Source organism: Hyla sarda, chromosome 6, assembly GCF_029499605.1.
Source record: "Hyla sarda isolate aHylSar1 chromosome 6, aHylSar1.hap1, whole genome shotgun sequence".
NCBI lineage: Eukaryota > Metazoa > Chordata > Amphibia > Anura > Hylidae > Hyla > Hyla sarda.
The window spans coordinates 70,890,254-70,962,152 of NC_079194.1; the positions used below are offsets into that span (position 1 = coordinate 70,890,254).

General features: G+C 44.8%; 2 protein-coding genes across 5 annotated transcripts; one reads left to right on the top strand and one right to left on the bottom strand.

Moving 5' to 3' along the window:
- Positions 1 to 23,157: 23,157 nt before the first annotated feature.
- Positions 23,158 to 55,381, top strand: LOC130277547 (uncharacterized). 3 transcript variants are annotated; one of them, XM_056528229.1, is made up of 8 exons: positions 39,209 to 39,341; positions 44,570 to 44,775; positions 47,371 to 47,475; positions 49,917 to 49,972; positions 50,399 to 50,475; positions 52,250 to 52,525; positions 54,125 to 54,222; positions 55,064 to 55,381. In XM_056528229.1, exons 5-8 carry the CDS (start codon positions 50,430 to 50,432, stop codon positions 55,337 to 55,339), a joined length of 696 nt encoding a protein of 231 aa, XP_056384204.1. In that variant the 5' UTR covers positions 39,209 to 39,341; positions 44,570 to 44,775; positions 47,371 to 47,475; positions 49,917 to 49,972; positions 50,399 to 50,429; the 3' UTR covers positions 55,340 to 55,381. The 3 variants fall into 3 exon arrangements, with proteins under 3 accessions (XP_056384205.1, XP_056384204.1, XP_056384206.1); XM_056528230.1 differs by lacking the exons at positions 39,209 to 39,341; positions 44,570 to 44,775 and adding an exon at positions 23,158 to 23,295; XM_056528231.1 differs by lacking the exons at positions 39,209 to 39,341; positions 44,570 to 44,775; positions 49,917 to 49,972 and having other exon boundaries at positions 47,423 to 47,475.
- LOC130277546 (putative nuclease HARBI1) lies at positions 45,877 to 49,172 on the bottom strand. Of its 2 annotated transcripts, none has more exons than XM_056528227.1 (3): positions 49,088 to 49,172; positions 46,792 to 47,512; positions 45,877 to 46,366 (listed from the first exon to the last, which is right to left on the bottom strand). In XM_056528227.1, exons 2-3 carry the CDS (start codon positions 47,489 to 47,491, stop codon positions 45,993 to 45,995), a joined length of 1,074 nt encoding a protein of 357 aa, XP_056384202.1. In that variant the 5' UTR covers positions 47,492 to 47,512; positions 49,088 to 49,172; the 3' UTR covers positions 45,877 to 45,992. The 2 variants fall into 2 exon arrangements, with proteins under 2 accessions (XP_056384202.1, XP_056384203.1); XM_056528228.1 differs by lacking the exon at positions 49,088 to 49,172 and adding an exon at positions 48,738 to 48,976.
- Positions 55,382 to 71,899: the final 16,518 nt, after the last annotated feature.

The following is a 71,899-nucleotide window of genomic DNA, read 5'->3' on the forward strand; positions in this document are numbered from 1 at the left end:
AGCAGTTCCTAACCTGTGTGACTCCATTGGCCAAGGCCAATTATGTGAAGAACAGCGTGACACAGCCGTGCCCTGTGCACATGGTATGCTGAAGGGGCACTGAGACTTGTCTGTGCAGTGGAGGCTGAGGACACGGTGGAGGATGAGGAGGCAGAGTCGCACACTGTCACAAGACCCAACGGCATGAGAGCGTGGAGGAGGAAGCAGTGTAACATGTCCAAGTTTGTGTTGTGGCTGTGCAGGAACCACATTCACCCAGTGGGCAGTAAATGACATGTATTTTCCCTGACCATAGTTACAGCTCCAGATGTCGGGACTGCCATGTACTTTGGTACACACTGACAGGCTCAAGGACTGGCCCACCTTCTTTTCCACAAAATTCTTAAGGTCTGGTGCTGCCTTCTTCACCAATAAATGAGGGCTTGGCACTCTCCACCTCGGCTAGGCACAAGCCATCAGTTCTCTGAAAGGTGAAGAGTCCACCACTTAAAAAAGGGAGGGATCAGTAACTTGGACATAAGTACATTCAGCTTCTGCGCCGTTGGATGAGTGGGCGCATACTGTTGTCTCTTGGACATGGCTTCGCCGATAAATTGTTGACGGAATGACTGACTAAAAGTAGGAGGAGCAGGAGAATCTGGAGCAACAGAAGAAGGGTATGACTCACAGCTCCCTTCAGCTGAGGTTGTGTAGCCTTGACTGGATGAAAGAGGGTGCGGCGTGCCATTGGGTGATGCAGCAAGCTGGACCACTACATTGGAGCCAAGGTTGTCCCTGGCCGCTTTATGGAGGCGCAGCATACGTTGATGCAGGGCCGTGGTGCCAACATTGGGATCCTGGCCATGTTTCACCTTCTGCCGACACATCCTGCATGTCACGCACCTCCTCCGGATGCTTGATAAAAAACTGCCACACCGCCGAGTAGCTGTTCTTCCCACCAACAGTCCGTACTAATTGACGGCTAATTCCGCCATCTCCAGGAATCCCTGTTCCACTACCTCTGGCGAAGGTAGGCTGCAGCGAAGCAGGGCATGTGTGGCTCCAGAATTTCCACTTCTGCCACCATGCTGACTGCCAACCATGCTACCACCTTGCTGGCTCAGCTGCTGCCTCATGGGCAACTTGCAACCCTCTTCTCCTGATGATGATGAAGCCCCTTCTGCACCTGGCTCCCAATTGTGATCGGCTTCATCATCATCAAAAAGTGTCTGCACGTCACTGATTTCCTCCTCAGGTTCCTCAACAGTGTCTGCTTCAGGACCCTGACCGCTGGCATAACCACCTCCCACGTCACTCTCCTCATCACTACTTGCCCGCCAAGTGGAGGAAATGGCGGATATCTCCTCCACTTGTTTGCTGGGCAGTAGCTGCTGACTGTCCTCTATTAGATTGTCTTCAGTGAATAGTGGAGCTGAACCCACAGCATAAGATACTTCTGTAGGGGAAGGAACAGCATAGGACAGAGGCAATGGGAGGACAGGGCCTGCTCTCGGTCCATGCCAACTGAGGGTTGTGTCTGAGGAACCCACCGACTGTTGACTGGGGGTATCAGATGTCACTTGTGATGAAGTGGATGACCGTGGTAATCAATCAATGATGGCAGATGATTTGTTGTGGAACAAACACACAGAATTGCGCTAAAAAATTATTCCTGCCTCCTCTGCTAAGGTTTATAAAGTTGAGGCAGCTTGTTGAAATATATGATGAAACACACAGCTCTCTACCCCTCTCTGTAATACAAAGCTGTAGAAAGTGGCTGGGAGGTTACTGGCTGCAGTATAAATAATTTTAAGTGGAAAAAGCACTGCTCTGTCCACCAGAATGCTGATGTGACTAGGAGGTGAAATGCTGCTGGAAAAAGCTTTTCTGTGTAACACACACACAGCGATGTCTGTCCTATCTTTCTGCAGTGTAATGAATCAAGTTACTGGCCACAATAGGGTTGCCGATTATCACAACGGTGACTGGCTGTTGATAGGCTGCATCCTGCATGTGATTCAGGGTCATCCTGCCTACTGTTGTTCCCACCTTCCCAGAGTTCCTTACCCCATGTACTCACCATTTTAGATGCCCTGGAGCCTGGACCGCACTAAATGGAGTTTAATGAAGTGATTTGTGCAATAGAATCGTGGCGATATTTGCATTCGTTGCAAATCAAGTTTTACCTGAAGTTTGTAACGAATTCGGATTTGTCAGCTTCGATTCGCTCATCTCTATTTGAAACCACTGATTTAGATAAAATTTTTACCTGTTGACCATAAATTAAACCTGAGCGTGATCTGTAGCAGCGGAATAGAAAGCAATACAAGGGTTTCCTTTCTATCAGACTTCTCTGTATTTCACAACTGTAAGTACCGGGGGATATTGTCCTGAATGAAATCTAATGTGTTGATTTTGAATTCCTTATATTATTTAGATGCCTCATACAACACATTAAACTGCATTTCCACATTCAGGAATGTAAGTAAAAAGGACTTTGTGAAGGACTCTTCTTTCTGGCTCATAGGGAGAGGCCTAAGAGGTTGAGACCATACGCAAATCTGTGTGTGACATTATTCATTGTGGATGGAAGAGGTGCGTTCATCATTGTTTTTACTACATATGTTATAGAACTTTTTGAGGAAGGCCATAATAGGCAGAAACATCAATACAGCCATTTGATTGGTCCGAAAATTACTTTAATAAAATAATTTAGGAACGTAGCCAGGGGTCGTCACTGGGAGATCAGTTAGAATGATGCCGAATCATGGTCCATAAAACATAGCCGAGGTCATATCCGGGGGATCAGTCAGGAGGTGGATGTTCCTCAGGTCTCTGGAGGATCCAGGCAGATGCTGTAAAAAACACAATGTTATTATTATACTAGATATAGAGAGAGGGAGTGAACTGGATTTATATAATGTGAAATATTACTTACCTATAGCAGCAAAGCAGGGCCAGGAACAGCATCAAGAACGGAGTGCCGATAATAACGCTTCGTGGGATATACTGGAAGTGATTGCTTAGGTCTTGAATCTGTGAAGCAATTGATCTCCGGATTCCTAAAAAACACAAAATCATGTTATTAAAACAGGTATTTATCTTATTTCCTACTATACACATAGAGGAGGATACTTACTCACGAGTCCCTGGTCCTTGGCACTGTCTGTGGGCACGTCATCTCCAGAATGAGGGATGATGGTATTTTCCTCAACTGGAGGCAGAGGACGACTGCTGACAACGCACATCCAACACACAAAGAAAAATAACTGGAAAATCATTTCCAAAATGCACAAAACACACTAAAAAGAATTGAGCAATGCTCTCTCTCCTATCACTTCTCTCACAAAGAGATCTACAGCTCCTGACCAATGATTCCTTGTAAGAAACTCGGTGATGTCATAATAGTCAGTGTCAGCTGCCTGAGACATCACCAAGGGGCAGTGTAACATATTCCCCTTTCTTCCATTCAAGTCTTTATTAGTATGTATATATATATATATATATATATATATATATATATATATATATATATATGTCTTTATTAGTATATATATATATATATATATATATATATATATATATATATAAACTTTTATTACATTTTTGGGAAGAAAAAAAAAGATAGCAATTTTGCATTTTCTTCTTTTTGGTCTTAAAATTTTTCAACTGGTGATTTAGATAACATGACTTTCTCTGGGTCGGTATGATTAGGTTGAAGGGACATTTTTATTCTTTTTAATTTTAACAATAAAAGTATAAATATGTTTGTATTTCTATCTCCATGGGACTTTTTTTCCGTAGGATGGTTTATATTTTTTGTGTGAACATATAGGGGGAGATTTATCAAAACCTGTCCAGAGGAAAAGTTGCTGAGTTGCCCATAGCAACCAATCAGAGCGCTTCTTTCATTTTTAAAAAGGCATCTGAAGAATGAAGGAAGCAATCTGATTGGTTGCTATGGGCAACTCAGTAACTTTTCCTCTGGACAGGTTTTGATAAATCTCACCCATAGAGAATACAATAGCACTTTGTAAACGATAAGACATATCTGAATATTGGATATATGAATTATTTTGAACTGTGTTACTGCTCTATATACTCTCACCAAAACAAAGGAGGGAATGTGCACCCAAGGTACACACAAAAAATGTAAAGTCCTGTGGCAATAAACACAAAGCAATAGAACCAATGGAAGAAGAAACCACCAAACGGACTATGTAAGATTAAATATCATACTTTATTAGTCTTGTCAGACTCTTGGACAAAGCCCCGCTGGGCGAAACGCGTCGGAGGTTTGGTGGGTTATCAGGGATTGTGGGGGGGACTGTTGTATTCTGTCTTTCACCCTGCGGATGTCTTTTTGTATGAGGTAGTCGGCACTGTTTTCCGGCTTCCTCTGTACTACAACCACTTGGTGTGTCTATTATTATTTCTGACCGGTTTTCTGTTTTACTATTGTCATGACTTTTATGACAGCTTGATGTAGTTTGTCTTACTTGTGACATATGTTTCTGGGTGTACAAAATCTTTTATCATAGTCTTGGATTATCAACTTACTTTCTCCTTTGTCCTCCCTACCTCCCTGGTCCCCACCACCATTTCTGTCCATGTCTCGTTGCAGATTTAAATGTTGTTTAACTTATAAACTAATAAAGTATGATATTTAATCTTACATAGTCCGTTTGGTGGTTTCTCCTTTCATTGGTTATATTGCTCTATATACTATAGTAATAGACTTGAAGTCCACAGCACATATTCTGATCCAATAATTCACGTCCCCGATCTTCAAATATGTCATATATGCACTTGCAGTGTGCTGCCGATCAGATCTCGCATATGATGGGATCCTACACTAAACAGAGTCACCCCACTTGGGTGTAGGCTACAAAATATTCTCATGGAGGATCCAGCTTTACTCTGCTATTATTAATATGAACCCTGGACAGATGGATGGAATTCGCAACCAAGATGGCTGCAGCCACTCCTTTGCAAGTACAATACAATAAAACATCATTGTCTATAGTGAAACCACAGTGAAAATCTGTAAAACAATAAGATTTGAGCCCAGGGATCACTGAGGATCTGACCATGTTTATTCTGTCACACTTCACACTCCGGCTGCCCGCACCGGCCACTATCGCATTGTCCATGTTTCCCCAGTTGCCGACGGGGCTGGGATTCGCATCGTGGGGTACACCCATATGCCAATGCCAGCCCGTCACTCACCACGCTCTGCTACCACCTCCTCCACTATGTCTCAGCTCTGGCGTGCTGTCACGCCTAGCGCTCCGGGTCCCCGCTCCTCCCCGGAGCGCTCACGGCGTCTCTCTCCCTGCAGCGCCCCGGTCAGTCCCGCTGACCGGGAGCGCTGCACTGACATGGCCGTCGGGGATGCGATTCGCACAGCGGGACGCGCCCGCTCGCAAATCGCATCCCAAGTCACTTACCCGTCCCGGGCCCCTCCTGTCATGTGCTGGCGCTCGCGGCTCCGCTCTCTAGGGCGCACGCGCGCCAGCTCTCTGAGACTTAAAGGGCCAGTGCACCAATGATTGGTGCCTGGCCCAATTAGGTTAATTGGCTTCCACCTGCTCCCTGGCTATATCTGATCACTTCCCCTGCACTCCCTTGCCGGATCTTGTTGCCTTGTGCCAGTGAAAGCGTTTAGTGTTGTCCAAAGCCTGTGTTACCTGAACTCTTGCTATCCATCTTGACTACGAACCTTGCCGCCTGCCCCGACCTTCTGCTCCGTCTGACCTTGCCTCTGCCTAGTCCTTCTGTCCCACGCCTTCTCAGCAGTCAGCGAGGTTGAGCCGTTGCTAGTGGATACGACCTGGTTGCTACTGCCGCAGCAAGACCATCCCGCTTTGCGGCGGGCTCTGGTGAACACCAGTAGCCTCTTAGAACCGGTCCACCAGCACGGTCCACGCCAATCCCTCGCTGACACAGAGGATCCACTACCTGTAAGCCGAATCGTGACAGTAGATCCGGCCATGGATCCCGCTGAGGTGCCGCTGCCAAGTCTCGCTGACCTTCCCACGGTGGTCGCTCAGCAATCGCAGCAGATTGCCCAACAAGGACAGCAGCTGTCGCAGTTGACCACCATGTTACAGCAACTTCTGCCTCTGCTACAGCAGCAACCATCTCCTCCGCCAGCTCCTGCACCTCCTCCGCAGCGAGTGGCCGCTCCTAGCCTCCGCTTGTCCCTGCCGGACAAATTTGATGGGGACTCTAGACTCTGCCGTGGATTTTTGTCTCAATGTTCCCTGCATATGGAGATGTTGTCGGACTTGTTTCCTACAGAACGGTCTAAGGTGGCGTTCGTAGTGAGCCTTCTTTCAGGAAAGGCCTTGTCTTGGGCCACACCGCTCTGGGACCGCAATGATCCTGCCACAGCCACAGTCCAGTCCTTCTTCGCTGAGGTCCGTAGTGTCTTCGAGGAGCCAGCCCGAGCTTCTTCTGCCGAGACTGCCCTGCTGAACCTGGTCCAGGGTAATTCTTCAGTAGGCGAGTACGCCATCCAATTTCATACTCTTGCTTCCGAATTATCATGGAATAATGAGGCTCTCTGCGCGACCTTTAAAAAAGGCCTATCCAGTAGCATCAAGGATGTGCTGGCCGCACAAGAGATTCCTGCCAACCTGCAAGAACTTATCCATTTGGCCACCCGCATTGACATGCGTTTTTCTGAGAGACATCAGGAGCTCCGCCAGGAAAAAGACTTAGATCTCTGGGCACCTCTCCCACAGCATCCTTTGCAGTCTACGCCTGGGCCTCCCGCCGAGGAGGCCATGCAAGTGGATCGGTCTCGCCTGACCCAGGAAGAGAGGAATCACCGTAGGGAAGAAAATCTTTGTCTGTACTGTGCCAGTACCGAGCATTTCTTGGTGGATTGCCCTATTCGTCCTCCACGTCTGGGAAACGCACGCACGCACCCAGCTCACGTAGGTGTGGCGTCTCTTGGTTCAAAGTCTGCTTCTCCACGTCTCACGGTGCCCATGCGGATTTCTCCTTCAGCCAACTCCTCCCTCTCAGCTGTGGCCTGCTTGGACTCTGGTGCCTCTGGGAATTTTATTTTGGAGTCTTTGGTGAATAAATTCTGCATCCCGGTGACCCGTCTCGTCAAGCCGCTCTACATTTCCGCGGTCAACGGAGTCAGATTGGATTGCACCGTGCGTTACCGCACAAAACCCCTCTTAATGTGCATTGGACCCCACCACGAAAGGATTGAGTTCTTCGTCCTTCCCAACTGTACCTCTGAGGTCCTCCTCGGTCTGCCATGGCTCCGGCTTCATTCTCCCACCCTTGACTGGACAACCGGGGAGATCAAGAACTGGGACTCTGCTTGCCACAAGAGATGCCTCTCCCCCCCTCCCAGTCCCGTCAGGCAAGCCTCAGTGCCTCCTCATGGCCCCCGTCCTTGTGTCACCCTGCCCCGTGCCAAGCTTCACCCTCTGCCCTCCCTCCCCATTCCCACTCCTGCTGTACTGCCTGCCTTTGAGGAAACCCTCCATTCACTCCCAGTGTCCTCGTCCCAGGTAAAGCAGTTGTCGGACAAAAAAAGGGGGAGACCTAAGGGGGGGGGGTACTGTTACGCCTAGCGCTCCGGGTCCCCGCTCCTCCCCGGAGCGCTCACGGCGTCTCTCTCCCTGCAGCGCCCCGGTCAGTCCCGCTGACCGGGAGCGCTGCACTGACATGGCCGTCGGGGATGCGATTCACACAGCGGGACGCGCCCGCTCGCGAATCGCATCCCAAGTCACTTACCCGTCCCGGGCCCCTCCTGTCATGTGCTGACACGCGCGGCTCCGCTCTCTAGGGCGCGCGCGCGCCAGCTCTCTGAGACTTAAAGGGCCAGTGCACCAATGATTGGTGCCTGGCCCAATTAGCTTAATTGGCTTCCACCTGCTCCCTGGCTATATCTGATCACTTCCCCTGCACTCCCTTGCCGGATCTTGTTGCCTTGTGCCAGTGAAAGCGTTTAGTGTTGTCTAAAGCCTGTGTTACCTGAACTCTTGCTATCCATCTTGACTACGAACCTTGCCGCCTGCCCCGACCTTCTGCTCCGTCTGTCCTTGCCTCTGCCTAGTCCTTCTGTCCCACGCCTTCTCAGCAGTCAGCGAGGTTGAGCCGTTGCTAGTGGATACGACCTGGTTGCTACTGCCGCAGCAAGACCATCCCGCTTTGCGGCGGGCTCTGGTGAACACCAGTAGCCTCTTAGAACCGGTCCACCAGCACGGTCCACGCCAATCCCTCGCTGACACAGAGGATCCACTACCTGTAAGCCGAATCGTGACACGTGCGTGTCCTCGTCTCCTAGGGCGCCCGTGCACCAGAGCTCTGAAATTTAGAGGGCCAGTACGCCCATAATTAGTTTGACACCTGACACTACTCTATAAAGTCCCTGCACCTCCAATGCTTGCCTGACGGATTTTCAGTGCCCCTAGCCTTAGATTAAGCATTCCATATTGCCGGTTTGCATTACCCATGTATCCAGACCTTCCCATTACGTTATTTGACTGCGCACCTTGCCGCCTGCCTTGACCTTCTGCTATGTTTGTCTACTCTACTGCCTTATCCTTTGGTACCTCGCCTTGCCCAGCTACCTGTGTGGTTGAGCCGTGTTGGGGGTAGTGACCTGGGTGTCGACTGTGAAGACAAACGGCAGCTTAGACTCCGCTCCCTGATACGTGTTATCAGCTACACAGGTTAGAGGATCCACATCCAGGTCCGTAACATGCCTTTACATAAAACCACGCCTCCTTCTATTTTTGGCCTACAATCTCTTCATCACAACTCAGCCCCACCTGAAGACCGGATATGTGGATGTGATATGCACTTGGGATATGAGGACATGATAAACGGTTGGAATATGAGGTGGGGATATAAGGACGGGATATGAGGACAAAATATGTGGACGGGATATGAGGACAAAATATGAGGACAGGATATGAGGACAGAATATAATGACGGGATATAAGGCGGGATATGAGGCCAGGATATAAGGACAAGATATGAGAATGGGATATGAAGTAGGGATATGAGGTCGGGATATGAGGATGGGATATCAGGACTGGATATGAGGTCAGGATATGAGGTTGAGATATGAGGAAAGTGATATGAGGAAAGGGATATGAGGTTGGGATATGAGGTTGGGATATAAGGATTGGGATATAAGGGATATGAGGATTGGATATGAAAACAAGTACTTCCTCCTATGTTGCATTTCTCCCCCATAAGGATTAGGTAGGAAAAACCGGTCAACACCAAGTACTCAGCTAGTTATATCATATATAATATATTATGATGTATTTCTTGTTTAAAGGGGTACTCCTGGTGGAAAACTTTTTTTTTTTTTACTAACTGGTGCCAGAAAGTTAAACAGATTAGTCCTTCTAATCCTTCCAGTACTTATTAGCTGCTGAATACTACAGAGGAAATTATTTTCTTTTTGGAACACAGTACTCTCTGCTGACATCATGACCACAGTGCTCTCTGCTGACATCTCTGTCCATTTTAGCAACTGTCCAGAGCAGCATATGTTTTCTATCGGGATTTTCTCCTACTCTGGACAGTTCTTAAAATGGACAGAGGTGTCAGCAGAGAGCACTGTGGTCATGATGTCAGCAGAGAGCTCTGTGTTCCAAAAAGAAAATTTCCTCTGTAGTATTCAGCAGCTATTAAGTACTGGAAGGACTAAGATTTTTTTAATAGAAGTAATTTACAAATCTGTTTAACTTTCTGGCAACAGTTGATTAAAAAAAAGAAAAGTTTTCAACCGGAGTACTCCTTTAACCCCTTAAGGACCAGTCATTTTAAGCATTAATAACTCTGGGATGCTTTTACCTTTCATTCTAATTCTGAGATAATTTTTCCGTGACATATTCTACTTTATGTTAGTGGTAAAATTTTGTTGATACTTGCATCATTTCTTGGTGAAAAATTCCAAAATTTGATGAAAAAATAGAACATTTTGCATTTTTCTAACTTTGAAGCTCTCTGCTTATAAGGAAAATAGACATTCCAAATAAATTATATTTTGATTAAGAAATACAATATGTCTACTTTATGTTTTCATCATAAAGTTGCCATGTTTTTACTTTTGGAAGACATCAGAGGGCTTCCAAGTTCAGCAGCAATTTTTCACAAAATTTTCAAAATCAGAATTTTTCATGGACCAGTTCAGGATTGAAGTGGATTTGAAGGGTCTTCCTATTAGAAATACCCAACAAATGACCCCATTACAAAAACTGCACCCCTCAAAATGACATTCAGTAAGTGTGTTAACCCTTTAGGTGTTTCACAGGAATAACAGCAAAATAAAGGAGAAAATTCAAAATCTTCATTTTATATACTCGCATGTTCTTGTACAAGAGGTAAATAGAGACAAATCCTCTCAAAATGTGTAACCCAATTTCTCTCCAGTAAGGAAATACCTCATATGTGTATGTCAAGTGTTCGGCGGGCGCTATAGAGCTCAAGAGTACTCCTCATCTTTTTTTTAGCATGACCCGGGCCCTATTAGGGGTTCAGGGCGCTGCGATTCACCACTCAGTGTGACACTTGCCCCGGTCATCCGGGCCTCTGCATTAAGGACTGCTTCAGGGAGTATCACACTTCCATGGAGTACTAAATTTTCCCTCTTCATTTAAATTTTCCATAATTTGACCCCAATGTACCAAGTCCAGAGTACATTCCAAATTTTAACCCCATGAAACCACTAAATTGCCCCAAAAAACTATTTCATAAAAAAATAAAAAATAAACTGATAAGACCTCAGGGGGTAGTTTTTCCAAATATGGGTCATGGGTTACTGAGTCACTTTCATCGGGGACTTTTTATGTTGCCTCAAATGCACAGCGCTCTCTCTCTCCACCTGAGCGGGGTGCGCATTTGAGGCAACAGGTTAGGGACGGCCACACACATCACATTCCCAGAATGATGATTCATAGCATAGGGTTTGGGGTGGGCATATTTTTTTTAGTTTTGGCTATGCTCTGGGTCATCATTCTGGGAACATAACCTGTTTTATAATTTTATGTCCCACTGTACCCCTTGTTAGTTATTAGTGTACCCCATATAATGCCCCTTGAGGGGGGGTCCCACTGTTCTGGCTCCATAGGCAGCTGTCTAGAAGCTCCAGGCCCCTGACTGCCCTCCTGTTCCTCCGTGACCAGTGAGCAGAACCGATCTATGCCCAGATATGAGGTATGTCTTACTCCAAAGAAATGTATTTACAATTAATTTTTACTTTTTTTTGCTGATCTGGCACTAAATGTGACATGCCCCCCCATTTCAGCAAAATGTGACTCCTTCTCTTCTGAGCATTGTAGTGCGCCAGCAGAGCCCTTGACATCCTTACATGGGGTACTTCCATACTCAGAAGAGATGGGGTTACACATTTTGGGGGACATTTTCTTCTATTACACCTTGTAAAAATGTAAAATTTGGAGAAAAACAGCATTTTAGAAAAAAAAAATAAATAAATAAATTCATTTACACATCCAAAGTTGTCAAACACCTGTGGGGTGTTAAGGCTCACTGTACCCCTTGTTACGTCCTGGCACCATTTAGGGCTTCCTAAATGGGACATGCCCCCCCAAAACCATTTCAGCAAAATTAGATTTTCAAAAGCCAAATAGGACTCCTTTTCTTCTGAGCATTGTAGTGCGCCAACAGAGTGCTTGACATCCACATTTGTGGTGATTCTATACTCAGAAGAGATGGGGTTACAAATTTTGGTGGGCATTTTCTCCTATTACCCCTTGTAAAAATGTAAAATTTGGGGGGAAACTAGCATTTTAGTGAAAAAAAAATAATAATAATTTACACATCCAACTTTAACGAAAAGTTGTGAAACACCTGTGGGGTGTTAAGGTTCACTGTACCCCTTGTTACCTTCCTTGAGGGGTGTAGTTTTCAAAATAGTATGCCATGTTGTTTTTTTTTGCTGTCCTGGCACCATAGGGGCTTCCTAAATGGGACATGCCCCCCCCAAAACCATTTCAGCAAAATTAGATTTGCAAAAGCCAAATAGGACTCCTTCTCTTCTGAGCATTGTAGTGCGCCAACAGAGTGCTTGACATCCACATATGTGGTGTTTCCATACTCAGAAGAGATGGGGTTACAAATTTTGGTGGGCATTTTCTCCTATTACCCCTTTTAAAAATGGCAAATTTGGGGGGAAACTAGCATTTTTGTGAAAAAAAAAGAAAATCATTTACACATCCAACTTTAACGAAAAGTCGTGAAACCCCTGTGGGGTGTTAAGGCTCACTGGAACCCTTGTTACGTTCCTTTAGGGGTGTAGTTTCCAAAATAGTATGCCATGTGTTTTTTCTTTTTTTTTGCTGTCCTGACACCATAGGGGCTTCCTAAATGCAACATGCCCCCAAAAACCATTTCAGAAAAACTCACTCTCCAAAATCCCTCTGTCGCTCCTTCCCTTCTGAGCCATCTAGTGCACCCGCCGAACACTTGACATACACATATGAAGTATTTCCTTACTCGAGAGAAGTTGGGTTACACATTTTAGGAAGATTTCTCTCCTTTTACCCCTTGTAAAAATTCAAAAAATGGGTCTACAAGAACATGCGAGTGTAAAAAATGAAGATTTTGAATTTTCTCCTTCAATTTGCTGCTATTCCTGTGAAACACCTAAAGGGTTAACAAACCTTTTGAATGTCATTTTGAATACTTTGAGGGGTGCAGTTTTTATAATGGGGTCATTTGTGGGGCATTTCGAATATAAAAGCCCTTCAAATCCACTTCAAAACAGAACTGGTCCCTGAAAAATTTCGATTTTGAAAATTTTTTGAAAAATTGGAAAATTGCTGCTATACTTTGAAGCCCTCTGGTGTCTTCCAAAAGTAAAAACATGTCAACTTTATGATGCAATCATAAAGTAGACATGTTGTATATGTGAATCAATATATAATTTATTTGGAATATTCATTTTTCTTATAAGCAGAGAGCTTCAAAGTAAAAAAAAATGCAAAATTTTCAATTTTTTCATCAAATTTTGGATTTTTTCACCAAGAAACGATGCAAGTATCAACAAAATGTTACCACTAACATAGAGTAGAATATGTCACGAAAAAACAATCTTGGAATCAGAATGAAAGGTAAAAGCATCCCAGAGTTATTAATGCTTAAAGTGAAAGTGGTCAGATGTTCAAAAAATGGCCGGGTCCTACAGTGAAAATTGGCTGGGTCCTTAAGGGGTTAAGTACCAGGCAGCAACGGCATACCTATACGTCCTTGGTCCTTAACAGGTTAAGCTTACTATGATTTAAATTAAATTCTGTATTTCCCATTTGTAAAAACAATATTAGCTGGATTAACCCAAGATCTGTTCTGCATTCCAGAGGATGCTGTAATATTAGATTGTAATGTCATTGTGTCTATTGATCGTTTATTGAAATCTGGGTTAACAGAATTACCAGATTTTGTAATTTTAAGCTAAGGGAACTTTATTCCTCACAATATATGGGGCATAAATTAGTGAAGTCATCAGTTTTGGAGGTGAGAGGCAATGCTGTAGGGGAGGAGCATTACAAGACGTGGGTTGTTGTGTTCAAAAATAGAAATCCTGTGATTTTAGCCATTCATTTGTTATTAAAGTATTAAACATACAAATATATATATATATATATATATATATATGTACCCAGACCCTAGGTGCCGACCACTGTTTTTCTTAATCTTTCTAAGGAATACTGAAGATATCCGGTTCAATGCAGTCAGTTTGGGTTTCATCAATGAGGCCTTTTCCGTTGTTATGCACAAACCAGCAGGGGATTTTGATACCATTCTTGCGGTCTTTTCGATAGTCTCTTTGCACAGCCCTAAAAATGATACAAAATAATCACATGAATAGCATTCTTAGGCTGCTTTCACACTATAAAGTTGTTCCATTAAAAGATCTTTTATAAACATCCGTAAGAAAAGCCTTGTTAAACATCCGTTACAAAATCCCATTCAAATCTATGGGATTTTTTGATTATCCGTTGTGACCCATTATAGCCCGTCATGAATAATGGACGTTATTTGTGACGGAAGAAAAACGGCACATGCACTAATTTTTCTTCCGTCACAAGAAAGGGGTAAATTAACGGCCGTTATTTTTAACATTGAAGTCTATGGCAAACGGATGAGCCTTTATGTCATCCGTTTGCACCTGGTTTAAAATATCCGGTATTACTTCTGAGCATGCTCAGAAGAGGTGACATCAGCAGACTCCTGCAGTGCTGAAGGACTACTACTACTCCCATCATGGAACAGACTTGTTTCCATGATGGGAGTAGTAATTCCCTGGTTGTGGGAGTCTGCAGACAGCTGGGGAGGCTACATTAGTGTTTGTACTACTACCCCTATCATGGAACAGAGTCTGATCCATGATGGGGGGTTTTAGTACAGGGGCTGAGGGATTGATCGCACCGGGTTTCTCTTCTGAGACGCCATGCAATCAAAAGTTATTAAGCAGGGGAGCGGGCAGCATGGTCCGCAGGGGGTGTGTTTGAACTTTCATTTTTAAATCCCCAGCGGGGATCCCTGAGTGGCCGGTACTGAGGAGCCATTCAGGGCTCTCCACTGGGTTTTTAAAATGAACATTGTGAGTGGCAGCGGGGCCCATATGTGTATTAACCCCTTAAGGACCATGGACGTATGCGTACGTCTAAGCTCCCTGGTAGTTAAGGTCCAAGGACGTACGCGTACGTCTGTGGGAATTTTGGTCCCTGCCGCGTGCCGGGCAGGGACCAAACCGGGGTGACTGCTGATATCGATCAGCAGTTACCCCGGGCAAACACCCAGGAGGGTCGTCAGACCCCCCCATGTCGGCAATCGCCGCAAATCATGAGTGAATTCACACTTGCGATTTGCAGCAATTCCGGTGATGCGGGTCACATGTGTAGGATACACCCCCAATCACCTCCTGTATCTATGGGGAGGTGGTGATTTCGTCACCCCCCCAGGATCGCTGCTATTGGCTGGACGACCGTCCGGCCAATAGCAGCTGGCAGGGGAGGGGTTAACGGCATCTTCTCGCAGCTCTACCGGCTGGCTGAGTTCAGTCAGCGGTCAGAGCTGCAAGAAGGAGCCGTGGACCCCCCCTCTGCCGTGATTGGAGCCCCTCAGGAGAGAAGAAGCCCCTTTAGAGCAGGGACAGATTAATCAAAAGTGAAAGTAAAAAAAAAGTTTAAAAATATATCCCCCCCCCCGACCCCCTAATAGGTTCTCAATGGTCCGCCACAGTTTTTTTTAGCGTGCCCTGTGCCCTATTAGGTGTTCAGGTCTCTGCGATTTGCCCCACCTTATTTTGGGCCGCAGCAGCTTTCATTTTTTTAACCCATTTAACGGTTTGTGATTTCTAATCACACACCGTTATATAATACAGTCACTCCACACACACAAACACACACTACATACTCCCCTGCTCCCCCCCCCCACACTACCAGACCCCGCTTTACAGTATGGTCATGGTACGGAGGCGGTTCGAGGCCATTTGCAAATGCCTGCATTATGCAAATAGTGCGGCATGTCCACCACGAAGTGATCCCGCCTATGACTGGCTTTACAAAGTGAGGCTGGTCATCGATCACTTTGGGGCCAATCTCAGTAGATGAGTCTCTTATCAGTTTTAAGGGAAGACTCATCTTCCGCCAGTATATTCCCTCAAAGCAGATGCGGTATGGTGTGAAGCTCTACAAACTTTGTGAGAGTACATCCGGGTACACTTACAAGTTTAGAGTATAAGAGGGACGAGATTTCCGTATTGAACCCCCAGATTGTTCCCCCACTCTGGGTGTTAGCGGGAAAATCTTTGGGACCTTGTGCACCCATTGCTGGAAAAGGGTTACCACATGTACGTGGACAACCTTTATACCAGCATCCCTCTGTTCACATCCCTTGCCGCCAGATCCACGTCCGCTTGTGGGACCATGCGTAAAAACCTCCCGGAGAGGCCTCCCTCTAAATTTGATCCAGACACCTATTCCCAAGAGTAAGTCCCGTGCCCTTACCTATGAAAACCTGTTGCTGGTCAGGTATAAGGATAAGAGGGTTGTCCTTATGCTGACCACAATTCATGGTAACGGCGACTCACCTGTCCCTGTGTGAGGTACCACAACAATGGTCCTCAAACCCGATTGTATTCTGTACTTCAATCGGTATATTGGGGGAGTTGATCTTTCTGATCAAGCCTTCAAGCCATACATGGCCATGCGGAAAACACGGATATGGTACAAAAAAGTTGCAGTCCACTTGGTACAGGTTGCCATGTACAACTCTTTTGTACTGTACCAGAACGCTGGCAACACAGGGACATACCTTCAGTTCCAAGAAGAAGTCCTAAAGGCCCTGATCTGTGGTGACTGGGAAAGAGCAGGCCAGACTTCCCAAGGAACTGAAATTATAGGTGCCAGCACTTTCCAGGTGAAGTCCCCGACATTAGAAAGAAGGGACGAACCCAGGAAAGATGCAGAGTTTGTTACAAGAGGGGGATACGGAAGGACACCACCACTCAATGTGACACTTGCCCCGATCATCCGGGCCTCTGCATTAAAAACTGCTTCAGGGAGTATCACACTTCCATGGAGTACTAAATGTTCCCTCTTCATTTAAATTTTCCATAATTTGACCCCAATGTACCAAGTCCAGAGTACTTTCCAGGTTTTGACCCCATAAAACCACTAAATTGCCCCAAAAACTCTTTTATAAAAAAAAAAAAAAACCTGATAAGACCTCTGGGGGTATTTTATTTTTTTAAATGGGTCATGGATCACTGAGTCACTATCATTGGGGTCTTTTTTATGTTGCCTCAAATGTGCGGCACTCTCTCTCTACCTGAGCGGGGGGCGCATTTGAGGCAACAGGGTAGGGACAGCCACACACATCACATTCCCAGAATGATGATTCAAAGCATAGGGTTTGGGGTGGGCATATTTTTTTAGTTTTGGCTATGCTCTGGGTCTTCATTCTGGGAACATAACCTGTTTTATAATTTTATGTCCCACTGTAGCCCATTTTAGTTATTTAGTGTACCCCAGTTATGTACCCCATGTAATGCCCCTTTAGTGGGGCTCCCACTGTTCTGGCTCCATAGGCAGCTATACAGAAGCTCAGGGAAAAAAAGGGTAAAAAATTTAGATTTTGAATTTTCTCCTTCACTTTTCTGCTATTCCTGTAAAACACCTAAAGGGTTAACACACTTACTGAATGTCATTTTGAATACTTTGAAGGGTGCAGTTTTTATAATGGGGTCATTTATGGGGCATTTCTAATAAGAATGCCCTTCAAATCCACTTCAAACCTGTGAAAAATTGGAAAATTGCTGCTATATTTTGAAGCCCTCTGATGTCTTCCAAAAGTAAAAACATGGCAACTTTATGATGCCAACATAAAGTAGACATATTGGCCCTCATTTACTAACAGGATCCCGACACTTTTTGTCAGGTTTTGCGACAGAATTCTGTCTGCGCCAGAATTTGCGCCAGAATCCGAAGCGGCAGGGACAGGTGAGTACAGCTTCCTATACTTTACATTGCACGAATCCCTCAACATGCGATGGATTCGACAAATGATGGCTTGTTTGGAACGAATTACCATCGTATGTTAAGGGACCACTGTACATATGCTGCCGCAGCACTATGGATGAAAAGTACTTCTATCAGCATTATCGGCCTGTCAGCTGCTGGTATTATGCGCTGCTGCTAGATATACTTTTCATTCATAGCGCTGCGGTGGCATATTATGACAAATGCGCTGCAGGGAGTATATATATTGTGGCACTGTGGCAAGGAAAGGGTGTATTTCCCTTGCTAACTCTGGAGAATCCTCCACCTGTGGCCTGATTAATGAGGTATCAGGAAGGGGAAGTGTGTTTAAAAGGAAAGGAAACAGAATAGTTGGGGCTCTCCCTGGGAAACAGTCTGTCACTTTAGGGGGGAGACACTCGGGCCCTGTTGAGGAAGCACACAGCTGGAATCTGTGAGTGGCCCCAAGTGACAGTATGAACTGTGAGTAAAACAGGTTGCAGGGGCACATTTTTTATGCTGGCTGAGGGTAGCTCACCAGTTAGTAGTCAGGGCATGCTTACATGTGTAGTCAGTGACCAGACGGTTTGTTCCTGAGTTATGTTTTGTTTTACCTGCAACCTGTGTAAATAAAGCTGGCGTGGTGCCAGATTTGTATGCAGAATCGGTGTCTGGCGAGTTATTGCGAGGAAACGTGTCCAGTGGCAAGTAACCAGGACGATCCCAGAGCTAATCCCCGAGATGGAATGTCCAGGAGCAACCAGTGGTCGAGTTGCAGTGAAGTTGTGGCCAAGAGAAAACAACCGTGCATGTTGCAAAGGTGTACTCTTTCTCAGAGAGGAGACAGTGGGACGAACCCAGCTGTGGAGTACAAGAGCAGGACTGAGCCTGTGGTGAAGTTGTTGCTAGGGGCAACAGATCGCATCAAGCGAGTGGGCGCTCTTTCTCAAGTAAGGAGACAGGTGGATGGGCCACCTGCAGAGTGCAAGTGAAGTTTTGATACTGTGTATAAAGGCGTTGCTAGGGGCAACGGGAAATTTTGTTGGCAAGCGGCTGATATTTCGGCAGAGGACTGTGTTGTGTTTGCAAGGTTTGAAGTGTTGCAAGATGGATGTCCTGATAAGTGCTTTGTTGCAGACTGCTGCAGCACAAGAGGAAGTAACCTTTGCAGAGTTTGAAAGGATTGCTACGCATGAGGCATGGCCCAAGACACACTGGGGATACTTGGTGTTGGGATTCATTGGAGGAGAGGCCCAAAAAGTTTATTGTGAACTGGATCCAAAGAACTTACAGGACTATGAGAAAGTCAAGATAGAGATCCTGACTCAAGTGGGAATAAGCCAAGCTGCAAGACTAAAGAGTGCACTGCAGCCTAACAGTGATGCTGGATTTAATGTTGCAGAGCTACTTAAAGAGCAAGTGGAGCGATGTTCTGCAGCAGAGAAGCTGGTGAGAGGTGTCCAGCGCCAGCCCTTAACTGACTGGACGGCAAGAGATTCTGGTAAGACTGTTCCAGGGGTTATGGGGGCCATGTATAAAGACTATGTGACTGTACATAAGAATAATGGGACTGTGCATAAAAATGCTGAGTTGGAGGGTGGTGTTTCCCTAGTTGACTGTGTGAACAGTGTTCAAGGTGGTACCAACCTATGTCCAGTTGTAAAATCACGTGAGGGTGAGGAACCATGAATACTGATGAGACTGTTCACACTGTGCAGATCGGATTGAAAAAATCTGGTGAACAGAAAATGTTGAATGCAGGACTGGGAGAAAATTGAACAAAACACACTTTGCCTGAGTTAGGTCCTAGTGCTATGAACTGTCCTGTAAATTTTGAACATGTGCAATCTGATAATATTTTTGTTGAAAAACTTACATTGATGTGTTCAGATATAAAGAGTACTGCTGCCACCTCTGACAGGACAAAAGAAAACTTGTGTGAGCTGGAAATAGAAGGTAAAAAGGTGATGGTTTTGTTAGAACCTTGATGTGTAATAAGTCTGGTAAAGTCCAGCAGCAGAAAGCCAGACCCCGCTATAATGTCTATTTGGTATTTGGGGTTATAAAACGGTTAATGTCTTTATTTTTACTCCCTATGGTACAGTGAGTCACAAGGTTGCAATAGAGCCCTCCTTGGAGTATGATGTAGTACTGGGGACGGATTTTCCTATTTTTCAGCAATTATGGGAACACTGTCAGGTGACTAGAGCAGGTACACCTGATAGGCTCACAACACTTGACTTGCACCACACACTAGTGGAGAGTTACTCAGCAGAGGCAGAGGACGGGGATTGTCAGCAGTCACTAGATATATGTCAGATAGGGGTCTGCCAGACTGCTGGGGGAGCTGAAGACCAGACCATGAGTCAAGTCCAAGAGGATCCAGAGACTGAAGAGACAAGTGTGCCTCTGGCTGAAACAGAATCTTCAGTAAAACCAGAAATGGATCAGGTACAGGAACATGGGTTCCATCCACCAGCTGAAGATGAGCCCAAGGTGGGGCTAGAGTTGGGCTGTCACCTGGAAGAAGTGAATGAGACTGAGAGAGAGGAAACTATGCTGAACCTTGTGAATAAAGATGAGCCAAAAGGGGGGTTGAAATTGCGTGGTCATCTGGAAGAGGTGAATGGAAAAATAAGCTACAGAGATGTCTGTGGATAATGCAGAAGTACTGAAGAGAGTATATGTGGAGCTGGGGGCTGCGCTTACTGTCACAGACAGCATCCTGAGTGAAGGAGATGTGATGTCTGGACCAGAGATGGATCGTGACCAGGAAGGTCGAACCACTGGACCAGATGTTGTTGCAGACCCAGGAGCCCTAGACCTTTCTGCTGAGCAGCGGAGAGACAGTGTTGAAGTGAAAGATAAGTCTGCCAGTGAGCACAGAGACAGTCCAGAGAGACTGTCCGGGAACTAACCTGAAGCCCAAGTGGCCAAGACCCTTGAAAAGGGGGAGACTACTCCTAAAGGTGGAGAAGAGTCTGAACGAGTTGGCTTGAAAGAAGAGACAGGCCAAGGACAGGTGACTGTCAGAGGACAAGAGAATGTCTCAAGGTCCAGCAGCGAGAGTAAGAAGTCTACTGTAAGTAAGAGATCTCAGAAAAATGAGCTGGTCTTGGTAAAAAAAAGGGAGCAGATCCAGAACCTTGAAGAAACCTTACAGATGGTTTCTGCTAAATTGTCACACAAGGAAGACGTAGTTCATCACCTGACAGAGGAGGAAGAAAAAATGCTTGCAGACTTGAATAAAGAGCAAGAAGCAAAGCTACAGCTACAGCTGCAGAAAGATATGGAGTGCCACAAAAGTGAATGGGCGGCTCTGCAGGATGAACTGTCCCGCTCCCAGGGTCTTGTGACCAGAAAGGAGAGCGAATTGGAGAGTCTGGCCAAGCAGATCTCATTCAAGGAAGAAGTGAATGTCCTGTGTGGGGCATATCTGGCTCTACAAAGTGATCACAAGGCTAGGTTGGTCGCCTGGAGAAGGAGAAGGTGGTAATGGCTCATAAGTTGCAGAGCCTGGAGGAGCAGAACGAAATGCACATCAAGTCTCACTCAGCTGCCTTGGATTCACTGGGTACTCAGCGCTCTGAACAAGAGGCTCAGCTAAAAGTCTATGAGCAGAAAGTGTCCAAGAAGGCACAACTGAATAAAGACAATGAGCAAATGAGAGAACAACTGCTGTCCCTGGAGAATACTGTCAAAAACTTGACAGAACTGTTGGAAAGTGAGAAGGTGAACTCTGCTAAGCTCAAGAGTGAGCAGCAGAAATGTTTAAAGCTGGAAGGGGACATGAAGGTCATAAAAGAAAGCAGAGATCAAGCTATAGTAAAACTGGCTAATGAGAGGTTAAAAGTGTCTCAGATGGAAACTGAGGCTAAAGCCACAGCCGTCCGTGTAAAAGAAGAAAAACTGCTTGTGGGGCAAAAGCTACTGGAGACAGGGATGCTTTCTCTAAAAGTGGCGGAGTCTGAACGATGAATGCAAGAAACAGTAGAGTCTGAAGACCACGAGAAGAAGCCATATGAGAGGTCCCCTGAAGCTGAGACTGAGGTGAAACCATATGGGAAGTCCTCTGAAGCTGCAGAGATATTGACATTGGATGGTGAAAACGCTGAGGCAGAGAAGTTCTCTGAGGCAGAAGTTAAACCAGAGATAACTGCAGAAGCTGCAAGTAAAGTCAGTGACACATCTGAAGGTGCAGGTGAAAAAAAGCCTAAAGGAGCCAAGAGTTCTCAGCCTGCAGATGAGCCTGTGAAGGTCGGTGTCCCTAAAGAAAGGGCTAATATGAAATCAGAGTCCATAAAAAAGGTCACTGTGATAGAAGACTGGGTCGGGGTAGAAACCCTGAGAGGTGCTGGATTAGTTCCAGAAAACACCAGAAGAAAGTCTGCAGAAGTAGAATTTGGAGAATGGACAGGTGCATTAAAGGGAAGCCTCCTGAAATTGAGGAGGATGTCTTTAGAAGTCCTGCAAATGGGTGATACAGGCTCGGTTGGCCACCAGCAAAGTTTGCGCGATGGTCATACCATTGACAGAAGAAGACAAAGGCCTGGAGCATCTGCCTTGTCCACACCTAGTGTCCAGACCACTGCACAGACCAAGATGAAGAACCTGGTGTTGGAAAGGTGTGACATGAATGGAGCTTTTTACAAGGAATTTGTCAAAGGTGACCAAAAGTCTGTGCTTGGTGGCTGATGAAAGTGTGAATGAAAGAAGGGTGTGCCATTGAAGTGGTGCAGATAAAATCTGCTGATTAAGGAAGCCAAGTGCCTCAAAACCTGTTGGACGGAGTTGTTCAAGGAAAAGGAAAGGCAGTTGGACTCTGCCTTTTGAATACAAGTGCTCCTTCGCGGTGGTCTGAGCAGGGGGAGGGGGGATATGTGGCAGTGTGGCAAGGAAAGGGTGTATTTCCCTTGCTAACTCTGGAGAATCCTCCGCCTGTGGCCTAATCAATGAGGTATCAGGAAGGGGAAGTGTGTTTAAAAGGAAAGGAAACAGAATAATTGGGGCTCTGCCTGGGAAACAGCATGTCGCTGTAGGGGGAGACACTCGGGCCCTGTTGAGGAAGCACACAGCTGGAATCTGTGAGTGGCCCAAAGTGACAGTGTGAACTGTGAGTAAAACAGGTTGCAGGGACACATTTTTTATGCTGGCTGAGGGTAGCTCACCAGTTAGTAGTCAGGGCATGCTTACATGTGTAGTCAGTGACCAGACGGTCTAGGACTTTGGTTTGTTCCTGAGTTATGTTTTTGTTTTACCTGCAACCTGTGTAAATAAAGCTGGCGAGGTGCCAGATTTGTATGAAGAATCATTGTCTGGCGAAGCGTGTCCAGTGGCAAGTAACTAGGACGATCCCAGAGCTAATCCCTGAGATGGATGTCACTATATATATATATATATATATATATACGCTTGCGGGGGTCATATGTTGATGCGCTGCGGGGGGCAGGGGCGAACAAACCATATGTGCAGCAGGTTCAACTGCACAAGGGCCCATCAAGTAAGGGGGCCCACCGCCAGTGGCATAGCTATAGAGGTATCTGTACGCTGGGCCCGGGCCTTGAGAGGGAGCCCACCCCCGTTAGTGTAACTGTCGCTTTAAGAGCAGAGGGGCTGGTGGGAGTAGACGTGCCCGCATAGGCAGAAAGTCAGCTCCAAGTCCTCTGACCTGTCCCTGCATCAGGCCGTGCTTCATCCCCCGATAACTTCATGAGGAACAACTGCCTCAGTTCCTCTTCATCCCCGGCATCATGTGGCCCCTGTCTCGGATTACACTGCATTCCCGGTGAGTTGAGGGCCGTGGGCTGTGTGAACAGTAGGTAACTTTATAAAGATGAGTGGGTTAGGGCTTTGCCAGTTTGCAGTGTTTCTCAACAAAAGTGCCTACATGTTGCAAGACTACAACTCCCAGCATGCCAGGACAGTCCTTGGCTGTCCAGGCATGCTGGGAGTTGTAGTTTTGCAACAGCTGGGGACACCCTGGTTAGAAAACACTGATCTATGTCCTATCTATCTATCTCATATCTATCTATCTCTCATATCTATCTATCTAACCAAATTATAGGAGCAGGGGGTTAATGGAAGCAGGGGGCTGGGGGGGTTGTAATGAAAGCAGGGGGGTGTTAATGGAAATGGGCGTGTGTGTGTGTGTAATGGAAGTGCAGGGGGAGAGAATGGAAAGAGGGGCAGGAGTGGGGGTGTATGTGTAATGGAAGCATAGGGAGGGGTTTAATGGAAGCAGGGGGAGGGGGTTACTGGAAGCAAGGGATTAATGGAAGCGAGGGGGGGTTAATGGAAGCAGGGAGGGTAATGGAATGAGGGGAAGGATGGGGTGAATAAAAGAAGCAGGGGGTTAATGGAAGCGCAGTGGGGGGAATGGAAGCGCAGGGGGGAAGGAAGGAGGGGCAGGATGGGGTGAATGGAAGGAGCAGGAGGGGTTAATGGGTGCAGGGGGTAGTGGAAACATGGGGGTGAATGGAAGGAGGGGCAGGATGGGGAGAATGGAAGGAGCAGGGGGTAATGGAAGTAATGGAAGTAGGGGGTGAATGGAAGCAAGATGCAGGAGGGGTGAATGGAAGAAAGAGCAGGGCGGTCAATGGAAGCAGTGAGGGGGGGAATGGAAGCATGAGGGGGGGTAATAGAAGTGGAGGGTGAATGGAAGGAGGGGCAGGATGAGGTGAATGCAAGGAGCAGGGGGTTAATGGAAGCAGGGGGGGTAATGAGAGCGGGGGGGGGGGGGATTAATAGCAGTGGGGGGGGGGGGGTCCTGAACAATAGACATATGGGGGGGCAGGCACATTCTTTGCACAGGGGCCCTCTGCTGTCTGTGTCCGCCCCTGGCGGGGGTATATATAAATGCACTGGGGTGTGTATGTATATATATATATATATATATATATATATATATATATATATATATGTATATATATGCGCTGGAGGGGGTCATATCTTTATTAATGTGCTGCGGGGGGCATAACAGGCTATAGGCAGAGGTGTTAAAACGGCTGTACATGAGGGATGTTATACCGGGTCTTAACGGATGAATATTTTATTCAGCCCTTAGCACCTGTCATCTCATCTGTTATTATACATCCATTTTTACGCAGAAAACGGATGTTTAATAACGGATGAATGCTCATAGTGTGAAAGGAGCCTTAGAGTCAGAATACTTAATTATGTGTGAAATCAGACATACTGCTATTCATTTGTTGTATATTTAATGCCTGACTCCTTCAGAATTGCAAACTGTGGTAAACTGCAAATTTTTTATGCAATTGCAATGTTTGGCAAAATGCATGTGGTACCACTAATAAAACCTCATGTATGACCACAGGCTCAGACACAGGAGGCCTGTACCTGAAGGCAGTAGTGGGCATTGAGACCTTAGGATCACAGTCAGATTATCATTTAAGAAGTGCAAGCAATAGTCCAACTAATAACAACAAACAATGTAGATCTAAGCCGATAGAATACGAATGTGTGTCTGGTTTTTTACCAGAGGGAATTTTGTGCCTAAAAGTCTCCATTATAAGAGATGCGTTCATCATTGTTTTTACTACATATGTTATAGAACTTTTTGAGGAAGGCCATAATAGGCAGAAACATCAATACAGCCATTTGATTGGTCCAAAAATTACTTTAATAAAATAATTCAGGAACGTAGCCAGGGGTCGTCACCGGGAGATCAGTCAGAATGATGCCGAATCATGGTCCATATAACATAGCCGAGGTCATATCCGGGGGATCAGTCAGGAGGTGGATGGTACCTCAGGTCTCTGGAGGATCCAGGCAGATGCTGTAAAAAACACAATGTTATTATTATACTAGATATAGAGAGAGGGAGTGAACTGGATTTATATAATGTTAAATATTACTTACCTATAGCAGCAAAGCAGGGCCAGGAACAGCATCAAGAACGGAGTGCCGATAATAACGCTTCGTGGGATATACTGGAAGCGATCGCTTAGATCTTGAATCTGTGAAGCAATTGATCTCCGGATTCCTAAAAAACACAAAATCATGTTATTAAAACAGGTATTTATCTTATTTCCTACTATACACATAGAGGAGGATACTTACTCACGAGTCCCTGGTCCTTGGCACTGTCTGTGGGCACGTCATCTCCAGAATGAGGGATGATGGTATTTTCCTCAACTGGAGGCAGAGGACGGCTGCTGACAACGCACATCCAACACACAAAGAAAAATAACTGGAAAATCATTTCCAAAATGCACAAAACACACTAAAAAGAATTGAGCAATGCTCTCTCTCCTATCACTTCTCTCACAAAGAGATCTACAGCTCCTGACCACTGATTCCTTGTAAGAAACTCGGTGATGTCATAATAGTCACTATGTCAGCTGAGACATCACCAAGGGGCAGTGTAACATATTCCCCTTTTCTCCATACAAGGCTTTATTAGTACAATACACATATATATATATACACACACACACACACACACACACACATTTGTATTTTTATCTCCATGGAACTTTTTTCTGTAGGATGGTTTATATTTTTTGTGTAAACATATAGGGGGAGATTTATCAAAACCAGTCCAGAGGAGAAGTTGCTGAGTTGCCCATAGCAACCAATCAGAGCGTTTCTTTCATTTTTAAAAAGGCCTCTGATTGGTTGCTATGGGCAACTCAGTAACTTTTCCTCTGGACAGGTTTTGATAAATTTCCCCCATAGAGAATACAATAGCACTTTGTAAACGCTAAGACATATGTGAATATTGGATATATGAATTATTTTGAACTGTGTTACTGCTCTATATACTATAGTAATAGACTTGAAGTCCACAGCACATATTCTCATCCAATAATTCATGTCCCCAATCTACAAATATGTCATATATGCACTTGCAGTGTGCTGCCGATCAGATTACGTATATGATGGGAACCTACACTAAATAGAGTCACCCCACTAGGGTGTAGGCTACAAAATATTCTCATGGAGGATCCAGCTTTACTCTGCTATTATTAATATGAGCCCTGGACAGATGGGTGGAGTTCACAACCAAGATGGCTGCAGCCACTCGTTTACAAGTCCAATACAATAAAACCTCATTGACTATAGTGAAATCACAGTGAAAATCTGCAAAACAATAAGATTTGGGTCCAGGGATTACTGAGGATCTGACCATGTTTATTCTCCAGTTGCTTACAATTTGCACTTTATGTTCTCACAGCACTTATAGCAGGAAGGATAACATTGTCTTGTACTTAAATGGGTACTCCGTTTCTAGACATCTTATCTCCTATCTCCTATATAAAGGATAGGGGATAAGATGTCTGATTGTGGGGGTCCCGCCGCTGGGGACCCTCGCGATCTCGGTTGCAGCACCCTAGACATTCGGTGCACAGAGCGACCTTCGCTCCGTGTCGGATGACTGGTGATGCGGGGTGGAGGATCGTGACGTCACGGTCAAGCCCCAGCTTGTGATGTCACATCCACGCCCCCTAAATGCAAGTCTATGGGAGATGCCCCTTCCCATAGATTTGCATTGAGGGGGCATAGCCGTGACGTCACGAACGGGGCATGACTGTGACCTCATGAGCCTCCAGCCCCCCCACAAACAAATCATATTAAAAAAAATATGTGTGTGTGTGTGTGTGAAACATGTTAACATAGGTAGGATAATTTTCCATGACCAATAATACCAATATACAAGGAGGAAATATCTTCCACCACACATAATACAATTATACAGACACCATACACAGACCAAAAGTATACAAAGGCCAAAAAATACCGGCGCAGGTAGTCTAGTAGATAGCTATCTAGTCAGGTAGGTAGCTATGTGGCCAGGTAAGAAGTTATATAGGTAGGTAGCCAGCGCATAGTCAGTAAGTAGCTATGTAGCCAGTCAGTTAGGTGGGTAGCTAGGTAGGTAGCTCTGTAGCTAGGTATGTAGCTATGTAGCCAGGTAATCAGGTGGTTAGCTTATTGTAGCCAGATAGTCAGGTGGCTAGCTATGTAGCCTGATAGGCAGCTATGTAGCAAGTAGTCAGGTTGGTAGCTATGTAGCCAGCTAGTCAAGCTGTTACCTGTCACGATTCGGCTGATTGGAGGTGGATCATCTGTGCCAGAGAGGGATTGGCGTGGACCGTGTCAGTGGACCGGTTCTAAGTTGCTACTGGTTTTCATCAGAGCCCGATGGTCTTGCAGCGGCGGTAGCAACCAGGTCGTATCCACCGGCAACGGCTCAACCTCTCTGACTGCTGAGATAGGCGGTGGTACAAGGGATAAGGCAAGAGCAAGGTCGGACGTAGCAGAAGGTCGGGGCAGGCGGCAAGGTTCATAGTCTATAGAAATAGCAGGAGGTCAGGAACACAGTATGGGTAAACACAGTAATAGCTTTCTCAAGGCACTAAGGCAACAAGATCCGGCAAGGAAGTGCAGGGGAAGTGAGGTGATATAGCCAGGGAGCAGGTGGAAACTAATTAGGGTGATTGGGCCAGGCACCATCATTGGTGCACTGGCCCTTTAAATCTCAGAGAGCTGGCGCACGCGCCCTAGAGAGCGGAGCCGCGCGCGCCAGAGCATGACAGCCGGGGACCGGGACAGGTGAGTGACTTGGGATGCGATTCGCGAACGGGCGCGTCCCGCTATGCGAATCGCATCCCCGCCGGCAATGTCAGTGCAGCGCTCCCGGTCAGCGGGTCTGACCGGGGCGCTGCAGGGAGAGAAACGCCGCGAGCACTTCGGGGAGGAGCAGGGACCCGGAGCGCTCGGCGTAACAGTACCCCCCCCCCTTAGGTCTCCCCCTCTTTTTGTCGAGATGTCGCTCCACATGGGACGAGGACATTGGGAGCGATTGTAGAGTCTCCTTCTGGGGGACAGTCCTTCCCTAATAAAAGTTTGAATTACCCCCCTTTTCCAATAAAAAAAAAAACACAGTGTAAATAAAAATAAACATATATGGTATCACCGCGTGCGGAAATGTCCAAATTATAAAAATATATCATTAATTAAACCGCTCGGTCAATGGCGTACGCGCAAAAAAATTCCAAAGTCCGAAATAGTGCATTTTTGGTCACTTTTTATATCATTTAAAATAAGTCCTATCAATGCAAAAATGGTACCGTTAAAAACTTCAGATCACGGCGCAAAAAATGAGCCCTCATACCGCCCCATACACGGAAAAATTTAAAAGTTATAGGGGTCAGAAGATGACAATTTTAAACGTATTAATTTTCCTGCATGTAGTTATGATTTTTACAGAAGTCTGACAAAATCAAACCTATATAAGTAGGGTATCATTTTAATTGTATGGACCTACAGAATAAAGATAAGGTGTCATTTTTACCGAAAAATGTACTACGTAGAAACGGAAGCCCCCAAAAGTTACAAAACGGCGTTTTTTTTTCAATTTTGTTGCACAATGATTTTTTTTCCATTTCACCGTAGATTTTTGGGCAAAATGACTGACGTCATTACAAAGTAGAATTGGTGGCGCAAAAAATAAGCCATCATATGGATTTTTAGGTGCAAAATTGAAAGAGTTATGATTTTTTTTAAAGGCAAGGAGCAAAAGACGAAAATGCAAAAACGGAAAAAACCCTGGTCCTTAAGGGGTGAAATGCGGATCGCAGCAGATCATTTTGGAGATCTGCTGTGATCCGCATTACATCAGTGCCCCCCCAATTTTACCCGTTCCCGCAGAATGATATATATAAATGTCATGATGTGCAGGTAGTTCGCGCATCATGACATTTATAAATGTCATGCAGTTAACCCGGCGATGCGCGGCATCGCACGGGTTAACTGGCAGAAGTCCCGCTGTTATTAGCGAGGGACAACTTCTTCAAGCCCCCCCAGGACCATCTGTGGATGGTCCTGGTCAGCGATCATTGTGGTTGGTCCCTGTGGACCAATCACAGTGATCGCTGACTGTGGGGGGTTAAAGTTCAGATCCCCCGCTCTTCCCGCCCCTAGAAGTCAGGCAGGGCGGGGGAAGAGGATCCCGGGAGCTGCGGGGGGCCGCGGCACATACCTGCTGTGGGACAGGAGGGTACAGCAAGGACCGGGGACCGTCTAGAAGGCAGCTGCGGCAGGTAAGTGGAAACAGCAGTGAAGATCGCCATAAAGTGATATTAACTGCTGCTTCTAGGAGTTTCAAAACTACAACTCCCAGCATGCCCAGACAGCCCAGACAGCCTTTCACTGTGCAGTGGTCTCCAATCTGTGCTCTTCCAGATTTTGCAAAACTACAACTCTCAGCATGCCCAGACAGTCCAGGCATGCTGGGAGCTGTAGTTCTGCAACATCTGACCCTTCAGATGTTGCCGAACTACAACTTCCAGCATGTCTGGGCAGTCTGGGTATGCTTGAAGTTGAAGTTTTGCAACAGCTGGAGGCACACAGGTTGGGAAACACTGAGTTTTCCAACCAGTGTGCCTCCAGTGGTTGCAAAACTACAACTCCCAGCATGCTCAGACAGCCGAAGGGCATGCTGGGAGTTGTAGTTTTGCAACAACTGGAGGAGAACAGTTGGGAGACCGTTAAGTAGTGGTGTCCAAACAGTAGCCCCCCAGATGTTGCAAAACTTCAACTCCAAGCATGCCCAGACTGCCCAGGCATGCTGTGAGTTGTAGTTTGGCAACATCTGAAGGGCCAGGTGTTACAGAACTACAACTCCCAGTATGTATGGACTGCCTGGGCATGCCGGCAGTTGTAGTTTTGCAACAACTGGAGTCACACTGGTTGGGAAACATTGTCTGTTTCCTAACTCAGTGTTTCCCTACCTGTGTGCCTCCAGCTGTTGCAAAACTATAACTCCCAGCATGCACTGACAAACCGTACATGCTGGGAGTTGTAGTTTGGCAACAGCTGGAGGCACACGGGTTGGGAAACACTGAGTTAAGTAACAAACTCTCAGTGTTTTGCAACCTGTGTGCCTCCAGCTGTTGCTTACGTGAATGCGGAAGACTACGTCAGATTCAGTGGACTGCGACGATGACCAGCGTTTTTTATTTTTTTTATTTCAATAAAATGGTTAAAGAGGGCTGTGGGGGAGTGATTTTTTTTTTTAAATAAAATGTTTTTTCAATGTGTCCGTGTTTTTTATAATTACATTTTCAGGGTTAATAGTGGAAGCTGTCTTATAGACAGAATCCATTACTAAGAAAGGGCTAAGCGTTAGCCCCAAAAACAGCTAACGCTAACCCCCAATTATTACCCCGCTACCCACCACCCTAGGGTACCAACAGGCCGGTACCAACAGCACCGGTGCATCAAAAAAGGCGTTCCTCGGCCTAGGCTGTAACAGGCTGGCGTCATTTAGGCTGGGGAGGGCCAGTAACAATGGTCCTCGCCCACCCTGGTAACATCAGGCTGTTGCTGCTTGGTTGGTATCTGGCTGATATTAAAAATAGGGGGAACCCTAAGCGTTTTTTTTTTTTTAATAAATAAAAAAAAGTGTGTGGTTCCCTCATTTTTTCAGTATCAGCCAGATACCAACCAAGCAGCAATAGCCTGACGTTACCAGAGTGGGCGAGGACCATTGTTACTGGCCCTCCCCAGCCTAAATAACGCCAGCCTGTTACCGCCTAGGCGTGCCATTTTTGATGCTCCGGGCCTGTTGGTAGCGGCTCTTCCTGGAAACCCTGTGGCGGTGGGTACCAGGGTAATAATTGGGGGTTAGCATTAGCTGTTTTGGGGGCTAACGCTAAGCCCTAGCTTAGTAATGGATTCTGTCTACAAGATGCCTTCCACTACTAAGCCTGAAAATTTTATTATGAAAAACACAACACAATGAAAAAAAAATTTTATTTAAAAAAACTCCCCCATAGCCCTCGTTAACCCTTTTATTGACATAAAAAAAAAATTTAAATGCTGTTCTTCATCGCAAGCCACAAATTCTGACATAATCCTCCGCATTCACGTATCTAAATTTAAAAGAAAAAACTAAAATTTTGTAAATTTTTTTCTTTCCACACACCAGCAAAAATGCAATAAAAAAAAACACAAGAAAAACTGACTAAACTGACTAAACTGACCGTTTTTCTGGCGTTTTTTATGATGCATTCCTGGCCTCAAAGCAATAGAACAAAATCCCTACGTCCACTTTTCCTGTGAGGTAGAGAAGGAGTGTACGGTAGAGCGAGGGGGGGGAGTTTCTATATTTGCACAAGATTTATCAAAAGAGTGCAACAGCCTTAGTAAATTCTGAGCAAGAGTGTACAATAGACAAGCAGTGTAAAGGGGTAGAACTCTGTCTACAATAGACACATATTGATGAATTCCCCCCTATATCCTTATATGAAGGACATACCTGAGCCCGCACACCAACGCCTAGGTTCCTCAAGTGGCCCAGGACCTAACACTAACCTACCTGTGCCGTATGGGCAATACCAGGGGCCAGTGGGCAATTACAGCAGCATTAGGGCAGACTCACAGCCTGCTCCCAGGTTACCTCCAGTGTGGCTGGGCACATATACAATGGGAGGAGGGAGGCAGACTATAAGCCCCACCCAAGTTGGCTGATATGTTGCCGGCCTCACAGGTGGACCTTAATGCTGCCTAGAAAGTGATCAAGGTGCATTAAATGGCGTTTATACACCTCCAAGTATAAGATTTAGCAACTGACCAGAAGGGCAGGATCTGCTCCCCCAGCATAAATGCACAACTGCATTTGAGGTTAAGCACCTCCTGCCTTTTCAGACCACGTTTTTGTTGTTGCAGAGTTACTTCTGCTAATATTTTGCTGCTGCATTTTATCATTGACAGGGTAAGTTCACATTGGACGTAGTTCTAAAAATCCAAAGCTAAATCTGCAAACATGCCACTATTGCAGATTTTCCTGTGACCCATTAAAGTCTATGGCAGCATATGTGCAGGATATACAATAGTATTAATATACGCTTAGGCACCAATTACACACAAGAAGCCGGTGCTAGGACCGCTCGAAAATGCACCCTCTCCATAGACAGCAATGCATTTCTAAGCAGATTTCACAGAAAGAATCGACATGTGAAATCTTTCTGAGGAGTCCAGATTCTGAATTTTCACAGCAGAAATCCCGCTATGCGAAGGATGCAGCAGAATCCCATTGAAAAATGCAAAATTTAAAGACTTGTTCAATGTTCAGAATCCGTAAAGCAGCATTTCCGCTGCGGAAAAATTTGCTGAACTCTGCCATGTTGACATAGCCTTAAAGGGGTACTCTGCCCTTAGACATCTTATCCCCTATCCAAAGGATAGGGGATAAGATGTCTGATCGCGGGGGTCCCACCCTTGGGGACCGCCACAATCTCCCGGATACACTCTGCATTCATTTAGAGCGTCTGGTGCAGCACCTGAGGCTCGTGAATTCACAGCTGTGCCCTGCTCATGATGTCACGGCCACGCCCCTTCAATACAAGTCTATGGGAGGAGGTGGAATGGCTGTCATGCCCCCTCCCATAGACTTGCATTGAGGGGGCATGGCTGTGATGTCAAGAGTGGGGCGTGACCGTGACGTCACGAGCCTCTTCCCCACATCTCAGTTTGCTCCGTGCACCAGATGTCTGGGGCTCCGCAGTGGCGGGACCCCCACAATCAGACATCTTATCCCCTATGCTTTGGATAGGGGATAAGAATTCTAGGGCTGGAGTACCCCTTTAAGGCTAATGTGATGTCCCAGTACAGTACATGGTCCTGTACTACCCTTAGGCCCTGTCAGGTTGAGTCCCTCAGTGACTTGGGGGCTCCCCTGCATGGTCTCCCCCTGTTGTTCCATAATGTTGTTATATCTCTTTAATGCCTAGCCAGTATCCTTATGTATATATAGAACAGAGGACCTGTGGGAGGTCTCAAGGACGTGTGAGATTGTCACATGTTATGTTGTCACATGATTTATTGTCACATGTTCTCCCAGAGAGCACCAGCTTTAACTATGACGAGCAGCTTGACCAATGGGCTTTAGTCTAGCCCACCACTATATAAAGGGGCGGCCACTACAATTCACTCTCTTCCTTTACTGAGAACCAGCAAGTACAGATCTTAGTGCAAGTGATCAGCAACTGGAAGACCCCACAAGCTACAGTCATTCCAGTAAGTCTCAAGTCTATGTCTGCTGTCACTGAATTTAGTCAAGTCCTGCAAATAGTCAAGACAATCTCAAGTCAAGTTGATTGCAAGTATATTGGTCCAGCAAGCTGTGAGGTCCTTCTGGGTCCTGGCCACCTCTCTGGAAAATCTAGCCTTAGCTGTGAAGATAATTCCATCTGTCTTATACTCAGTAAAGCCTCCGTTTCACAATAACTGGTTGTAGACTCTCATTTCACTAGTAGCAACTGGGATAGTGGAGAAACTGGGCATGTGGTCTTCCAGAACCCGAAAACCACACTGGCGTCACGAACAATAGAGGTTAATACCATCCAGCCTTCGGGGTCAATACCATCTGATCCCACGACTCACACCACTACACCCATGGTCCCGCCATACACCCATGGGTCACCACAATCTTGACGTCATGAACACCCCTTAGAAATTTGCTGATGGGCAACAGAACGCGTGGGGTTTAGGGGGCACTTGCTTTGGATACTCCTCTATCTGCCGTCCGCTGTCCACCTATACCCTGACTAATCTGTCAGATAGTAGCAGGTTGTATTGTATATTTTTAGCTAGGGCTGTTATTATGCAGGACTTCATTATTATATAGGTTGGAGTGATCTGGCATGTATGCTTATATATATGGATTATTGCAAGTGCCCTGGGTGGGGTCCCCTTGTTTTGGGTTTCCCCTCCTGTTTGTGCAGTGGCTTTTTGGTCTTTTAGATGTTTTTAAATATCTTTTCTTGCTGTAATTTTGTGTACTTAATAAACTTGATTATATTTGCATATATTTTGGGTGTGCGCTGTATTGTGTATCGCTTTTTCTCTTGGGATGTAGTGTAAGTATATGGGTACGCATGTCAGCACCCCGATATTAGATGTGTTCTGATACAGCTGAGCCTGTTTGCCTTGTTGTGTGTAGAACACTAGGGGTTAACAACATTTTGCCTCCGGGGTTAATACCATCTAATCCAACCACTCACACCGCTACACCCGTGGTCCCGCCATACACCCGTGGGTCACCACAATCTTGGCGTCACAAACACTAGGGGTTAACAACATCTTGCCTCTGGGGTTAATACGATCTGATCCCACTACTCACACCGCTACACCTGTCGTCCCGCCAGGTCCGCCATCAGGGGGGTACAACCCATACACCTGTATGGGGCCCGGAGCTTCAGGGAGCCCAGCCGGCCCTGGACCTTTTTTATTTTTTCGGCTTGTCAGTGAGTGACTGTGACTGTCACTCACTGACCGCTGGGGGCCCGCCAGACTGTGACCGGGCCTTATAATCCGGGGGGCCCGCAAGACCATGGCCCTCTCTTTCTAGGGGTGCAGGCCCCTTAAGAGTCACGGCAGGGCCGGACAGGCCAGGGGCTGATGGGAGTCGACGTGCCCCATGCAGGCACGCATGTCTACTCCAGTCACCTGACCTGTCCCTGCATGATCTCCAGTCCAGACGATCCTCCCCGTGCACAGGAGCAGCAGAAGCATCCGCTGCACCGATCCCTGGCAGCCAGCAGGGTAGGTTAACTTGCAGGGGCAGGGGTGTTTGCAATGGTTATGAGAGGAGCGGGGGGAGAGGTGCTTGGGGTGTTATGGGGGTGCAGGGGGGAGGGGGGTGATGAGAGGTGCAGGGGGGTGATGAGAGGTGCAGGGGGGGTGATGAGAGGTGCAGTGCAGTGCATGGGGGTGATGAGAGGTGCAGGGGGGTGATAGGAGCAGGGGGGGGGTGATGAAAGGTGCAGGGGGGTGATAGGAGCAGGGGGGGTGATGAGAGGTGCAGGGGGGGTGATGAGAGGTGCAGGGGGGTGATGAGAGGTGCAGGGGGTGATGAGAGGTGCAAGGGGGGGGGGGGTAATGAGAGGTGCAGGGGGGACATGAGAGGTGCAGTGCAGGGTGGGTGATGAGAGGTGCAGGGGGGTGATGAAAGGTGCAGGGGGGGTGATGAGAGGTGCAGTGCAGGGGGGTGATGAGATGTGCAGGGGGGGTGATGAAAGGTGCAGGGGGGGATGAAAGGTGCAGGGGGGGTGATAGGTGCAGGGGAGTGATGAGAGGTGCAGGGGAGTGATGAGAGGTGCAGGGGGGTGATAGGTGCAGGGGGTGATGAGAGGTGCAAGGGGAGTTATGGGGGTGATGAGAGGTGCAGGGGGGTTATGGGGGTGATGAAATGTGCAGGGGGGTTATGGTGGTGATGAGGAGAGGTGCGGGGGGTTATAGTAATGATGAGGAGAGGTTTGGTGGGGGTGATGAGGAGTGATGAGGACACAGAGGATAAGAGGGGGTGTATATGTATATATGATGTATATGCATGTATGGCAGTTTGATATTCAGGATACAGTGTATGGCAGTATTATATTTGGTGAATACAGTGTATAGCAGTATTATATTTAGTGGGTATAGTGTATAGCAGTATTATATTCAGGGTACAGTGTATGGCAGTCTTCTATTCAGGGTACAGTGTATGGCAGGATTATATTTAGTGGATACAGTGTACAGCAGTATTATATTCAGGGTGTAGTGTATAGCAGTATTATATTCAGGTTACAGCGTGTGGCAGTATTATATTTAGTGGGTATAGTGTATAGCAGTATTATATTCAGGTTACAGTGTATGGCAGTATTATATTCAGGGTACAGTGTATGGGAGTATTATATTCAGGGTACAGTGTGTGGTAGTATTATATTCAGGGTACAGTGTATGACAGCATTATATTCAGGTTACAGTGTGTGGCAGGATTATATTCAGGGTACAGTGTGTGGCAGGATTATATTCCGGGTACAGTGTGTGGTAGTATTATATTCAGGGTACAGTGTATGGCAGCATTATATTCAGGTTACAGTGTGTGGCAGGATTATATTCAGGGTACAGTGTGGGGCAGTATTTTATTTAGGGTACACTTGGCAAGGTTATAATGATTACTGTCTTCATGCAGAGGATGAGGTTCTGCTGACAAAGTGAGGAGCCAATGATGTCTGGATGTTAGACTCTGCAGAGAAGATGGAGCTGGAGGAAGACCTGGTCTCTGGACCAGATGAAGAAGAAAAGATAACAGAGAAGATATCACTCAAGTCAGGAGACGTCACTCAGGTCACTGATATCATTGTGTGTTCTCCTGACTGTCCCATCAGAGCTGTAGTCACTTGTAAGTTCTGCAGTGATGATGGGTATAACTGTGTCCAATCTGTGTCTCTCCAGCTGTTACAAAACTACAACTCCCATAATGCCTGAGGCTCTCCAGACATGCTGGGAGTTTTAGCTTTCCAACAGCTGGAGAACCACTTCAACTGAGGTGATCGGTTGGGGTCTCAGCAGTCGGACCCCCACCAAAAAAAATGGGCGGCTTATTCTTAAATGCCCGTGCGGTGCTGTATAACACTGTGCTATTAAAGGAGTTTTCTGGGAAAAAATTACTTATCCCCCTATCCAAGGATAGGGGATAAGATATAGATCGCAGGGGGGTCGAAGCGCTGGGACCCCCTGCGATCTCCTGCACGGGGCCCCGGCAGTTTGCTGGAAGCTGACGTTTGTACACCACAGTAAGCCGCGGCTGGCGCACCCCCTCCATGTATCTCTAAGGGGTACATTAAGGGGCGTGTCAGCCGGTGCTCCGTGCGGGTACGGCATGTACCCCTTTCCAGCCGAGATAGCAAGGGGCCCAATGCTCTGACCCCGCACAATCTATAACTTATCTCCTATCCTTGGATAGAGGATAAGTTATTTTTTACCAGGCAACTCCTTAAATAGCACAATGTTATACAACACCGCACTCTGTTCTAATCTAATTAGAAATATATATATCTAGAAAATAAAATAAAAATGGCGGGCAGGCCCTGGGAGGGGGGGGGGGAGCCCAGGCCTTGAGCTGTGTAAGGGGCCCCGGAATTTCTGATGGCAGCCCTGGGTCCCGCCATACACCCTTGGGTCACCACACTAAGGGGGGCATGTATCAATGTTGGTGTATAATAGATTGAAATGTAGACGTTTTCAGGTGGTGCAAATTTGGCGCAATTGCGCCAAATTTACCATTTTAGCGCAAGGCCCTTGATAAATTGGGCTGAAAGGTCACAATTGATCCAAGGTGGACAAGAGTGGAAGTTGCCTTGCAAAACGGTCTATCCTGCATCAAGGTATGTTGGTCTATTCAGTGATACATGTCTGTTGTTCCCAAGGCATTTTCTTTATATTAAGGTTGTTGTTTCTGCATTTTCCTTTAACATTTAGATAATGTCCCAGGAGATTGCAGAGGATTTATCCTTCGCAGGAGATACTAGTGCACCTGGTCCCTCTAATGTGTGTGTTTATAATACTCGTCGTTTAGGGTATAGCAAGCATAAAAACTTTTCCCAGCGCGAAATGTTGGTTTTGGTTGAAGAGGTATGTGTTAATCTTTTTTGTGTTTAAAATTTGTTTGTCATTCGTCGTGTTTGATTTTTCATTTTGGTGTGATTGATATTGTAGGATATAGTATTTTCTTTGGAAACTAGACTTTTTCTTTGTTTTGCTAACATTCAATGCTGCTTGTGGTTAAAGCTAGTATTTATTGCAGTCTTCTTGAAACTGGGGCCCTCCCGATGTTCTCCAACTACAATTCCCAGCATGGCCGTACATCTGTTGGCTGTCTGGCCATGCCTGGAGTTAGTTTTTTTTGCAACATCTGGAGGGCCCCAGTTTGAAGCCCGCTGCTTTCTTGTTTGTTAACCTATTTGTTCTTGTTTTATGTTAAATGTTGTCCACATAGACTTGGTAGTGTTTTAATATGTGTGTGCTTTCTACACCTGTACGTCTCATATTATAAGTTACATTGTGTTATCTAATACCCCAGGACCATTAAAGTATATGTGTTTTGATGGGTATTTTACACAGTGTTATTGATTTGTAACAAAAGCATGATGGCCCTGGTTGCACTCTTAAAAATATGCTGCCTTCAATCTGGCCAATCAATTATCTCCGGTTCCAAATCCCTTAGAGCCTGTACACATGTGCTTGCTGTGTGTCTGATTTTAGCTAGTTAGCTTGTAGGCACATTGGTGGAGATTTATCCAAACCTGGGCAGAGGAAGAGTGGTGCTGTTGCCCCTGGCAACCAATAAGAAAGCTTACTTCATTTTTCACAGGCATCTTCAAAACTCCAAGAAGCAATCTGCTTGGATGCTATGGGCAACTGCCCTACTCTTCATCTACACAAGTGTTGCTAAATCTCAACCATTTTGCTTTTCTAGCTTTGGAACAATTGTAACTATCTATCTTGTTAAGTTCCCTTAAAAGCAAGACTTGTGTGAACATAAGCTTTTAGGTGTTCATTACCTATCTTTTTTTTAGCCATATTCCTTACCCACATTTGCCCATTTTTTTTTTTTTTTTTGGGTCTGGTTTAGTTTGGTTTTTTGGTTGGTGGTTAATTCAAATGTATTGCAGATTGTAATCTTAATGACAATTTTTTTTTTGTAGGTTGTTTTGCAATTTGACGACCTGTTTGTAAATAAGTCACAAACGACTCTTGGTTTTCGGAATAATCTGTGGAAGGAAGTTCTCGTTTGTGTTAATGCAGTTGGAGTGGATAAGAGGAATGTGGGGCAAATAAAAAAAAAATGGAATGACTTGCGAAGCCAAGTTAAAAAAAAAATGGGTATTTTAACCAAGGAAAGGCGAGGAACTTCTGTTGTTCCTCATGTTAACATACAATTTAGCACCATGAAGGAACTGGTCAGAAAAACTTTTGCCACTGAACAAATAGAAGGGGTTGCTGATCTGGATGTGATGGCTTTAGCACACCAGAGGCATGGTGAGTTATTTCCTATTTGTTCTCTGCTTCTCATCTAAATTGCTGGTGATCGCGCCCCCTCCCGTAGGCTTGCATTGAGGGGCGGAGCACGACGTCACACGGGGGCAGAGGTGTGACGTCACACGCTGCCGGCCTTGTAGTCGCCCGTAATCAGAGTCAGAGACAACCCGCTGCGGAGACTGATTACAAACAGGGTGCCGCGGGCATGATCACGGACGTCCCCAGCTGCAGGACTCCCGCAATCAGGCATCTTATCCCCTATCCTTTGGATAGTGTAAAAGATGTGTAAGCACCAGAATACCCCTTTATTGTTGGCATCTTCGTAGTCAAATGTTAAAGGGGTACTCCCCTGGAATTTTTCTTTATTTTTTTTAAGTAATCAACTGGTGTCAGGAAGTTAAAGGGGTTATCCTGGAAAAAACTTTTTTTATATATATCAACTGGCTCCAGAAAGTTAAACAGATTTGTAAATTACTTCTATTAAATAAATCTTAATCCTTTCAGTACTTATGAGCTTCTGAAGTTAAGGTTGTTCTTTTCTGTCTAAATCCTCTCTGATGACACCTGTCTCGGGAAACGCCCAGTCTAGAAGAGGTTTGCTATGGGGATTTGCTTCTAAACTGGGCGTTTCCCGAGACAGGAGTCATCAGAGAGGATTTAGACAGAAAAGAACAACCTTAACTTCAGAAGCTCATAAGTACTGAAAGGATTAAGATTTTTGAATAGAAGTAATTTACAAATCTGTTTAACTTTCTGGAACCAGTTGATATATATCTAAAAAAAAAAAAAAATTCCTGGAATAACCCTTTAAATAGATTGGTAAATGACTTCTCTCCAAAAATCTTGACCCTTCCAGTACTTATCAGCTGCTGTCTAAAACCAATACATTTTTCGTTTAGTTTTTTTGGTCTGACAACATTGCTCTCTAATGACACCCCTGTCCGTGTCAGGAACTATCCGGATTAGAAGCATTTCCCCCTAGAAAACCTATCCTCTTAGGGATAGTTTCTGACACGGACAGGGGGTGTCAGTAAAGAGCTGATAAGTACTAGAAGGATCAAGATTTTTTAATCAAAATAATTGAAAATTGTGTTTAACTTTGTGGCACCAGTTGATTCAAAATATAAAAAATCTAAATGTTTTCCAGTGGAGTGCCCCTTTAATGCTCATGCAAACATTTGCAAAAACAGTGTCGTAATACACAAATGGCTTCTCCAACATGTTGTAGTCTATTTTGCCAAACGTGTAACCCTCTAAATTGTGAGTTGCCCATAGCAAACAATCACAGACATTATTTAACCTCTTCAGGACATAGGGCGTATGGATACGCCCTGCATCCCGAGTCCTTAAGGACCGAGGGCGTATCCATACGCCCGTGGGAATTCCGGCCCCCACCGCTAGCCGGTTGGGGACCGGAGCCGGATGCCTGCTGAAATCGTTCAGCAGGCATCCCGGCATATCGCCCAGGGGGGTCATTATGCCCCCCCATGTCGGCGATCGCCGCAGATCGCTGGACAATTCAGTCCAGCGATCTGCGGCGATTCCGGGTCAATCGGGTCTCCGGTGACCCGGTGACCCGGAATTACTGGCTGTTCGGGGCCGTCTCTGACGGCCCCGAACAGCCAGAGCCTGCAGGGGTGAGGTGGCACTGGTGCCACCTCACGATCGCCCTGATTCGTCGGCCGGATTACCGGCCGACCAATCAGGGCGCCTGCTGCGGGTGTCACTCCCGCACCCGCTCCGCCCCTCTTCCGGAGGGCGTGAGCGGGTGCGGGAAGACGACCCCCGGTGCTGGGGACCCCGATCCCCGGCGCCCCTGTTGGGATCGGGGCCCCAGGAGCAGCTGCGGCGGCGAGGGACAGTCCAGCGATGAAGCAACAGCAGGAGGTGAGTTACAGCCTCCTGCTGTTGCTTAGCAACAGCTCCCAGCATGCAAAAAGGGCATGCTGGGAGCTGTAGTTATGCAACAGCAGGAGGCAGACCACCACAACTCCCAGCATTCCCTTATGGGCATGCTGGGACTTATGGTTTTGCAACAGCTGGAGGCACATTATTTCTATGGAAAAGTGTACCTTCAGCTGTTGTCTAACTACAACTCCCAGCTTGCACAAACAGCTAAAGTGCATGCTGGGAGTTGTAGTGGTGCATCTGCTGGTTGCATAACTACAACTCCCAGCATGCCCGTTGGCTGTCGGTGACTGCTGAGAGTTGTAGTTTTGCAACAGCTGAAGGCACACTGGTTGTGAAACTCAAGAGTTTTTTTTTACCTAACTCAGTGTTTCACGACCGGTGTGCCTCCAGCTGTTGCAAACTACAACTCTCAGCAGTCACCTTACACCATGCACCGTACATGCTGGGAGTTGTAGTTTTGCAACAGCTGGAGGCACACTGGTTGTGAAACACTGAGTTAGGTCACAAACTCAGTGATACATAACCAGTGTACCTACAGTTGTTGCAAAACTACAACTCTCAGCAGTCACCGACAGCCAACGGGCATGCTGGGAGTTGTAGTTATGCAACAGCTGGATGTCCCCCCCCCCAATGTGAACGTACAGGGTACACTCACATGGGCGGAGGATTACAGTAAGTATCTGGCTGCAAATTTGAGCTGCCGCAAACTTTCTGCTGCAGCTCAAATTGCCAGCGAGAAACTACTGTGAAACCCCCGCCCGTGTGACTGTACCCTAAAAACACTACACTACACTACCACAAAAAATAAAATAAAAAGTAAAAAACACTACATATACACATACCCCTACACAGCCCCCCTCCCCTCCCCAATAAAAATGAAAAACGTCTGGTACGCCACTGTTTCCAGAACGGAGCCTCCAGCTGTTGCAAAACAACTCCCAGTATTGTCGGACAGCCGTTGACTGTCCAGGCATGCTGGGAGTTTTGCAACAGCTGGAGGCACCCTGTTTGGGAATCACTGGCGTAGAATACCCCTATGTCCACCCCTATGCAATCCCTAATTTAGGCCTCAAATGCGCATGGCGCTCTCACTTTGGAGCCCTGTCGTATTTCAAGGCAACAGTTTAGGGTCACATATGGGGTATCGCCGTACTCGGGAGAAATTGTGTTACAAATTTTGGGGGGTATTTTCTGCTTTTACCCTTTTTAAAAATGTAAAATTTTGGGGAAAACAAGCATTTTAGGTAAAAAAAAAAAAAATATTTTTACATATGCAAAAGTCGTGAAACACCTGTGGGGTATAAAGGTTCACTTAACCCCTTGTTACGTTCCCCGAGGGGTCTAGTTTCCAAAATGGTATGCCATGTGGGTTTTTTTTTGCTATCCTGGCACCATAGGGGCTTCCTAAATGCGGCATGCCCCCAGAGCAAAATTCGCTTTCAAAAAGCCAAATGTGACTCCTTCTCTTCCGAGACCTGTAGTGCGCCAGCAGAGCACTTTTCACCCCCATATGGGGTGTTTTCTGAATCGGGAGAAATTGGGCTTCAAATTTTTAGGGGTATTTTCTGCTATTACCCTTTTTAAAAATAAAAATTTTTTGGGAAAACAAGCATTTTAGGTAAAATTTTTTTTTTTTTTTTTACATTTGCAAAAGTCGTGAAACACCTGTGGGGTATTAAGGTTCACTTTATCCCATGTTACATTCCCCGAGGGGTCTAGTTTCCAAAATGGTATGCCATGTGGGTTTTTTTTTGCTGTTCTGGCACCATAAGGGCTTCCTAAAGGTAACATGCCCCCCAAAAACCATTTCAGAAAAACGTTCTCTCCAAAATCCCCTTGTCGCTCCTTCCCTTCTGAGCCCTCTACTGCGCCCGCCGAACATTTTACATAGACATATGAGGTATGTGCTTACTCGAGAGAAATTGGGCTACAAATACAAGTAAAAATTTTGTCCTTTTACCCCTTGTAAAAATTCTAAAATTGGGTCTACAAGAACATGTGAGTGTAAAAAATGAAGATTGTGAATTTTCTCCTTCACTTTGCTGCTATTCGTGTGAAACACCTAAAGGGTTAAAACACTTACTGAATGTCATTTTGAATACTTTGGGGGGTGTAGTTTTTATAATGGGGTCATTTATGGGGTATTTCTAATATGAAGACCCTTCAAATCCACTTCAAACCTGAACTGGTCCCTGAAAAATACTGAGTTTGAAAATTTTGTGAAAAATCGGAAAATTGCTGCTGACCGTTGAAGCCCTCTGGTGTCTTCCAAAAGTAAAAACACGTCAATTTTATGATGCAAACATAAAGTAGACATATTGTATATGTGAACCAAAAAAAAATGTATTCGTAATATCCATTTTCCTTACAAGCAGAAAGCTTCAAAGTTAGAAAAATGCTAAATTTTCAAATTTTTCATCAAATTTACGGATTTTTCACCAAGAAAGGATGCAAGTATCGACAAAAATTTACCACTATGTTAAAGTAGAATATGTCACGAAAAAACAATCTCGGAATCAGAATGATAACTAAAAGCATTCCAGAGTTATTAATGATTAAAGTGACAGTGGTCAGATGTGCAAAAAACGCTCCGGTCCTTAAGGACAAAATGGGCTCCGTCCTGAAGGGGTTAAGTTTAAAATAGGCGTGTGACAAATCACTACAGTGGTCTGTTTTTGACCCCCCAAGAAAATGTCCTCATTTAGCTTGGGTCAGGTATTTGCTAATCTCCCCCCTTGTGTTCTCCAAAATTGTGGACACAAAGTCAAATTTTCAATTAACCTTTATTAAGTCTGTTAAAATATAAATGATGATTTTGCAAAATGTAACACAAACACACCTAAAGTCCGTAAACCCAAGTGAAAAGATTATTTCTAAACATTTAACGTACTGGTGCACCAAAGTAAAACTCACGACATGTGTGATCTCCAAATTCAGACATACTACAACATATATGTTACAATAAGGGCTCCTCACTATGCACATACCAAAGTGTGTTACATACCTGATATCCCCTTAACAAACACTTAGGGGGAGATTGGACAAAACCTGTCCCGCAAAAAGTGACTGACTTGCCCATAGCAACCAATCAGCTTGCTTCTTTCACGTTTAACAAGACCTTGGCAAAATGAAAGAAGCAATCTGCTTGTTTGCTATGGGCAACTCAGCAACTTTGCCTCTGGACAGGTTTTTACTAAGCTCCCCCACTGGGCGTATATATTGCGTTACGGTTATTACTGCTGTCCTTTTTTGTACTAACTCTTTTTAGTGTTCATAATTTTTTTTTTTTTTTTTTTGGGTGTTGTTCTTTGGAGAAGACAATACTTCACCGATAGCACCACCAGTTGAGGAGCCCGAAAGACCAGCTGATCAACCACCAACTGCGGACATAGCACAGGAGACAATTCCCCAAGAAATTGAGACTGGGTCAATTGAGGAAGATATCAACAATGACATAGGGTTCACTCCAGCTCAAACTCGGTTCTTAAATGATTATACTGAGCGAAACCAGGCAAATCTTAAGGTGATTGCTAACGCTGTCGTAAATATTGATCATTCCTTGAAAGTAATGTGTCAACTCTATGCCCAAAGTCTACAAAGCCAAGGTGTCAGCCAAGTAGCAGTTGACCCACCTACCATTGTTAACATTAATGTTGAGACACATCCAAGCACTAGTTTGGGTAGTGTGTCACCACAACCTGCCTCATTAAACTTGTCTGTTGAAGGAGATGTGGCCTCAACCTCATCAGGGCTCACTTTACATTCGGTTTCAAATTATTCTGGTTTATTCCCCCGGTCTCGCTCATTAACACCAAACATAAATACTCAGTCAGATTTATTTGCTCAATCCCCTCCTCAGTCCTCAGTTCTAGATTTGTCCACACATAGGGTAACATGCCCCACACCACCAGTTCTTGCCTCACAACAGACCAATAATCCTTCCTCTACTAGGGCTGAATATTTGATGGATGTTAAAACAGAAATGGGGTCAGTTCTCTGTAGTTCCCTTCCACCTAAAAAAAGGCTAAAATCTTTTCCAAATTTTGATTGTTAGCTAACAATTTGTTTGTGTTTACATCTAGTTGTTGTGGACTTGTTCTAGTTTATTTTAAAAAAAGGCGTAGATTATGTCCCTTTAAACATGACTACCTATCCCACGTGCATTTTTGTTTTTCTTGGAAATTTAGTTAATTTTCTTATTTTTGAAAATTTTACCAACATGTATAAGACAGAAAGGCATCTTCCTCCTTTTTTTTTTTTTGGTTTTTGCTTCCATAAATGTGAAACAATCGCACAAACATATAACTGCTATGTTTTTTTTTTGGCGAATATAATACCATATGTAAATATATACAGATATGTACAACTCTAATCTGATTTGAGTCTTAACTTGTGTGGTGTGTTATTTTTTTGAGAAAAGATAAATAATTAAAACAAATGTGTGGGAAGGTAAACTCCTTAGTATAATATCCAGGTTTACTTAATTGTCTCTCATAGTTGTGTATTCCTAAATGATTGCCATTTTTGGCTCAATTATACCAAGAAAATTCCAAAAATTAAATGTGGGGGGAACAATCAGGAGTCAGTTAACACAAGACAAAACAAGTAGTCCACAGCAGGAAAATACAACATTTAATCTGGCCAACTGAGTTTCCAAGGTAACATTTAATCTGAAAGACACTACTGTAAAATTAAATATGTAAAAGGCTCTAACACATTTCCAAAAGAATTTTGCAAAAATTAGTTTCTAAAGAACCGATGTGTAATTTCCTGCTGTCTTGCCCGACCTTCATGCGTGCCTTCTTGTCTATATTCCCCTTGACATGCTATATGTTCGCGTAAATCTGATGCTATTTCAATAGGAATTTGATGAGTATTTGCAATATTATGTAGAATACAGCATGCAATAACAAGTTTACCCACAAATTCTGGCTTGTAGAGTAGGGCACCACCAGTGATATCCAGGCACCGGAAACGGCTTTTTAGTATGCCAAAAAGCCTCTCGACCTGGGTTCGTGTTTTAACATGTGCCCTATTGTACTTTTTCTCTGCAGCTGTTGAAGGATTTAAGTATGGGGTCATCAGCCAAGACTGCAAACTATACCCATTGTCACCTGCAAGAATATAATAATTCCATATTAAAAACATTTTAATTCCTGTCCCCCTTTTTTGTTATTTTCAAAAAGGATAATAATGTGGAAACGGTAGAGGCCATCTGGCTCAAAATACTACTTATCAACAAACCACACAATAGCTGCATAAGATGACCTGGGTAGCTGAAGGAGAGATCCTGTGGATTAACTGCATCACCATACATGAAATCACACATCTTATCCCCTATCCTTTGGAAAGGGGCTAAGATGCGATGGACAACTTTCGTCCAATGCAAGTAAGCTATCCGTGTTTGAATGTGTGCAACTTGCCCAAAATTCAGAATACAGAGCTCTCTAAAAACAGGGAACTAGTCCCTTTACACCAAACACATATGAATGAATGAACATCATTTTACATGATTGTAAAGAAATGTGCCGGAACCCACCTAGAAGCAAGCCATCTCCAAAGGAACCATTTGCAAACATGTTTCCTAACAAGCTCTGTTGTAAAATATAGGAATCATGGTTTGAGCCTGGGTATGATGCCACTACATCCAGAATTTCAAAATTGGGCCCACACACAATTTGGACATTGAGGGAGTGGAAAAGTTTACGATTGCGGTAAATTGCCTCAAATTGGGCCGGAGGAATCAATGCCACATGTGTGCAATCGATAAGGCCAAGAATGTTTGGGAATCCAGCCTTTGCATAAAATTTAGCCATCATTTGCCTCTGTTCCAAACTGGTTAGCGGAAATTTAATATAATCATTTACAACATTGTAAAGGGCTTCAACCACTTCGTGAACAATCCTTGAGAAAGCTGACTGACTTATTCCAAATTTGGAAGCTACACAATATTGGAAGGAGCCCGATGCGAGATAATGCAGCACAGCTATTAACTTTGTCATTCCAGGAATGGCTTGACTACGTTTTGTCTTTCTTTCCAAACTAGGTTGGATTTTGCTGTAGAGTTCTTCAATTGCTTGTCGACTTAATCTAAACTGCTGTCTTATCTCCATTTCAGAAAAAGAACTGAGTGCCACACGCTCTCTGAACACTCTTGGCTGACGACGTTTTGTGATTAAGGACTGAGGTTGTGTTTCCTCATTCTGCCACATCATCATTATGGGTAAGTGTGCCTCCATTGTAATCTTGTTTTAGTGAGACTGTAAGAAAACAAAAAATCAAAAAAGGTTAGCTAGATCCAACATTTCTTAAAGGGGTACTCCATTTTCACCTAATCTACATATCACTAAAATCTTTATCTAACCTGAGGATTTCAAGGTCCAGACTCCTCCTTTGCTATCCTGCACAAGCCTAACACCAATATTGTAAAAATAATGCGCGCACTCGATCCAGTCGCTATGCATCTCTGCTCTATTATGGATTCTCGCACAGGGCCAAATCTGTGTGTTCCATGCTGTTAGTAGTTCTCCCCAATTTGGTCAAGATGTGTTACCCCAAAAAAATTAGTACAAAACAAGTTTGGAATGCTTCTGATGTTAAAAAGCAAAGAAACAAAGAAAATTCCCTAAACAAAAATGTTAATCTTTGTGGAATACACCAAGTTATGGCGAAGGAAACCAAAAAAAAAAAAAAGGGCCGTAACACTGGAATGTAAGCCTCAAAAAGCCTATACGTTACTGACCTACTGGACATTGCAAGGTACGTTGCTGAAACTTTAACCACAGCAAAAAAAAAATGTGTCCGCAAAATTGCCTATAACAAAATCGCAAAATGAACAGACATTTGCATGGCCCAACATTAACTGAAAAATTTAGCAAACTACTAAATTAGCTAAAAATAATTAGATCAAATCCAGATTAATTAGATTTGGTTTGGGGAGGGGGGTGGGTGGTTGCTGATGAAATTGCAGTAATATATAGTATAGGTCAATGTTTCCCAACCAGGGGTGCCTCCAGCTGTTGGCAAACTACAAATCCCAGCATGTTGGACTATATATTAGTATCTAGTCTAGCCTATATTACATACTCCTATATAGTTCCACATGCTGGGAGCTGGAGTTTTGCAACAGCTGTAGGCACCCCTAATTGGGAAACACTGATATATACTATCTCCTACTATGTAGTCCCACATGCTGGGAGTTGTAGTTTTGCCTTACCGTCTTACTGTAAATTAATCAGCACCCCCTTCCACAACCCAAATCAAATTAGTTTTATTGATTTAATCAACATTTGATAAAAAGCCTAATAAGTTGATTTTGTTGGGGGGGCAGGCAGGCCTTTAGCTGTTTAAGGGGCCCCACTATTTGGGATGGCAGCCCTGCCTAGCAATACATACAGGTTATAACATTAAACCTCATCTACATTGTTGTTAATGTTTGCAATTTTTGGCCTGATTACCCATTATACCATTTGAAGGCTGCCTTACCTCAGTCTCTCCAGGTTGCTCGGTGTGAGTGTGAGTAGCTCCGCCATTTCTTATTTATTTCGCGGGGTTTTGGTCCCTGGTAATTTTATTTTTGGCGCAAGTCCGTTTAAAAATTGCGCAATTGCGCCAAAAAAAACAAACTAATGCACGGCGCCAACCAATAGCAAGAGCCCAAACCAGTTAACCAATGCCTATCATGCCTGGGGGACATGTGATCGCAACGACGCCACTGGGAAACAGTAAAGAACGCCACTGCGGAGCTGCAACCGAAAGGAAGGTATGTTTCAGCCAAAAGCAAAAAACATTTCTCCATAACATTAACTTAGGTAAGTTAGATTATAAAAACCTACTGCTCGTTATCCCATGGTCCAGGATGCAAGTAAGGAGGTCAGTTAAAGACAGTTTGAAGCAGGGAGACCATCAGGGGGGAGACAGGCGGGACACCTGGAAGGAGCACTGGTACAGTCAACAATGTCACTCACTGGCGGACAGTGTAATAGAGATATCCCTGTGTCATAAATTAGATCTTCATGATGCAGGGATGTCCCAGGCCCTTGCTGCGCAATGAGCATGCGGACACTCATGTTCCCCTCACATAGAATGACCACCTGACATTTGCCCCTCACCTAGAATGGCCCATGTCCTGTGCCACTTGCGTAGAATGCCCCCTGAGGGGGCAGGACAGGAAGCATTATATGGGAGGGAAACATGACGGTACCATTAGATGTGAGTGGCAGAGGACATGGGGCACAGGACAGGGGGTATTAGCTCGGAGGGGCACATGACAGGGCCTCCCCCGTCATCTGCCCATATAATGGCCATGACTTAGAATTCACCCCTGTCATGTGCCCCTCCCACATAATGCCCCCCATTACATGTGACCCTCACATCTAACGCCACCCTGATGTGCCCATCACTTCGAATAACCCCTGTCCTGTGACCTTCACATATAATGACACATGTGGTGAGGGAGTGCCTCCATTTTTAATTTTTATTGTTGGCCCAAAATTAATTAGAAAGACCCTGATAGAGGGCATACAGCTACCTATGTTGCCATACAATTTGATAGTCGTGCACAAAGGGTCACTAGGTATTTTGGCAAAAAACATGTTGGTTTGGTAAAGAGGCAGCATTTTGTGTGTGAATTTTAAACCAAATGTTTGTGGTGTGCTCTCCCAGGTTCGGTGTTTACCAAAACCGAAAAGCTGATTGTCAACTCAGAGAAGACGTCACTTGTGAGTAGCCCTATGTCATTTGGCATGCACATCAAATAATTAGCAACACATTATTTGACTGCCCTGTAGTTTGATCGAATGTAATTCTGTAAAACTATTTAGGATCCCAAATTTGTGCTGGCTGGGCGGGGGAAGCATTTCTTCCAGGTGGGGTGGGTGGCGCTTTGGGAAACAGACCTCAAGCTGGTTAAGGATACATTACCTTTGTTAGTGCAAACATGGCCATCTAAAATAATTTCTAACATAAAATTTTGCCCAGTTGGCCCAATGCCTTGGACCCACCCTAAAAAATTTGAACATATGGCTAGGGTAAATTTTACAAATATTAATGGAGACATGTTTTCAGACATAGAACACTGTGATGTTTCTTACTTCCCTTTAAGTCAGATAAATCCATGCCTGATCTTCTTTGGTATCATATTTCAGATCTGTCAAGAATTCAAAAACGTGGGTGAGGATGTCCAAACAACCACGCACTGAGCAGTCCAAAAGTGTCACGTCAGGTAGGCTACATTCCATACTGAGATGAGAACATTATTTCATACAACACAAAACAAAAACTCCAAATGGTCGTGTGATGTTACGCAGCATGTGTAAGTGCTTGATTGAAGCCTAAAATGACCACGATAAGCTGACACACTTTACCAATGTGCGAGGCAAGGCACATGCCAAAATCTCGCACACATAGATGGAGATGACTAAAAACCTGCCCAGATGTCCAATTTCGCAGTTTGACGGAGAAATTTTTTTTCGGGATGGTTGAATTTGGTGGAGGCATTGTTTAAAATGAAAACTGCAATCTGATTGGTGGTGCTTTGAAACGGGTCAACTTCTACTCTGTACCGGTTTGTAAAAAGCTACAACAATGTGTAGCTAGGCAGATGGCTGAGGCAATGTTTGAGGCTACTGCACATGCACACAGCAGCTCGCACATTGCAGTGGGTCTGCTTGGTGCTACCTATTTTGGTTATGTTCACCCTCTTCAGAGTGTGAACAGAATCTCCAATAGCTTAATTCAGCCAGCGGAGATTCAGACTGCCAGGCGGCCGCTTTAGGACCGCGCCACACTGCCCCATCAACATTGACTGTAATTACATGTTATTGTTGTGCTTTACATTCATTGGCAAAATATTGCACAAATGAAATTCCACAGTGTGAACAGGTCTCGGGGAGACCCATTTGCAATAATGTAATGTTCACAACACGGACTTACGATTGTGGAATTCCGCGCAAAGTCCGTAGTGGGAACATACCGTTACAATCCAAGCAGGCACATGTAAAGGCAGCATACAGTGGTCATTAATTGGCAGCTAAACATCATCAAATCTGCTGGGTATCCATTTAGATGAACGTACACTCAGATTTAACATGGAATGTGGCTGTGTTCAAAAACAGAGAAAGTAATTGTAACAAGTGTAGAAACAGTACAGTGGTCCCTCAACATCCGATGGTAATTTTATCCAAACCACCCATCGTGTGTTGAATCCATCGTATGTTGAGGGATTGTTGCAATGTAAAAAGTACATTATATACTGACCTGTCCCCGCCGCTCCTGACAGCGTCCTCACCGCTCCTGATGCTGTCCCATGGGTTCCTGCTGCTGTCCCGCTGCTCCGTCATCTTCTTCGGGGTCCTCCGTCATCTCCGGCATTTTCTACGGGGTGCGTGCCTCGCTTTCTGGTGATGTTATTACGTTGCTGCGCCGGGACGGCATGCGCAGCGATGTAATAACTACACCAGAAAGCGAGGCTCGGACCAGGGGGAAGTTGCAGGAGACGCCAGAGAATCGCAAAGAGGACCTGGAGCAGCGGGGCTAGGTAAGTGAAGCTGCCGGGGATGCTTAAACTGCTATCCCACAGCAGCTTAAGCATTTTGGGCTGTCGGATAGCAGTTAATGCAATGGCCCCGACATCTAAAAACATCGTATGTCGATGCTGACATCAACATGCGATGGCCTCTGAGAGGCCATCATATGTCGATTTGATCATATGTCGGGGCCATCGCATGTCGGGAGGTTACTGTACATGATATGGGAGTAAAATATGTGTTGGACCTATTCTTTTGCCAATTTTTAAACATGTGCAGAGCAAGAGTATTTCATTTGGACATTGCAACATTTGGGTTGGTGGTCTGCCCAAAAATTGCTACTGTCAAGTCCAACACTGTTCCTCTGTGTGTGGGTATTTTGGCTTTTAAAAAGCTTAGAAAAATATGTAACAAATTAGAAGCACAACATATATAACAGATATTTCATGATTCCACTTTTCATTCTTTCAGAGAAAAGACAGTCCACAAATGCCAGACAACGGGGGCAAACCTTCCATCATAAAGAACTTGTGGATATGGTTCGGCTCATTGATGAGTTGAGTGCCACACGTGCCCCAAGAGGGCAGGTGAACCAGCAAAAACATGACATAATGTCTCAAGTAGCTACCTATCTTAAGGAAAAATATGGAACATTCCACACTTCCAAACAAGTAAAAAAACGGTTCTCCGACTTAAAGGTTCGCAAAACTCGTAGACTGGGGTCTATTCGCCGACAGATTGCTGAAGGTAAGTACATATATTATGCTAAGTAACACTGACAAAAAAAAAGAAAATTAGGCAAAACAGGGAAGTAAAGCCTAGGGGAGTTCATTAAAAACATGTGAAAAGGAGATGTTGCCCATAAGCACAAATTTGACGCACTCTTTTAATTTCAAATGTGATTGTTAAAAAGTAAGTAAGCCAAGTTTTTGTTGGGTTGGGGAAACTAGTTAGGATTACTTTGTTTTCTGAACTATGGGGCCATGTTCGTGGAGTTAAGGTGTCAAAAGAAATCTTTAAGTTTAAAGGAGTTTTTCAGGAAAACCCACACTTTTGAATTTCCCAAAAGTAGATAGGTTAAGTAGGTGATTGTGGGTGTTCCAATCCTGCTAACCCCGCTAGCTCCTGTACAGGGTCATGTAAGGTAAGTCTGCATTAAGGGTTCCAACAAAGGGACACGGTGCATCGGCCAACACACCCCCACCATGTATCCCCCTTCTTATTTTTCCTTTCCCGCAGTGCGAAGAATGTCACATGATGCAGAGTTGCTGTGGAGACGGGGGAAGCCACGACAGGTTAGCTGACGGAGTGTTTATCCACGTCACTTCCGGCACCAGCGTGTGCGTCCCTTTCGTATCCGCAGCAACGGAGCATCGTGAGCGCACTTGTATGACGTAATATATGAGGAATGTTAGGGCGGCGGATGCTTGTTAGCTAGTCCCCACCTCTGTTTTACGTCAGGATTAGGGTCAGGTATTTAAGGGAGGATATGGGAGTACGACAACAAACTGGAAGAAGCACTTTACGTGCAAAACGGGCGTTGCTCGTGCGGTTGTCTGGCCACCTGCACCATTTTGTATGTTCACTCATGCTGCTGGAAATAAAGAAGCTTCTTTTGAAGTATATCCCAGATAGATGCATGTAGGGTGTATGTTGGCTGGTAATTCCAGTGAGAAAGTTCAAACAACGCTTCATGCAGACTTCCAGTGGCATGTACAGGATAGCTGTGTGCCCTACAGGTGATAAACCCGCCAATCGAATTTGGATGGGAACAATTATATTAATTAAAAGGTTAACTTTGCGGCACAAAATGTTTGGGATTCAAAGCCTTTGGGTCACTTCTACTTAGTAACAATGCCTTATTTTTAAGGCACAAAACATTGGACATATGTTTGACCTATTTAAGAAATGGAACAACAGGTGTCTCCCTCCAGGTCCCGAGCACATTTCCACACATCTCTTGTCCTGACTTTGGACTCCTGCTTGCCTGGCAGAAGTCCAAAAGCTATTAGTGCAGAGATGGTGTGTGCAGCCTTAGCCAATCCTATCTCATTTCACAGTGAACTGGTCTGGCCTGGGTGTATCATAGTAAGTGAGGAATTTCTCCCTTCTATGGCTTGAGATGATGTAATGCCTGATGATGAACCACCCTTCACAGTGTGGAAATCTGACTGAGACTAAGGCGAAAAAACATTCCCAGAAATGGTTAACGTATTTCAGAAAAATCAACATGGCTTAAACATTAATGCATATGAATTTTGGTAACGTATTTTGCCAATCTTTTAAGTGGTTAGTTAATCAATCCTTTCAAATAAATAATATATAATCCACAATCCTAATTTTCAGAACATGAGCCAAAGGAAGACACACAGTTGCAGGCAAAATGTACAGATGAGGAGGAGCCAAGTGTTAGTGGCAATTGCAACAAGCCAGATGAGAATCAGGTGAGTCCGGCTTAGTGACCTCCTTGTGGCACAAACTTGCAAACACACATAATTAGGCATCTTGGCCACTCTCCTTTGGATAGTAGCTAAGTGGTTAATGTAAATTAACCAACGTAAAAGTTTTCTTCTTGTGTTTCTATTTTTATTACAATTAAAACCTTTCTGAGTCGGGAAAATTTAGATTCCAAATACAAAACATAATCATTACTTAGCAGATTATAGATAACACAGAGAAAATCTAAATGGGAGAAAAGGAGATATCAGATGCAAAGTATTGGAAGGGAAAATCAATTCGATCTCCGAACTAAAAATATGTTGACCTTGCTGTCCACATTTGATTGCTCAAATCAGGGTTCACGCAAGAGCCCCACTTTGAGGCTGCAAACACCGGTAAAAAGTTTTGCAAAAAATGAAAAGTTGTGTCAGGGCCATCACTTGTTTATCGATTACACAAAAAGCATTAACTATTCAACAATGTTTTGGGGGCAAGATGTGTAATAGAGATGAGCGAACTTCTCGGCTCGGCAGTTGATGACTTATCCTGCATAAATTAGTTCAGCTTTCAGGTGCTCCGGTGGGCTGGAAAAGGTGGATACAGACCTAGGAGATGTATCCACCTTTTCCAGGCCACCGAAGCACCTGAAAGCTGAACTAATTTAGGCAGGATAAGTCATCAACTGCCGAGCCGAGAAGTTCGTGACGAATCGTATTTACTGTAAGTTCGCTCATCTCTAATGTGTAATCCACTTTATTATATTAATATGTACAATTTACCAGGAACGCAACATCCTAAATTGACGAAGGACATTATTGATGCAAAATGTGTCTAATTCTTTCACAGGAAATGTTGGTTTGCCCGGAAACAGAATATTTTACATTGCATTTGCAACCCATTGATAGTGAAAAATTTGAACAACTTCCAGAGCCACAAAGGGAGAATCCAGAAACCAAAACTATTAGATTTCTGGATCGGAGGCTATGTCAAATGCAAGAAGAGTTAACTAGCCAAATGTCCACCTTAATCCAAAAAATGGAGGAGAAAATAAATGCAAAACTTGACCATGTGCTTGCTCGAATTACTGTTTTGGAAGAAAAATGCAATGTTTTGAATCCGTAAAACACCCCAAAAATATACACGTTTCAGTGTTAGGGTGGTTTCCCACCCGGTTTTTACAGATACTTGATCGCATACGTCAGGGAGAGGAGGAACCGCTCCCTGCCGCATGCGGTCCCGTATCTCATATAGTTCTATGAGCGACCGGAGACTAACGCTGCCTCCGGTCGGCTCTGATTTGCAAACGTATGCAGTTTCTAAAGGGACCTTAAACCGCAGTTGACTGCGGTTTAAGGTCCGGTTAGAAACCGCATATGTTTACAAATCGGAGCCGACCGGAGGCAGCGTTAGTCTCCGGTCGCTCATAGAACTATATGAGATACGGGACCGCATGCGGCAGGGACCGGTTCCTCCTCTCCCTGACGTATGCAGTCACATATCTGTAAAAACCGCATGGGAAACTACTTACATATGTTGGAGATTTTGTTGTCTGTATCTTTTAGGTTAACTGTTTAATCCTTCTTCCGGATACAACTACTGTGATCTCCTGTACGGGCCCTGGTACTACACATGAAGATAGCGTTTTGGGCCGGAATGATGCTGCGCATGACACGCCACTCCATGTATCGGGAGAGTATATATGGTGTGGAGTGTTGTACACTGCATCATGCTGGGGACAGACACACCACCTTCCTGCGTAATGCCAGAGCCCCATACAAGAGATTATGGGTGACACAGTGATCAGTCCCCCGCAATCTGTAAGGCTGGCTTCACAGCAGAATTTTATTCTTTGTTGAACAGATGCGATTTCCAAAGTTAAAATCAGCTGAAATCAGATCAGTGCTGGGACATGTCCGCACCCATTAACTAGTACGGTACTGCGGACCGGATTATAGGCTGCTAGGAAGGACATGAGATATTTCTCCAAACCTGTGCAGAGTAAAGGTTGGCCAGTTGCCCCTAGCAAAAAGATTGCTTACTTCATTTTTCATAGGCCTTTTTCCAAATGAAATAAGCAATCTTAATGTTTGCTAGGTGAAAAGCAAAAAATGGTACTCTAGACAGGTTTGGAGAAATCTCCCTCATAGGGGGAGATTTAACAAAACCTGTGCAAAGGATAAGTTTGACAGTTGCCCATAGCAACCAATCAGATTGCTTCTTTAATTTGGCCGAGGCCTTGGGAAAAATCAAGGAAGCAATCTGATTGGTTGCTATGGGCAACTGCACCACTCTTCCTCTACACTGGTTTAGTAAAATCTCCCCCTCTGATCATGAAATGTTGTCAGCATGTGAGATATTTGACACAGAGTGGAAATCATGCCAGACCATCATTTTCTGTCCATATGGAAAAACAGACATGAGTTGACCCAAAAAATATTGTATGCCCTAGCAAACTACAATCAGGTCAGCAGTCCACTAATAGTTAATGAATACGTGCATGTTTCGGCACAGATTCGAGGTCAGCTGATTATAGATTAGGAAATCGTGTCTGTTGTGCAGACACTAAAATTGTGTTCTTAAGACGACCAACAGATTCACATATGTTTATGGTTTGGTGGGAAAATAGTCAAAATAGTAAAAGTACATGTTGAGAATGTAAAAAAAAGGATGCTGACTACATTGTGAAATAACAATGTAGTTAATTTGGAATATGTTTTTTTTATTTTTTTATGTTTGTAAAAAATAAAAATATTTTTGAAAAAAAAAAGTTTGTTAAGTGTAAACGGAAATAACGGAAAGCACTGGCCAATTACATCACATATTCTAGAGACACTTGCACAAAAAAATGAATTTCAACACCCATGCTTGCTTGCCTTTAAACAGTGGAGCATCAGACACTTTCTACGTGTCCTTGCTACCACTCGTAGATTTTTAGACGATTTTGACAAAAATAACCCAATTGCGCCAAAAAAAGGTCTAAATTTTTTGAGCGCAAATGATAAATAACAGTCCACTGGATTAAGTTGTCTACGGTACACCAAAATGGTGACAACTTTAGAAAATCATCCACCAAAAAAAAACGCAACCCAAATGCAAAAAAAACGCAATTGCGCAAAATCGGTAGACGGGAAAACTAGTCTAAAGGCAATGATACATGTCCCCCTAAGAGCTTAAGACCATACGCAAATCTGTGTGTGACATTATTCATTGTGGATGCAAGGGGTGCGTTCATCATTGTTTTTACTACATATGTTATAGAACTTTTTGAGGAAGGCCATAATAGGCAGAAACATCAATACAGCCATTTGATTGGTCCAAAAATTTCTTTAATAAAATAATTCAGGAACGTAGCCAGGGGTCGTCACCGGGAGATCAGTCAGAATGATGCCGAATCATGGTCCATAAAACATAGCCGAGGTCATATCCGGGGGATCAGTCAGGAGGTGGATGGTACCTCAGGTCTCTGGAGGATCCAGGCAGATGCTGTAAAAAACACAATGTTATTATTATACTAGATATAGAGAGAGGGAGTGAACTGGATTTATATAATGTGAAATATTACTTACCTATAGCAGCAAAGCAGGGCCAGGAACAGCATCAAGAACGGAGTGCCGATAATAACGCTTCGTGGGATATACTGGAAGCGATTGCTTAGATCTTGAATCTGTGAAGCAATTGATCTCCGGATTCCTAAAAAACACAAAATCATGTTATTAAAACAGGTATTTATCTTATTTCCTACTATACACATAGAGGAGGATACTTACTCACGAGTCCCTGGTCCTTGGCACTGTCTGTGGGCACGTCATCTCCAGAATGAGGGATGATGGTATTTTCCTCAACTGGAGGCAGAGGACGGCTGCTGACAACGCACATCCAACACACAAAGAAAAATAACTGGAAAATCATTTCCAAAATGCACAAAACACACTAAAAAGAACTGAGCAATGCTCTCTCTCCTATCACTTCTCTCACAAAGAGATCTACAGCTCCTGACCACTGATTCCTTGTCAGAAACTCGGTGATGTCATAATAGTCACTATGTCAGCTGAGACATCACCAAGGGGCAGTGTAACATATTCCCCTTTTCTCCATACAAGGCTTTATTAGTGTATGTATATATATATATATATTTTTATATATATATATATATATATATATATATATATATATATATATTAACTTTTATTACATTTTTGGGAAGAAAAAAAAAAGATAGCAATTTAGCATTTTCTTTTTGGTCTTAACCTCCTGAGCGGTAATCCCGAGCGTGACTCGGGGTTAATTTTCCCTGCCAGGATCGGTAACCCCGAGTCACGCTCGGGGTAGAATTGCAGAGTTCCCGGCCGGGCTGCACGATATATTGCAAAAGCAATGCGATATAGCGATGCAGCCCCCCGGGAAAACATGCGATTATCTGCTCTGGTCGTCTCCCGTTGCGGGGGCCGGCCAGAGCAGGTAAAGAAAAATACTAAAAGTCAGTGTTTCCCTACCAGGGGGCCTCCAGCTGTTGCAAAACTATAACTCTCAGCATGCCCGAACAGCCAAACACTGAGCTAAGTGTAAAAGAAAGAAGTAGTAAAATAAAAAAAACTTTGGCTCACCTAATCCCGGTCCCTGCAGATGTCGTTCCCCTCCGTGCGGTCCGGGGTGTCCTCTCTTCACTATTCATCTTCTAGGACCTTTCACTTTTCAGCCAATCACAGGCCGCAGTGGTGTAAAGCCTGTGATTGGCTGAAGGGGAAAGGGCTTGTTCTGCAGCAAATACACTAGGTTTGAAATCTGCCGGCAAACCTAGTGTATTTGCTGCAGGACAAGACAAGGTGACAAGGGGGGAAATGTGACTGGGGGGGGGGATGTGACAGGGGGGATGTGACAGGGGGGGAGGGAAATGTGACATGAAGGGGGGATGTGACAAGGGGAGGGGAATGTAACATGAAGGGGGAGAATGTGACAAGGGGGGGAATGTGACAAGGAGGGGGAAGAATGTGACAAGGAGGGGGGAGAATGTGACAAGGAGGGGGAAGAATGTGACAAGGGGGGAAGAATGTGACAAGGAGGGGGAAGAATGTGACAAGGAGGGGGGAGAATGTGACAAGGAGGGGGAGAATGTGACAAGGAGGGGGGAGAATGTGACAAGGAGGGGGGAGAATGTGACGGGGGATGTGACAAGGGAGAGGGGAATGTGACGGGGGAGATGTGAAATGGGCGGAGGGAGATGTGAAATTCAGTTTAAAAAAATTGTACCGCTTTTGGTACACATTTCCAGACAGAATCATACCGCCAGGGAGGTTAAAATTTGGGAAATTTTGGAGTCTCAACTGGCGCTTTAGATAACATGACTTTCTCTGGGTCGGTATGATTAGGTTGGCAGCAAAATTTTATTCTTAATAATTTTAACAATAAAAGTATTAAATATGTTTGTATTTTTATCTCCATGGAACTTTTTTTTGTAGGATGGTTTATATTTTTTGTGTCAACATATAGGGGGAGATGTATCAAAACCTGTCCAGAGGAAAAGTTGCTGAGTTGCCCATAGCAACCAATCAGATCGCTTCTTTCATTTTTAAAAAGGCCTCTGAAGAATGAAGGAAGCAATCTGATTGGTTGCTATGGGCAGCTCAGTAACTTTTCCTCTGGACAGGTTTTGATAAATCTCCCCCATAGAGAATACAATAGCACTTTGTAAACGCTAAGACATATGTGAATATTGGATATATGAACTATTTTGAACTGTGTTACTGCTCTATATACTATAGTAATAGACTTGAATTCCACAGCACATATTCTCATCCAATAATTCACGTCCCCAATCTACAAATATGTCATATAAGCACTTGCAGTGTGCTGCCGATCAGATCTCGTATATGATGGGAACCTACACTAAACAGTGTCACCCCACTAGGGTGTAGGCTACAAAATATTCTCATGTTGGATCCAGCTTTACTCTGCTATTATTAATATGAACCCTGGACAGATGGGTGGAGTTCACAACCAAGATGGCTGCAGCCACTCCTTTACAAGTCCAATACAATAAAACCTCATTGACTATAGTGAAATCACAGTGAAAATCTGCAAAACAATAAGATTTGGGTCCAGGGATTACTGAGGATCTGACCATGTTTATTCTCCAGTTACTTACAATTTGCACTTTATGTTCTTACAGCACTTATAGCAGGAAGGATAACATTGTCTTGTACTTAAAGGGGTACTCCGTTTCTAGACATCTTATCTCCTATCTTCTATATAAAGAATAGGGGATTAGATGTCTGATTGTGGGGGGGGGGGGGGGGGGGTGAAACATGTTAACATAGGTAGGATAATTTTCCATGACCAATAATACCAATATACAAGGAGGAAATATCTTTCACCACACATAATACAATTATACAGTCACCATACACAGACCAAAAGTATACAAAGGCCAAAAAATACCAGCGCAGGTAGTCAAGTAGATAGCTAACCACCTGACCACTTGGATACATAGCCACCTACCTGACTAGATAGCTATGTGGCCAAGTAAGGAGTTATATAGGTAGGTAGCCAGCAGATAGTCAATAAGTAGCTATTTAGCCAGTCAGTAAGGTGTGTAGGTAGGTAGGTAGCTCTGTAGCTAGGTATGTAGCTATGTAGCCAGGTTATCAGGTGGGTAGCTTATTGTAGCCAGATAGTCAGGTGGCTAGCTATGTAGCCTGATAGGCAGCTATGTAGCAGGTAGTCTGGTTGGTAGCTATGTAGCCAGCTAGTCAGGCTGGTACCTATATAGCCATGCAGTCAAGTAAGTAGCTATGTAGTCAGGTAGTCAAGTGGGTAGCTGTGTAGCCAGGTAGGTGGCCATTTAGTCAGGTAGGTAGCTATATAGCCTTGTAGTCAGGTGGGTAGCTATTTAGCCTGGTAGTCAGGTAGGAAGCACTGTAGCTAGAAAGATAGCTATATAGCTACAGGGGCCTCACCCTAAAAATCAGCCCCCCACCTCACCGATCCACGGATGTAAAAAAAAAAAATAAGGAGAACAAAAAACTTGTTCTCACCAGATCATGTCCCACATAGCCATCTCCTCCCTGTGCAGGATTCCTTTTGTGTTTACGTACGGAGAGCATTCAAATCAATTATCTAAAATACTTAGTAAACACTGGGATTTCCCAACGTTGCAGAATTCCACTCTAGACCCCTGAGGTCTTACCGCAGGAACTCAAATCTCAAGGATAAATTAGTAAAATCAGAAGTATCTTTGAAACCAGATCCTCAGATGTATCTAACTGTCGCAAACAAGGGTTCATTCCCTTGTAGACAATGTGTAAACTGTAGTCATATGATCAAAGACTCCTGTTTTACACATCCAAATACAGGAAAGATATATCGTTTGAAACATTACTTGACTTGCTTTTCCAATTTTGTGATCTATGTCTTGATTTGCCCATGTGGTCTCCTATACGTTGGGGAGACCACATGGGATTTCAAGACTAGATTCAATCAGCATCGCTACACAATAAGAAAAAAACGCATGGATCTTCCAGTATCCAAGCATTTTGTGGAGGCACAACACAGTGAAAAGGATCTAAAATTTGTTTTAATAGATCACATTCCACCATTGAGGCGAGGGGGCGGTAGAGTAGGTGTCCTCAAAAGAAGGGAATTAAAATGGATTTTTGATTTACAGTCCCTGCATCCTAAGGGACTTAACGTTGATTTTACCGTTACTCCCCAAATCTATAATGCTTGATCATAATCCGTGTCTTATTCCCCTAGTTTGAGTAGGAGGGTCATTGTTTATTTAATAAATTCTCCTCTTTTTCTTTTTCTTCTAGGATGGCAAGAGAACTGGCGGTTAGGACCTCACCGTACAACATATTCCACAAAATAAGGGAGCTCACCAGTCAGGCAACATTATTCATGCCGATGTAACATCATTAAAGAGTCAATACGAAATAAATATCCTTCCCCTTTAAAAATGATATATATATACTTCTTTATTTTTTACTTTCCCAAGGAAATATTCTTGGGAAGGAATCTTTCCCTTAACCTGTTAAGGACCCAGGACGTATGGATACGTCATGGGTCCCAGTCCTGCGATATAACGCGGGGTCACACGGTGACCTTGCATCATATCGCGGCGGGCCCGGCGTCATAGTGACGCCGGGATCCGCCTCTAATAGCGCGCGGCACCGCGATCAGTGCCGCGCGCTATTAGAGGTGGATCCCGGCGTCACTATGACGCCGGGCCCGCCGCGATATGATGCGAGGTCACCGTGTGACCCCGCGTTATATCGCAGGACTGGGAGCCATGACGCTATTAACCCTTTAGCCGCGCGTCTAAAAACGAAAGTAAAAGTGCCCGGGTAGCTCAGGGAACTGTTCGGGATGCCGCGGCACAGGAGGAGGTGTTCTTACCTTCTCCTGCGCTGTCCGATCGCCGAATGAATGCTTCAAGCCTGAGATCCAGGCTTGAGCATTCAATTGCCAAAAACACTGATTGATCCATTCCTATGGAGATGGATCAATCAGTGTAAAATATCAGTTAATGCAATATTATAGCCCTCTATAGGAGCTATAATATTGCATAAGAAAAGTGTAAAAAAATTATTAACCCTTTCAATTATCCCTTCCCCTAATAAAAGTTTGAATCATCCGGCATTTCCAAGAATAAAAAAAACACAGTGTAAATAAAAATAAAAATAAACATATGTGGTATTGCCGCGTGCGGAAATGTCCGAATTATAAAAATATACCGTTTTTTAAACCGCACGTTCAATGGTGTACGCACAAAAAAATTCCAAAGTATAAAATAGCGCATTTTTGATCACTTTTTATACCACAAAAAGTGTGGTATAAAAAGTGATAAAAAAGTCTGATAAGAACAAAAATGGTGCCGCTAAAAACTTTAGATCATGGCGCAAAAAATTAGCCCTCATAGAGCCCTGAACACAGAAAAAAAAAAGTTATAGGGGTCAGAAGATGACCATTTTAACCCCTTAAGGACATAGGGCGTATCCATACGCCCCCGTTTCCAAGTCCTTAAGGACCAAGGGCGTATGGATACGCCCTGAGCATTTCCGGCCCCCGCCGCTAGCCGGAGGGGAGCCGGGGCCGGATGCCTGCTGAAATCGTTCAGCAGGCATCCCGGCATATTGCCCAGGGGGGTCATTATGTCCCCCCATGTCGGCGATTCAGTCCAGCGATCTGCGGCGGATTCCGGATCAATCGGGTCTCCAGTGACCCGATGACCCGGAATTACTGGCTGATCGGGGCTGTCAGAGACGGCCCCGAACAGCCAGAGCCAGCAGGGGTGAGGTGGCACTGGTGCCACCTCACGATTGCCCTGATTCGTCGGCCGGGGGCCTGTCAGGGCGCCTGCTGCGGGTGTCACTCCCGCAACCCGCTCCTCCCCTCTTCCGGAGGACGTGAGCGGGTGCGGGCAGAAGACCCCGGGTGCTGGGGACCCCGATCCCCGGCGTCCTTGTTGGGATCGGGGCCCCAGGAGCGACAGCGGCGGCGGGACTGACCTGTTCCCTGAGCAGCAGCAGGAGGTGAGTGACAGCCTCCTGCTGTTGCTTAGCAACAGCTCCCAGCATGCAAAAAGGGCATGCTGAGAGCTGTAGTTATTCAACAGCAGGAGGCAGACCACCACAACTCCCAGCATGCCCTTATGGGCATGCTGGGACTTGTAGTTTTGCAACAGCTGGAGGCACATTCTTTCTATGGAAAAGTGTACCTTCAGCTGTTGTATAACTACAACTCCCAGCTTGCACAATCAGCTAAAGTGCATACTGGGAGTTGTAGTGGTGCATCTGGTGGTTGCATAACTACAACTCCCAGCATGCCCGTTGGCTGTCGGTGACTGCTGAGAGTTGTAGTTTTGCAACAGCTGAAGGCACACTGAGTTAAGTAGCAAACCAGTGTGTCTCCAGCTGTTGCATAACTACAATCCCCAGCATCCTGAGCCAATGTAGTATGCCTCCGGCTGTTGCATAACTACAAGATCCAGCATGCCCTTCCGCTGTCCGTACATGCTGGGGGTTGTAGCTTTTGCAACAGCTGAAGGCACAAAGTTGCAAAATACTGAGTTTGTTACCAAACTCGGTGTTTCACAACCTGTGTGTCTCCAGCTGTTGCAAAACTACAACTCCCAGCATGCACTGATATACCGTACATGCTAGGAGTTGTAGTTTTGCAACAGCTGGATGTTTCTCCCCCCAATGTGAACGTACAGGGTACACTCACATGGGCGGAGGATTACAGTAAGTATCCGGCTGCAAGTTTGAGCTGCGGCAAATTTTCTGCTGCAGCTGAAGCTGTCAGCGAGAAACTACTGTGAACCCCCGCCAGTGCGACTGTACCCTAAAAACACTACACTAACACAAAATAAAATAAAAAGTAAAAAACACTACATATACACATACCCCTACACAGCCCCCCTCCCCAATAAAAATGACAAACGTCTGGTACGCCACTGTTTCCAGAACGGAGCCTCCAGCTGTTGCAAAACAACTACTCCCAGTATTGCCAGATAGCCACTGACTGTCTAGGCATGCTGGGAGTTTTACAACAGCTGGAGGCCCCCTGTTTGGGAATCACTGGCGTAGAATACCCCTATGTCCACCCCTATTCAAGTCCCTAATTTAGGCCTTAAATGCGCATGGCGCTCTCACTTTGGAGCCCTGTTGTATTTCAAGGCAACAGTTTAGGGCCACATATAGGGTATCGCCGTACTCGGGAGAAATTGGGCTTCAAATTTTGGGGGGTATATTCTGCTATTACCCTTTTTAAAAATGTAAAATTTTTAGGAAAACAAGCATTTTAGGTAAAAAAAAATAATTTTTTTTTACATATACAAAAGTCATGAAACACCTGTGGGGTATAAAGGTTCACTTAACCCCTTGTTACTTTCCCCGAGGGGTTTAGTTTCCAAAATGGTATGCCATGTGTTTTTTTTGCTATCCTGGCACCATAGGGGCTTCCTAAATGCGGCATGCCCCCAGAGCAAAATTTGCTTTCAAAAAGCCAAATGTGACTCCTTCTCTTCTGAGACCTGTAGTGCGCCAGCAGAGCACTTTTCACCCCCATATGGGGTGTTTTCTGAATCAGGAGAAATTGGGCTTCAAATTATGGAGAGTATTTTCTGCTATTACCCTTTTTAGAAATGTAAAAATCTTGGGAAACCAAGCATTTTAGGTAAAAAACAAAAAAATATATTTTTCACATATGCGAAAGTCGTGAAACACCTGTAGGGTATTAAGGTTCACATTACCCCTTGTTACGTTCCCCGAGGGGTCTAGTTTCCAAAATGGTATGCCATGTGTTTTTTTTTTGCTGTTCTGGCACCATAGGGGCTTCCTAAATGCGGCATGCCCCCAGAGCAAAATTTGCTTTCAAAAAGCCAAATGTGACTCCTTCTCTTCTGAGACCTGTAGTGCGCCAGCAGAGCACTTTTCACCCCCATGTGGGGTGTTTTCTGAATCGGGAGAAATTGGGCTTCAAATTATGGGGGGTATTTTCTGCTATTACCCTTTTTAAAAATGTAAAAATTTTGGGAAACCAAGCATATTAGGTAAAAAATAATTTTTTTTTTTACATATGCAAAAGTCGTGAAACACCTGTAGGGTATTAAGGTTCACATTACCTCTTGTTACGTTCCCTGAGGGGTCTAGTTTCCAAAATGGTATGCCATGTGTTTTTTTTTTTTGCTGTCCTGGCACCATAGGGGCTTCCTAAAGGTGACATGCCCCCAAAAACCATTTGTCGCTCCTTCCCTTCTGAGCCATCTACTGCGCCCGCCGAACACTTTACATAGACATATGAGGTATGTGCGGCATCCCGAACAGCTGATCGGACAGCGGGAGGGCCCTCACCTGCCTCCTTGGTGTCCGATCGACGAATGACTGCTCCGTGCCTGAGATCCAGGCAGGAGCAGTCAAGCGCCGATAATGCTGATCACAGGCGTGTTAATACACGCCAGTGATCAGCATAGGAGATCAGTGTGTGTAGTGTTATAGGTCCCTATGGGACCTATAACTCTGCAAAAAATAAATAAAAAAAAAAGTGTTAATAAAGGTCATTTAACCCGTTCCCTAATAAAAGTTTGAATCACCCCCCTTTTCCCATAAAAAAAATAAAACAGTGTAAAAAAAATAAAAAATAAACATATGTGGTATCGCCGCGTGCATCAATGTCCGAACTATAAAAATATATCATTAATTAAGCCGTACGGTCAATGGCGTACGCGCAAAAAAATTCCAAAGTTCAAAAAAGCATATTTTGGTCACTTTTTATACCATTAACCCCTTAACGACGCAGGACGTATATTTACGTCCTGCGCCGGCTCCCGCGATATGAAGCGGGATCGCGCCGCGATCCCGCATCATATCGCGTCGGTCCCGGCGGTAATCAACGGCCGGGACCCGCGGCTAATACCACACATCGCCGATCGCGGCGATGTGCGGTATTAACCCTTTAGAAGCGGCGGTCAAAGCTGACCGCCGCTTCTAAAGTGAAAGTGAAAGTGACCCGGCTGCTCAGTCGGGCTGTTCGGGACCGCCGCGGTGAAATCGCGGCGTCCCGAACAGCTGATCGGACACCGGGAGGGCTCTTACCTGCCTCCTCGGTGTCCGATCGACGAATGACTGCTCCGTGCCTGAGATCCAGGCAGGAGCAGTCAAGCGCCGATAATGCTGATCACAGGCGTGTTAATGCACGCCAGTGATCAGCATTAGAGATCAGTGTGTGCAGTGTTATAGGTCCCTATGGGACCTATAACACTGCAAAAAAAATTTAAAAAAAAAGTGTTAATAAAGGTCATTTAACCCCTTCCCTAATAAAAGTTTGAATCACCCCCCTTTTCCCATAAAAAAAATAAAACAGTGTAAAAAAAATAAAAAATAAACATATGTGGTATCGCCGCGTGCGTAAATGTCCGATCTATAAAAATATATCATTAATTAAGCCGTACGGTCAATGGCGTACACGCAAAAAAATTCCAAAGTCCAAAAAAGCGTATTTTGGTCACTTTTTATATCATTAAAAAATGAATAAAAAGTGATCAAAAAGTCCGATCAAAACAAAAATCATACCGATAAAAACTTCAGATCACGGCGCAAAAAATTAGTCCTCATACCACCCCATACGTGGAAAAATAAAAAAGTTATAGGGGTCAGAAGATGACATTTTTAAACGTATAAATTTTCCTGCATGTAGTTATGATTTTTTCCAGAAGTGCGACAAAATCAAACCTATATAAGTAGGGTATCATTTTAACCGTATGGACCTACAGAATAATGATAAGGTGTAATTTTTACCGAAATATGCACTGCGTAGAAACGAAAGCCCCCAAAAGTTACAAAATGGCGTTTTTTTTTCGATTTTGTCGCACAATGATTTTTTTTTCCGTTTCGCCGTGCATTTTTGGGTAAAATGACTAATGTCACTGCAAAGTAGAATTGGCGATGCAAAAAATAAGCCATAATATGGATTTTTAGGTGGAAAATTGAAAGGGTTATGATTTTTAAAAGGTAAGGAGGAAAAAACGAAAGTGCAAAAACGGAAAAACCCTGAGTCCTTAAGGGGTTAAAAAATGAATAAAAAGTGATCAAAAAGTCCGATCAAAACAAAAATCCTACCGATAAAAACTTCAGATCACGGCGCAAAAAATGAGTCCTCATACCGCCCCGTACGTGGAAAAATAAAAAAAATTATAGGGGTCAGAAGATGACATTTTTAAACGTATAAATTTTCCTGCATGTAGTTATGATTTTTTCCAGAAGTGCGACAAAATCAAACCTATACAAGTAGGGGATCATTTTAACCGTATGGACCTACAGAATAATGATAACGTGTAATTTTTACCGAAATATGCACTGCGTAGAAACGGAAGCCCCCAAAAGTTACAAAATGGCATTTTTTTTTTTTCGATTTTGTCGCACAATGATTTTTTTCCGTTTCGCCGTGCATTTTTGGGTAAAATGAGTAATGTCTCTGCAAAGTAGAATTGGCGACGCAAAAAATAAGCCATAATATGGATTTTTAGGTGGAAAATTGAAAGGGTTATGATTTTTAAAAGGTAAGTAGGAAAAAACGAAAGTACAAAAACTGAAAAACCCTGAGTCCTTAACCTCTTAAGGACCCAGGGCGTATGGATACGCCCTCACACCCTGGGCCTTAAGGACCCAGGGCGTATCCATACGCCCTTGCGTTTTCCGGTCTCTGCCGCGCGACGGGCAGAGATCGGAACTGGATACCTGCTGAAATCCTTCAGCAGGCATCCAGGGCAAACGCCGAGGGGGGCCATGTAGGCCCCCCATGTCGGCGATCGCCGCAAATCGCAAGGGAAATCGCCCTTGCGATCTGCGGCGATACCGGGCTGATCGGGTCTCTGGGACCCGACCGCCCGGTAATTTCGCATGATCCCGGCTGTCACAGACAGCCAGGACCATGCTAACGTATAGGAGCGAGGTGGCAAGCCGGCCACCTCCTCCTATACCCTGCGATCTGTCGGTTAGTTAACCGACCAATCGCAGGAGGGGGGGCGGTTACTTCCTCCGTCCTGCCCGGCCCCTGAAATTCCGGAGAGGACGGGAGGAAGACCGGAGGACGCTGCGGGGGACGGGGGAGTGCTGGGGCCCGGCCCCGGTACTTACCTCGTCCCTGAAGAACCGGATCCTGGCGGCGGAGACGGCGGCGACAGGTGAGTACATCTTCAGCCGCGGTCGGGCCCTTTACAGCAATGCACGTCGCCGTAAAGCGACATGCATTGCTGTAATGGGACCCTGTAAACTACAACTCCCAGCATGCCCAGACAGCCCTTGGCGTCTGGGCATGCTGGGAGTTGCAGCTTTGCAACATCTGGAGGTCCACAGTTTGGAGACCACTGTGTCCATCCAGATGTTGCAAAACTACACATCCTCAGCATGCCCTTACTGTCCAGGCATGCTGCGAGTTGTAGTTCTGTAACATCTGGCCCTTCAGATGTTGCAGAACTACAACTCCCAGCATGCCTGGACAGTTTTGGCATACTGGGAGTTGTAGTTTTGCAACATCTGGAAGGGCACAGATTGGGAACCACTGTATTAGTGGTCTGCAAACTGTAGTCCCCCAGATGTTGCAAAACTACAACTCCAAGCATGCTGGGAGTTGTAGTTCGGCAACATCTGGCTCTAAAGATGTTGCTGAACTACTACTTCCAGCATGCCTGAGAATGTTTGGGAGTTGTGGTTTTGCAACAACTGGAGGCACACTGGTTGGGAAACATTGTCTGTTTCCTAACTCAGTGTTTCCCAACCCGTGTGCCTCCAGCTGTTGCAAAACTATAACTACCAGCATGCACTGATAGACTGTGCATGCTGGGAGTTGTAGTTTTGCAACAGCTGGAGGTCCCCCCCTTGTGAATGTACAGGGTACATTCACATGGGCAGGGGGCTTACAGTGAGTATCAGGCTGCAAGTTTGCGATGCAGCAAATTTTGGGCGGCAGCTCAAACTCACTGTAACCCCCCGCCCATGTGACTGTACCCTAAAAACACTACACTACACTAACACAAAATAAAATAAAAAGTAAAAAACACTACATATACACATACCCCTACACAGCCCCCCTCCCCTCCCCAATAAAAATGAAAAACGTCTGGTACGCCACTGTTTTCAAAATGGAGCCTCCAGCTGTTGCAAAACAACAACTCCCAGTATTGCTGGACAGCCGTTGACTGTCCAAGCATGCTGGGAGTTTTGCAACAGCTGGAGGCACCCTGTTTGGGAATCACTGGCATAGAATACCCCTATGTCCACCCCTATGCAAATCCCTAATTCAGTCCTCAAATGCGCATGGCGCTCTCACTTTGGAGCCCTGTCGTATTTCAAGGCAACAGTTTAGGGTCACATATGGGGTATCGCCGTACTCGGGAGAAATTGCCTAACAAATTTTGGGGGGCTTTTTCTCCTTTCACCTCTTATGAAAATGTGAAGTTGGGGTCTACACCAGCATGTTAGTGTAAAAAAATAAATTTTTTACACTAACATGCTGGTGTTGCCCTATACTTTTCATTTTGATAAGAGGTAAAAGGGAAAAAAGCCCCCCAAAATTTGTAATGCAATTTCTCCCGAGTACGGAGATACCCCATATGTAGGCGTAAAGTGCTCTGGGGGCGCACAACAAGACCCAGAAGGGAGAGTGCACCATGCACATTTGAGGTGATTTGCACAGGGGTGGCTGATTGTTACAGCGGTTTTGACAAACGCAAAAAAAAAAAAAAACCACATGTGACCCCATTTTGAAAACTACACCCCTCACGGAATGTAATGAGGGGTGCAGTGAGAATTTACACCCCACTGGTGTCTGACAGATCTTTGGAACAGTGGGCTGCGCAAATTAAAAATGTTGTACAGACCACTGTTCCAAAGATCTGACAGACACCAGTGGGGGGGGTAAATGATCATTTTATGCCTTGTTACGTTCCTCAAGGGGTCTAGTTTCCAAAATGGTATGCCACTTGGGGGTTATTTTGCTGTCCTGGCACCATAGGGGCTTCCTAAATGCGACATCCCCCCCCGAGCAAAATTTGCTCTCAAAAAGCCAAATATGACTCCTTCTCTTCTGAGCATTGTAGTTTGCTCGTAGTGCACTTCAGGTCAACTTATGGGGTACATCCATACTCAGAAGAGATGGGATTTCAAATTTTGGGGGGTATTTTTTGCTATTAACCCTTGCAAAAATGTGAAATTTGGGGGGGAAACACCCATTTTAATGAAATTTTTTTTTTTTTTACGTATGCAAAAGTCGTGAAACCCCTGTGGGGTATTAAGGCTCACTTAATTCCTTGTTACGTTCCTCAAGGGGTCTAGTTTCCAAAATGGTATGCCATGTGGGTATTTTTTGCTGTCCTGGCACCATAGGGGCTTCCTATATGGGACATGCCCCCGAGCAAAATTTGCTCTCAAAAAGCCAAATATGACTCCTTCTCTTCTGAGCATTGTAGTTCGCCTGTAGTGCACTTCAGGTCAACTTATGGGGTACCACCATACTCAGAAGAGATGGGGTTACAAATTTTGCGGGGTATTTTCTGCTATTAACCCTTGCAAAAATGTGAAATTTGGGCGGAAACACACATTTTAGTGAAATTTTATTTTATTTTTTTACATATGCAAAATTCGTGAAACACATGTGGGGTATTAAGGCCCACTTAAATCCTTGTTACGTTCCTCAAGGGGTCTTGTTTCCAAAATGGTATGGCATGTGTTTTTTTTTGCTGTTCTGGCACCATAGGGGCTTCCTAAATGCAACATGCCCCCCAAAAACCATTTCAGAATAATGTACTCTCCAAAATCCCCTTGTCGCTCCTTCGGTTCTGAGCCCTCTACTGCGCCCACCGAACACTTTACATAGACATATGAGATATGTGCTTACTCGAGAGAAATTGGGCTACAAATATAAGTATACATTTTCTCCTTTTACCCCTCATAAAAATTCAAAAATTGGGTCTACAAGAACATGCGAGTGTAAAAAATGAAGATTGTGAATTTTCTCCTTCACTTTCCTGCTATTCCTGTGAAACCCCTAAAGGGTTAAAAGGCTGACCGAATATCATTTTGTATACTTTGGGGGGTGCAGTTTTTATAATGGGGTCATTTGTGGGGTATTTCTAAGATGAAGACCCTTCAAATCCACTTCAAACCTGAACTGGTCCCTGAAAAATAGGGA

What these genes read in the sequence shown, in the direction of transcription:
- LOC130277546 (XM_056528227.1), bottom strand. Translation starts at nt 47,491, where the DNA reads ATGGAGGCACACTTACCCATAATGATGATGTGGCAGAATGAGGAAACA. An exon ending in TGGAGATGGCTTGCTTCTAG is followed by an intron (nt 46,367 to 46,791) that starts GTGGGTTCCGGC and finishes ATATTCTTGCAG; the next exon opens with GTGACAATGGGTATAGTTTG.
- LOC130277547 (XM_056528230.1), top strand. Translation starts at nt 50,430, where the DNA reads ATGTCCAAACAACCACGCACTGAGCAGTCCAAAAGTGTCACGTCAG. An exon ending in GTCCAAAAGTGTCACGTCAG is followed by an intron (nt 50,476 to 52,249) that starts GTAGGCTACATT and finishes TCATTCTTTCAG; the next exon opens with AGAAAAGACAGTCCACAAAT. An exon ending in TCGCCGACAGATTGCTGAAG is followed by an intron (nt 52,526 to 54,124) that starts GTAAGTACATAT and finishes CCTAATTTTCAG; the next exon opens with AACATGAGCCAAAGGAAGAC.